This window comes from Eumetopias jubatus, unplaced genomic scaffold (assembly GCF_037043125.1).
Source record: "Eumetopias jubatus isolate StellerSeaLion01/CBP00866 unplaced genomic scaffold, mEumJub1_p1.0 scaffold_107, whole genome shotgun sequence".
Taxonomy (NCBI): domain Eukaryota; kingdom Metazoa; phylum Chordata; class Mammalia; order Carnivora; family Otariidae; genus Eumetopias; species Eumetopias jubatus.
In genome coordinates this window covers 302240-374103 of record NW_028274913.1, presented here as the reverse complement: position 1 = coordinate 374103, position 71864 = coordinate 302240, and the positions used below count along the sequence as shown (strand labels likewise).

Here is a 71864-nt window from a genome sequence, read left to right as displayed (position 1 = left end):
TGGTATCATGGTGATGCTTCATCTTCCCTGTAATAGTTTCTGAAAGGGAAGGATTTTTGTTCCTTGGAAGTTTGGCAAAATTGATTCTTAAATATTCTGGATCTGGATCCTTTTAGAACATGGAGAGTCTTACACCAGCAGTTACCGCTTTAGAAGGGTTGCAGTACCGTTCTTCTCACATTTTGTTGGCCAGGAGGAGTCTTTTCGGCCATACTTAGTTTCAAATGGAGCAGGGAGGTTGAGTCTTCCATGTCCCAGAAGCTCAGGACAAATATTAGTAACATTTACCAAACTCTGGAGGTTAATTGATGTCAGTACTGCACAGTTAGCCAAAACTCAAACCGCGTTCCTCTCTAGGTCTTGTTTGAAGTTTTACAAGTGTGCAAGGTCTGCAGGTATGTTGGTCATCAGGGGACTGACTAGAATGTGAAACTACCAATATGTTGGTTTATATTTGTTGTGAACAAACCATCCTACTTACTCTCTCCAGAAGCCCGCCTTGGAAATTCTGTCTCTCTAGCTCTCCTTAGTCTAGCCTCCCTTTCTTATTCTTTCCAGGGATCTAAGTCTTAACTATCCTTCAGGGCTGGCACAGTTCCCACCTCCCTGCTTAGATTCTCTGTGTTAACTCTGACTCATGATGAACTCTCCCTTCACTTCTTACAGTACCATTCTGCTCCAGCTGTGGAGAGAGAGCAGGGTTCAGTTTTGTTTATGGGTAGTCAGTTGATGAGAAGAGCCTTCAGATGCAAGCACATGTTTCCCTCCTTTGCCTGGGCTCTGCCCTGGGAGACTAGATATAGCGGACAGACTGTATGACTGTATGACGATGGCCTCACCATGATCCCCATGATTCATGCCTTTGTATAATCTTTTCCTATTGAAGTAGGACTTGCTTCTAACCAATAGAATATGGAAAAGTAATGGAATGTCACTTCCTTGATTATTTTACATTATATAAAATTCCATTTTGCTAGAAACTCATTTAGAGATTCTGTTTGGTGGCAGCTATGCTGGGGAAGCCCACATGGCAAGAACTTCAGGTGGCCTCTAGAAGTTGAGGGTGGCCTTTAGGGATAGCCAGTAAGAAGCAGGGGAGCTCAGTCCTACAGCAAAGGAAACAACCTCTACCAATAACCCAAGTGAGCTTGGAAGGGAATTCTTCCCCCCACTTGAGCCTTCTAATGAGAACATAGCCTGGTCAACACCATGATTGCAGCCTTGTGAGACCCTGGGCGGGGAACCTAGGTGAACCTGCTCAGACTCTTAACTCACAGAAACTGCGAGGTAATAAATGTAAATTTTAAGTTGCTCAGTTTGTTATACTGCTGTAGAAAACTAATGTATCAGTTCTTTATTGACCTCCCCTTTACCCTTACTAGAAGTAGATTTGGATTGATGAAGGGTACTTGAATCTAGTTGAGATAAGCAATTTTTAAAAATTATTTTTTGAAACTTTTTTCTATTTTTGAAAGTGATACAAATGTTTTGTGTAGAAAAATTGAAGCAAGCAGGAAGTATAAAGGACAAAACAAACATTCGTAATCTTACTACACGACAATAGCCATTGTGTCTTTCTACCTTTATGTGTGGTATGATATGAATATCCTAAGTTGGGATTCATTCCATAGTGTTTTATGAACAGCTTTCTTTCTTTGTACTAGATAGTGAGAATTTCTTGTGTCATATCATAGTCTTATAAAACATGATTTTAAATGGCTGCATACTATTCCAGTGGATGTCCCAGTTGATTGAATATAGTTGGACATTTATGCTGCTTTAAAATATTTGTCATCATAAATAATGCTTTGATCAATAATCAATAACCTATACCAAAATCATTGTTTGTATCACTGATAATTTATGAAGGAGAAGTTTCTAAAGGCAGAATTATTAGGTCAGAACTTGTAGATGTTTTTAAACCTTTTGATACTTAACCATCCAGCTTCCAATGTTTCTTTTTTTTTTAAGATTTTATTTATTTATTCTATTTTAGAGAGAGAGCGCCAGCGGGGCGGAGAGAAGGGGGAGAGGGAGAGAATCTCAAGCAGACTCACGGAGCCCAATGCAGGACTCAGTCTGACAACCCTGAGATCACGACCTGAGCCAAAACCAAGAGTCGGACACTTAACTGACTGAGCCACCCAGGTGCCCCCCAGCTTCCAATGTTTCTAAGAAATGATATAAAGCTCAAACATCTGTTTGTGTAACTCACCAGGTTGGGATAGGACAGAACTATTGATTTTTGAGCATTTTAGGTTCCTGTTTTCTTAACCCTATTTGCAAAGTGCTTTTAAATTATTCATTAAAGTGCAGTATGGATTCTGTTTATAGACACATTCGTGTATGAGATTGCTCCCTTAGTGCCTGGGCAAAAAGCCTACGAATTTCTCTTATCACATCCCTACCTTTGTAGATCCGTTTCTACTCCTATCCATCCTTTCTTTGTTCTCAACCAGAGACCCTGAGACACATTAGGTCTTGTAGCCTTGTGATTACTCAAATTAAATGGCTTTTCTGAGCTACCTCTTGCTCTTTTCTTCTTGCCATTTATGAACTAGTTGGCTTCATAAGTATGAGAGATCAGCAGAAAATTATTAATTTAAAAATATTGAAAATATTTTTCCTGATTCATAAATGAGTATTTATTTAGAAAATTTGCAAAATAAAGATTAGTATCAAAAGCAAAATAAAAGTATTTCATTCTGTCACTCACAGATGACCACTGTATAAACATAACGTGTTCATATTAGCTTATTCTTAGAATATATTGATTAAATTTCAGTGACTAATGTTTTGCCTGAGATTCATGCATTCATGTCTCCGAGTGAAATTGGCCCGTAATTTTCCTTTTCCGTAGCTGTTTTCTCTCCAATTTGAGATGACTACTTGGTTTATTAATTTGCAGCTTTTTCCCCCTACTAATATGTGTATTTAAGGTGATACATTTCCTTATAAAATAATGATTCAGTTGTATCATACGGAATTTGATTTGAGGTATTTTCCTTATTGTTTAGTATATACTATACACCAAATTGTGCCCCTCTCAAATACATATGTTGAGCCCTGGCCTCCAATATGATGGTATTGGAGATGGAGCTTTTGGGAGATAATTAAGTTTAGTTGAGGTCATGAGTGTGATGGGATTAGTACTTTATTAGAAGAGACCAGAGAACTTGCTCGTTTTCTCTTTCTTGCCATGTGAGGGTACAGCAGGAAGACAACTATCCACAAGCCAGGAAGAGGCCCCTGACCAGAGCTCTCCCATGCTGGCATTCTGTCTGATCTCAGACTTCCCAGCCCCCAGAACTGTGAGAAATAAATGTCCATTGTTTAAGCCCCTCAGTCTATAGTGTTTTGGTACAGCAGCCCAAGGAGACGAAGGCAGTTATATTTTCTAATTTCCAGTATGATTTTTTAAATTTATAGGTCGTTTAGAAGAATATTTAAAATTTTCCAAACATACGCGTATTTTCTTATTCTTTTCCAGCACAATTTCATTGCCCCCAAATCTTGCTCTTTATGATTTTAATTCTTTGAAATTTGCTGATGTGCCTCATGGCCCAGAATATGGACTATAAGTTTTCTCACACATTCCTGTGTGCTTGAAAAGAATTAGGTTCAATGTTCTCTACATTCCATTCAGCTAACTTATAACATACTATTCACATTTTCTGTTTCCTTAGTATTTTTTTTGTCTGGTGGTTATATCCATTACTAAGATAATTACCCAGTTTCATTATGATTATGGATTTGTCTTATTTCTCTTTGAAGTTCTGTCAATTTTTATCTATATACTTTGAGTCCCTGCTATTAGGGGCATGCAAATATAAAATTGTTAGGTCTTCCTGAAGAACTGAGACTTTAATTATTAACAGTGGTTTTCTTTATCTCTAGTAATGAATCTTTGCCTATGGTATCATATGCCAATACGAAAATGGCCATAACAGATTGCTTTAGGCTCATATTTGCATAATATCTTTGTTTTTTTATCATTTTACTTTCAAAACTGTTTTCTTAAGCTTTAAGTATGTATCTTGCAAAATAATCAAACAGTTAGATTGTTTTTCATCCAGTCTGATAATTTTTGTCTTTTAACTAGAACATTCAACTCATTTATGTTGAATATAATTAGTAATCTATTTAAGTCTATACTCTTATTATTTATTTCTCTTGTCCCACATGTTCTGTGTTTATTTTTCTATCTTATTTTAAAACAGTATTATGATTTTTAAAAACCATTCAACTTATACTCTCTTCACTTTTTTGGAGGTTATATTTTATTTTTGTTTCTTTTCGTGGTTACTATGTAAATTAAATAATGTGTTATTAACTTATCCAGATAATGCAGTTATACCTGCCTTCTGGACCGTGCAGAGATTATAGTGTCATAGAGCACTTGAACTCCATTCACCCTCTCCAGATTTATATGTGCTTATTATCATGTGTCTTAATTCTGTAAGCTCTTTTTAAACTCTATGAAATACTAATATTAACAGTGTTGTTATTTAATGTACCATCAGTGTTCATTTACATTTATTCACAACTTTGTCCATTTTTTGCTTTTCATTGTTCTCTGACATTTCTGACCTTCATTCTGGGGTTGCTTCCCTTCTGCCTGAAGAGTGAGCCTTCTTTAGAAATTTCTTTATTGCAGGTCAGCTGGTAGTAGATACGCTCCCTGTTTTTTTCTTTCTAAAACTATTTTGATTTCACTTTTATTTAAAAAATTTTTTTAATTTATTTTTTTGTGGGGGGGGATATAATTTGCATGCTATAAAATTCACCCTTTTAAAGTTTCTGATTCGGGTGCCTGGGTGGCTCAGTTGGTTAAACAACTGCCTTCAGCTTGGGTCATGATCCCGGGTTCCTGGGATCAAGTCCCACATCTGGCTCCCCCTGCTCTGCGGGGAGCCTGCTTCTCCCTCTCCCTCTGCTGCTCCTCCTGCTTGTGTGCTCTCCCTCTCTCTCTCTGTCAAATAAATAAATAAAATCTTAAAAAAATATAAAGTTTCTGATTCATTGGATTTTGGTATATTTACAAGGTTGTGCAACCACTAGTGCTACATAATTCCAGAACATTTTCATCACCTTAAAAAGAAACCTCATACCTATTAACAGTAACTCCCCATTCTTCCCTGTCCCAGTCCCTGGCAACCATTAATCTACTTTCTGTCTCTAAGGATTTGCCTATTAGGAACATGTCATATAAATGGAATCATAAATATGTGGCCTTTCATGTCTGGTTTCTTTTACTTAGTATACTATTTTCAAGGTTCATCCATGTTCTATTGTGTATCAGTACTTCATTTTTATGGCTGAATGGTATCACATTGTATGGATATATCCCATTTTAGTTCTCCATTCATCAGTACCGTACAGGTAGACATTTGGGTTGTTTCTACTTTTTTGGCTGTTAGGAATAATGTGCTATGAAAAGTCACGTGTAAGTTTTTGTATACATACATATTTTCAGTTCCTTTGTGTATATACTTAGGAGTGGAATTGCTGGGTCATATAGTAATTGTATGTTTAACTTTTTGAGTAATTGCCAAGCTGTTTTCCAAAGATGTTGCACCTTTTTATATTCTCACCAGCAATGTATGAGGGTCCCAATTTCTTCACACCTTCACTAACACTTGTCATTTTCCAGTTTTTTGATTATAGCCATCCTAGTGGGCGTGAAGTGGTATCTCATTGTGGTATTGATTAGCATTTCCTTAATAACTGATGCTGTTGGTAACCTTTTTGTGTGCTTACTGGCTGTTTGCATGTCTTCTTTGGAGAAATGTCTGTTCAAATCTTTTGACCATTTTTTTATTGGATTGTTTGTCTTATTGTTGAATTGTAAGTTTTGAAATTGGGAAGTGTGAGTCCTCCAACTTTGTTCTTCTGTTGTTTTAGCTGTTCCTGGTTCCTTGCATTTCCATATGATTTTTAGGATTAGCTTGTCAATTTCTGCATGAAAGGCAGCTAGAATTTTTATAGGGATTGCATTGAATGTGTAGAAAAATTTGAGAGTATTGCCATCTTAACAATATAAGTCTTCCAGTCCATAAGTGCCACGGCCCGCGTGCAAGGTCGAACAGGGGTGAGGGTAAGAGAATGAAACATAAAAGTATGGGAACAGGAGGGTTGCCCACGGGGATGCCGCGAGCAGCAACTTTATTCTTACTTACACACTTTATATAAGTTCAGGTTACATAACAGTAGGACATAAACAAGTTCCACAGTTTTCTCCCTGCCCTCTCCTGGCTCCGTCCCAAGTTTTTGGTCCAAGGCCAGGTTCCTCAAGGACATAGTTTCTTCCCATGCCTTCAAAGGGCCTGGTGCGCTATTTTTCAGGGCTTATCAATAACACTGTGGTTTTCTTGGCCTATATACAACTCAAGCTAGCCAGTACAACATGTTTTTGTATGGGGGCAGTCAGGTGGCCATAGTTCAAAGGGATCAGGGAGCCTTTGCTCTACCCGATTAACCCCTTTGTTGCTCATGGCTCCCGACACATAAGTATGGAATTTATTAGCTATAATAGTTTTTTAGTGGATTCCTGAGGAGTTTCTATATATGAGATTATATAATATGCATATATAGATAATTTTACTTCTTCCTTTCTAATCTGGATGCCTTCTATTTCTGTTTCTTTTATAATTGCCTTGGTTATAGTACAGTGTTTCATTGTCCTGCGGAGGGTGAACATCTTAATCTTGTTCCTGATCTTAGGGGGAGAGCTTTCAGTATTTCACCATTCAGTATGTTGTCAGCTGTGGGCTTTTGAGATGTCCCTTGTTAGTTTGGGAGGTTTCCTTCTATTTTTATTCTGTTAAGTGTTTTTGTCATAAAAGAGTGGTATTGTTGTCAGATGCTTTTTCTGCATCTAAGATGATCATACTTTTTTTGTCCTTCATTTTCTTAATTTTGTGCATTATACCAATTGATATTTGTATGTTGAACCAACCTTGCATTTCCTGGATAAATTCCAGTTGGTCATGGTAGATAATCCTTTTTATATATTGCTGGATTCAGTTTGTTAGTATTTTGTTGAGGATTTTTACATTTAAAATTTTTAAAGAAGTTTTTATTTAAATTCTGGTTACCTTACATACAGTATAATATCAGTTTCAGGTGTACTGTGTGGCAATTCAATACTTCCATACCTCACCTGGTAGTCACCACCACAAGTGCACTCCTAATCTCCATCACCCACCCACCTCCCCTCTGGTCACTATCAGTTTGTTCTCTATAGTTAAGAGTCTTGTTTCTTGGTTTGCCTCTCTCTCTCTTTTTTTGTCCCTTTGCTTGTTTTGTTTCTTAAATTCCACATGAGTGAAGTCATATGGTATTTGTTTTTCTCTGACTTATTTTGCTTAGTATTATACTCTTTAGCTCCATCTGTGTCATTGCAAATGGCAAGATTTCATTCTTTTTTATGGCTGAGTAATATTGCATTGTATATATATCACATCTTCTTTATGCATCATCAGTCAGTGGCCACGTGAGCAGTTTCCATAATTTGTCTATTGTAGATAATGCTGCTGTAAACATTGGTGTGCATCTACCCCTTTGAATTAGTATTTTTTTTTTATTCTTTGGGTAAATACCTAGTAGTGCTATTGCTGGATCATAAGGTAGTTCTATTTTTAACTTTTTGAGGAACTTCCATCATACTGTGTTTTCCACAGTGGCTGCACATTTTCATTCTCATCAACAGTGTAACAGGGTTCCCCTTTCGCCACATCTTGCCAACACCTGTTTCTTGTGTTGTTGATTTTATGCATTCTGACAGGTGTGAGGTGATATCTCATTGTAGTTTTGATTTGCATTTCCCTTATGATGAGTGATGTTGATCATTTTTTGATGTGTCTGTTGGCCGTCTGTATGTCTTCTTTACCCAAAGCAGTTTACACATTTAATGCAATCCCTATAAAAATACCAACAGCATTTTTACAGAGCTAGAACAAACAATCCTAAAATTTGTATAGAACCCACAGAAGAACAGACACTTCTCCAAAGAAGACATGCGAATGGCTAACAGACACATGAAAAAATGTTCAACATCATTAGCTGTCAGGGAAATTCAAATCAAAACCACATTGAGATAGAACCTTATACCAGTTAAAATGGCAAAAATTAACAAGGCAGGAAACAACAAATGTTGGAGAGGTTGTGGAGAAAGGGGAACCCTCTTACACTGTTGGTGGGAATGCAAGTTTGTACAGCCACTTTGGAAAACAGTATGGAGGTTCCTCAAAAAGTTAAAAATAGAGCTACCCTATGACCCAGCAATTGTATTACTGGGTATTTACCCCAAAGATACAGAGGTAGTGAAAAGAAGGGACACCTGCACCCCAATGTTCATAGCAGCAACGTCCACAATAGCCAAACTGTGGAAAGAGCCGAGATGCCCTTCAACAGATGAATGGATAAGGAAGATGTGGTCCATATATACAATGGAATATTACTCAGCCATCAGAAAGGATGAATACCCAACTTGTACATCCACATGGATGGGACTGGAGGAGATTATGCCAAGTGAAATAAGCAGAGAAAGTCAATTATCATATGGTTTCACTTATTTGTGGAACGTAAGGAACAGCATGGAGGACATTGGGAGAAGGAAGGGAAAAATGAAGGGGGGGAATCGGAGGGGGAGACGAACCATGAGAGACTATGGACTCTGAGGAACAAACTGAGGGTTTCAGAGGGGAGGGGGGTGGGGGGATAGGGTAGCCCGGTGATGGGTATTAATGAGGGCACGTATTGCAGTGAGCACTGGGTGTTATATGCAAATAATGAGTCATGGATCACTACATCAAGAAAAAAAAAATAAAGGCCTATGGTGAGTCATCACCACAGATGATTTTAATTCTTTATGGGAAAGCTTGTTAAGGAATTTTACTAGGTGAATTTTTGAAAATTTATTCTTATTATGAGTCTGATAAATACCAAATTAGTTTTTATCAACAAATAAAAAAATAAAATAAAATGTAAAACAAAACAAAACAAAAACCCCAACCACAGAAGACCTTGAATAGCCAAAGCAATCTTGAAAAAGCAAAGCAAAGCTGGAGGCATCACAATTTCATACTTCAACTTATATTACAAAGCTGTACTAATCAAAACAGTATGGGACTGACACAAAAATAGACATGTACATAGATCAGTGGAACAGAATAGAAAACCCAGAAACGAACCCACGATTATATGGTCAATTAATCTTTGACAAAGCAGGAAAGAATATCCAATGGGAAAAAGTTTCTTAAACAAGTGGTGTTGGGAAAACTGGACAACAACAGGCAAAAGAATGAAACTGGACCACTTTCTTGCACTAAACACAAAAATAAATTCAAGATGGGTTAAAGATCTAAACGTGAGACCTGAAACCATAAAAATCCTGGAAAAAAAGCACAAGCAGTAATGTCTCTTACATCAGCTGTAGCAACTTCTTTCTAGGTATGTCTCTTAAGGCAAGGGAAACAAAAGCAAAAATAAACTACTGGGACTACAACAAAATAAAAAGTTTCTGCACAGTGAAGGAATCAATAAAACTGAAAAGCAACCTGTGGAATGGGAGAAGATATTTGCAAATGATATATCTGATAAAGGGTTAGTATCCAAAATATGTGAAGAACTTATAAAACTCAACACCCCAAAATTAAATAATCTAAAAAATGGGCAGAAGACATGAATAGACATTTTTCCAAAGAAGGCATTTGTATTCTTAAGGCATATTGGTCTATGTTTTTTGTTTGTTTTTTTTTTTCTCTTGTGATTTCTGTGGTTTTGATATCAGGGTAATAATGACCTTATAGAATGCATTGAGAAATGTTCTTTTCTATTTTTTGGAAGAGTCTGTGAGGGATTGGTGTTAATTCTTCTTAAATGTTTGGTAGAATTCACTATTGGAACCATCTGGTCCTGCACTTTTCTTTATGGGAAGTTCCCAATTACTAACTCAACGTCTTTACTTGTTTAGGTCTATTCAGATTTTCTGTTTCTTGTTGAGTCAGTTTTGATAGTTTGTGTCTTTTCAGGAATTTGTCCACTTTACCTGGGTTATCTAATTTGATAGCAAATAATTATTCATAATATTTCTCTGTAATCCATTTTTATTTCTGTAAGGTTGGTAGTTTCATTTCTGATTTTTACTAATTTAAGTCTTCTCTTTCTTTTCCTTAATTCAGATAAAGATTTGTCAGTTTCATTGATCTTTTTGAAGAATCATCTTTTGGTTTCATTATTTTTTCTCCATTGCTTTGTATTTTCTATTTCATTTCTTTTTGTTCTAATCTTTGTTTTTTCCTTTCTTCTGTTTGCTTTGGGTTTAGTTTGCTCTAATTCCTTAAGGTGGAAGGTTAAGTTATTGATTTGAGATCTTCCTTTTTAACATAGGTGTTCATGGCTATACATTCCTAATCATTGCTTTTACTGCCTCTCATAAGTTTTGAATATGTTGTTTTAATTTTCAGTCAACTCAATGTATTTCCCATTTCCCTTGTGATTTCTTCTTTGATTCCTTGCTTATTTAGAAGTATGTTCTTTAATTTCCACAAATTCGTGAATTTCTTAAGTTTCTACTATTGGCTTCTAATTTCTTTTCCTTGCTGTCAGACAACATACTTATATAGATTTCAATTCTTTTAAATTTTGATGTGATTAAACATCTGATCTGTCCTAAATGATGTTCCATGTGTAGTTTAAAATAATGTATCTTCTGGTTTTTTAATGGAGTGCCTTATAGCTATCTGTTAGATCTAATTGTTTTATAGTGCTGTTAAAATCTTCTCTTTCCTTGCTAATCTTCTGTCTTGTTGTTCCATCCTGTATTGAACATGGGATATTGAAATCTCCAACCATTATTGTGAATTGTATAATTCTCCTTCAGTTTCTATTAATTTTTTGTTGCATACATTCTGGGGCTCAGTTTTTAGATACATATATGTATATATAATTGTTATACTTCTTGATAAATCAACCCTTTTGTCATTATAAAATGTCCTTTGTCTCTAGTCACAATTTTTGTCTTAAAGACCATTTTGTCTGATGTTAGTATAGTCACCCCATCTCTCTTTTGGTTATTGTTTAGATGGTATACATGTTTTCATCCTTTCACTTTTAACTTGTTTGTGTCTTTGAATTTAAGAGTGTCTCTTGTATACTGCCTATGTATAACTGGATCATGTTTTTGTTTTTGTTTTAAGCAGCATAATAGCCAAAGTATGGGAAACATCTCAAGTGACCATTGACTGATGAATAAATAAAGAAGATGTGATATATATATATATACAATGGAATATTACTCAGCCATAAAAAAGAATGACATTGGGGCACCTGGGTGGCTCAGTCGTTTAAGCTTCTGCCTTTGGCTCAGGTCATGGTCTCAGGGTCCTGGGATAGAGCCCCGCATTGGGCTCCCTGCTCAGTGGGGAGCCTGCTTCTCCCTCTGCCACTCCCCCTGCTTGTGCTCTCTCTCTGTCAAATAAATAAATAAAATCTAAAAAAAAAAGAAATTAAAAAAAAAAGAATGACATCTGGCATTTGCAACAATATGGATGGAGCTAGAGAGTATTATGCTAATGAAATAACTCAGTCAGGAAAGACAAATACTCTATGATTTCACTCATATGTGGAATTTAATAAACAAAACAAATGAGCAAACCAAGAAATGGACTCTTAACTATAGAGAATAAACTGATGGTGACCGGAGGGGAGAGGGGTGGGGGTATGGGAGAAATAGGTGATGGGGATTAAGGAGGGTACTTGTGATGAATTCCGGGTATTGTAAGGAAGTGTTGAATCACTACATTGTACACCTGAAACTAATATTATACTATATGTTGACTAACTGGAATTCAAATAAAAACTTAAAAAAACCCATCAACACAATTTCTGCCTTTAAGTTGGAATGTTTAATCCATTTACATTTAATGCAATTCTGATAGGATTTATTCCTGCCATTTTGCTATTTTTTTCTATATGTCATGTCTCTTTGTTTTCTGTCCTTCATTACTACTTTTTGTATTAAATAGATATTTTTTAGTGTGCAATTTTAATTTGTTATTTATTTTGCTATTTTTTGTTAGTTATTTTCTTTGGGGTTACATGGGGCTTCTTAGTATTAGCAACTTGTAACAGTTTAGTTTGGATTCATACTGATTTAATATCAGTGGTACATCAAAACTTTGCTTCTGTATATCTCCATTCCTCCCCCACTTTGTGCTATATTTGTGTTGTCATACAAAGTATATCTTTATACATTCTGTGCACATCAACACAGATTTATAATTATTGCCCTGTGTAGTTTTCTTTTGTTTAAGATAGGAGAAAACTTACAAATATTATATTTATGCTGTCTTTTCTACTTACTTCTGTATTTACCTTTACTGGTGTTCTTTATTTCTTCACCTGGATTTGAGGTACTGTCTAGGATCCTGTCATGTTAGCCTGGAGTCCATTTAGTATTTCCTGTAGGGCAGATTTTCTAGAAGCTTATTCTGTCAGTTTTTGTTGTCTGAAGATGTCTTAATTTCTCCTTTGCTCTTGAAGGGTAATTTTGCTGGATGTAGAATTCTTGTTTGACAGTCTTTGTCTTTTATAATTTTGAATATGTCATCCCACAACCTTCTAGTTACCACAGTTTCTGATGAGAAATCAGCTATTACTTTTATTGAGGATTTCTTTCAGATGATGAGCTGCTTTTCTTGCTGCTGTCAAGATTCTCTCTTTGTCTCTGTGTTTGAATAGCTTGATTATGATGTGTCTAGGTATGGTCATCTTGGAGTTTATTCTTAGAGTTCATTGAGTTTCTTGATGTGTAATTTTTTTTCCCCCCAAAATCTGGGAAGTTTTTTTTAGCTGTTATCTCTTCAAATATATCTCCTTCTCTCTCTTTTCTCCTTCTGAAATTTATACCCCTTTCTCTCTTTTTTCTCCTTCTGAAACTTTTGTTATACAAATTTAGTATGCTTGATGGTGTCCCACAGGTCTCTGAGGCTCTGTTCTTTTCTCCTTTTTGTAAGGAAGACTTTATTCACTTTATACAATGGGCTGTATTATAGGGGAGAGATATTGGGCTCAATACTTGCTCTGTTCATTTTTCTTCTTACTTTTTACTTTCTGTTCCTTAGACTGGAAAATTTCAGTTGACCTATCTTCAAGTTCTCCAGTTTGTTCTTGACTGCTCAAATATGCTGTTTAATATTTCCAGTGAATTTGTCATTTCAGTTACTATAGTTTTTAGTTTGGAATTTTTATTTAGCTCCTTTTTATATCCTGTCTCTTTATTAGTAGTCTCTACTTGATGAGACACCATTGTCATACTTAATCTTTCAGATGTGGTTTCCTTTAATTCTTTGAACATATTTAAAATAGGTTATATATAGTCTTTCTCTTGTAAGTCCAATGTCAGTGCTTCCTTAGGGGCAGTTTCAATTGATTGCTTTTTCCCTGTTTATGGGCCATATTGCCTGTCTCTTTCTCTGTCTCTCTGTCTCTGTCTGTCTCTCTCTGTCTTGTGTGTCTCATAATGACTTGTCAAAAACTAAACATTTTAAATAATACATGTGGCAACTCTGAAAATTTGATTCTCCTTTCTCCCCTGGGATTTTTGGTGCCTCTGCTTGTTGTAGTAGTTTTTGTTGTTTTGTTTAGTGACTTTCCTGAACTAACTCTGCAAAGTCTGTATTCTGTGACATGTATTTCCACTCATTTGTGATCAGCTAAGGATTGGACAGAGATTTCCTTAAATGCCAGGAATCAGTAAGTCTCCTGGACTTTCCCAAGGAGCTCTGTGTGTATATTGGGGTATGCTTCAACATTTAATCAGGCACTTTACAGCTCTGCCTGAGTCTTTTACTTCCCACTTGTACAGAGCCTCAAAGTCAGCCCAGTGTGTGTGCTTATAGTTGTCTCAGGTCTTTCCTGGGCATTCATATAACCTTGAGTATGTGCACAGCTCTACGTATACATGTGACCTTCTAGATTTCCAGGAATATGTTGGAGTTCTTCAAATTCCCTATAGACATCTCATTTTCCACCTTTTTCTATTATGCTCTGGGTTTATGTATTATTTGCCGCACCTGTTGTCTACTGTCTCAGGTAGTTATAAAATGAAACAATTGATTCTAATTGTTTTAACATACACCTCTGAGGAAAATGCTTTTCACACTGGTCTTACTCTGATTCAGGTCAAATAAAGACGTCCTTGCAAGTGGAACTTAATAGCCATGTCAAGTAATGACAGTTCTCCAGGAATAAGGCTTTTGAAAGAGTTCTAATCCTGTTCCGGCCCTTTCTGTGACTGCCAGACTGCTGGTTTTCACTATCATTGCAAGCTGTTGGGTTTTAAGACAGCTATAGAACTGAGGTGGCATTGGGGGAAAATGAGAATAGGGAAAGTTAAAACACTATAAATGTGCTGTTCTTATGGAGATTCAACCGTTTTCCTTTAACAAATGCTCCCCAGATTGCTGTAAGCCTTTGGTTAAATTCCCAGATTTCTGACAAAGTTGAATCTGACAATTTTTGCTATTTTTTTTCATTGCTTTTATGGAAGAGGGGATTTTTGGAGGTCCTTACTTTGCTGTTGTCACTGACATCACCCTCTCACCTTTATTCTTGAAAGACTAATTCCTGTATATTGAATTTCCTGTTGGCGTTATTTTCTTTCAGCCTGTTGGAGTGTCTAGCTTTTGTTTTTTCTGTTCAGATGTCAGTAGTCATTATAACTGCTGTGCCTCTGGAGGTAATCTGTGCATTTCCTATTGCTTCTTTAGGATTTTCTTACAGACCTTAGGTTTCTGTAGTTTCACTGAGTTCCATATATTCCTGCCTATGGTATGTTGGCTTCTTGTATCTGTGGTATGAGGTCTTTCATAAGTCTAGAAAATTCACTGTCATTCTCTTCAGATAATTATTTCCGCTCATCTTCTCTATTCTTTCCTGCTAGGACTCTAATGAAATGTTTATTAGATTTTTCATGATGTATTCTCATGCCCTCTCTTTTGTGTTTCCCAGATTTTGATCTCTCCATGCTTTAGTTTGAGTATTTTCTTCTGACCTAGTTTCCAGTTCATCAGTTCTCCCTTCAGTAGCACCTACTCTGCTAAAAAACCCATTCGGGAATTTTTTACTTTTTAGTTCTAGATTTTCCTTAACAAATTTAAAACTGTGTTACTTTTTATAGCTTCTTAGCTCTCATTTATGTTTTTGGCCATAGTAAGTGTCATTTTTTTTGCTTATTTGTTGTTTTTTCCAATTTTTTAATTGTAGTAAAATATGCATAACAAAATTTAACATCTTAACCATTTTTGAATGTACAGTTTAGTGGCAATGGTATTACATATATTCATAATGTTCATCCATCACCACCATCTATCTCTTTTCTTCTTGTAAAACTCAAATTCTATTCCTATTAAAGACTAACTCCCCATTCTCTCCTCCCCCTTGGCACCCACCATTCTACTTTCTGTCCCTATGATTTTGACTGAGTACTTCATATAAGTGAAATCATATAATATTTGTCTTTTTGTGACTGGCTTATTTCATTTAGTATAATGTCATCAAGGTTCATACATGTCATAACATGTGTTAGAATTTCTTCCCTTTTTAATTCTGAATAATATTCCATTTATGTGTATACCACAATTTTCTTATTCATTCATCTGTCAGTGGACACTTGGGTTGCTTCCATGCTTTAGCCATTTTGAAATAATGCTGTTATAAATATGGGTGTACAAATATCTCTTTGAGACCCTGTTTTTAAATCTTTTGAGTTATAACCAGAAGCAGAATTGCTGGATGATATGGTAATCCTATGTTTAATTTTTTGAGGAACCACCATGGTGTTGTCTACGGTAGTGGCACCATTTTACTTACCCATCAACAGTGCACAAAGGAACCAACTTTCTCTACACCCTTGGTCAGCACTTGCTAATTTCTGTTTCTTTGATACCAGCCATCCTAATGGGTATGAAGTGATATTCATTATCGTTTGGATTAGCATTTCCTTTATGATTAGTAATGTTGAGCATCTCTGTATGTACTTATTGTCCATTGATATATTTTCTTGAGAGAAACATCTATTAACGTCTTTTGCCCATTTTTAAAGGGGTTGTTTGTTTTTGTGTTATTGCAGGTGTAGTTTTTTTAATAGTCTATATTAGGTAATTCTAACTTCTCATGTCTTTGTGGATCTGTTTTTTCTTTTTTTATTTTTTCTGTGACTTCTTTTATTCCTTACTTGTGGTGTCTTACTTCTTTGCGTGTGCTAGACATTGTATTTGCAGAGTTATTTTGAGGGATAATTTGAGACCTAGGATGATTGTATCATTTTTGGGGAGCTTTTAACTTGTTACCTCTAGGGTTCTTCAGTCTTAAAGGAGCCATCTTAATTCTAAGGCCAACCTTAGATCAGTCTGTGGTTCTTGGGAGGGCTGGTTTGCTTTTCAGGACATCTTACCATTAGGGTTTAGATCTTTGTGGTTCTAACACAAGTTGAGGGCTGGTTTCTGAGAGTCCAATTCATGCTTTTACTCTGTGCCTCTAGCCCCCAATTTCTGGATTATTAAGGGTAATTTCAGCATCTCCCAAATGTTGGGACTTTGCACAGAAAATTTATTTCTCTTTAAAGTAGCAGCCCATTGTGGATGTTCCTCATCAGTGATCAGCTTTCCTCTGCATGATGATTTGGCTCTGGCTCCATATAGTTCTGGTTCTGCCATCCGCTAGGTTGGTAGCATCCTCTAGGGCCTGAACTTCCTTTGTCCAGCTGGCAGATGGGGAGTACAGCGTGGAGGAGACACACAGTTCTTACCCATGTTAGCCTGGACATGATATGTATCATAACTGTGTATATTCCACTGGTGAGATCTGGTCACATGGCCCCACCTAAATGCAAGTGTGAAATTGGCAAGTGTAGTCAATGGCTGGCAGCTGTTTGGTGGACAGTCATTTTTGTCTCAGTCTTCTCCTTGGCCACGAAAATACCCATGCACATCCTACTTTTGTAACCATGATACACTCTCCCAGGGAGACAGTCAAGTCCAGATGTGACTCATGAGGTTTGGTGACTGAACTAACACACATATTACCTGCTGCTAACCCTGTACAGTAGTGGAGCTGAGCTGGAACAAGTGCAATTAAAACAACCTTCCATTTTGACAGGGAGGGAATAGAAGATAAATTAGTCCTTAGTCCAGAGCAAGAGTGACACCCCGTGAGCAAGTATTATGAAAGTGTCTGTCATGGGACACCTGGGTGGCTTTAGTCAGTTAAGCATCTGCTTTTGGCTCAGGTTGTGATCTCAGGGTCCTAGGAGTGAGCCCTGCGTCGGGCTCCCTGCTCAGCGGGAGTCTGCTTCTCCCTCTCCCTCTGCTCCTCCCTGCAGCTTGTGCTCTCTCTCTCTCTCTTTCTCTCTCTCTCTCGCTATCTCAAATAAATAAAATCTTAAAAAGAAAGAAAGGAAGAAAGGAAGAAAGGAAAGAAAGAAAGAAAGGAAGAAAGAAAGTGCTTGTCAGTGACTGGTAATCAAAGGCCACCAGGAACTCACCTTGAGCCTATGATGGGGCAGGTTGGGACCACACACCACGGGGAACCATGGGGCTTTGAGGTTAGACAGTGCTAGAAAGAACCTGTTACGGACTTTGGGTTTTGATTGAGTGATTTGAGGGAAGGGCCAAGAAAGGTCAGTAAGTGGGAGCATTTTATGAGTATCTCAGTGACTCTTATCTAGGGAGGTTGGGCTAGAATGAGGATAATTGTGATTGGTAAGAAAGCAGCTGTCACTCACACTAGCCAAGAGAGGGCCATGCCTGGTGTTTTTCGGCTTGGACAACGTTCATGCTTCGTCTGTGTTCTAATGTGATGATGGCAAGGTCTTGTCATGATCCATCTTGGTCCCACTATGTTCTGTGTCAGATTCACTCACTTCCGCTCTGGGAGTGTGGCAGGAAGAACTTCTGGCTGTTGTGTCCTTGTATTTGTCCTCCACGGACACATCTGCTGGGGCCTTGGGGAGAATGTCTAACTTGGGGGTTGGGGGCTGCACAGTAATCATAGCTTGCTTTCTGCTTGTGGAAGTTTGGAGACCTGAGGTTTGACAGTCATTGACTTTATTTTAGGCTCAATTTTCTTTGGCAGTACAATTCCCCCCAAATTCTCTTCTGTGCTTCTGAGAGTTCCATGTGTTAATAACTAGATCCAGAGTTCTGTTCAAGTCTTGATCCTCCAGCCTATTTCATATGTTTGTTTTCTTGTACCTGTGTCTCTTTCTACTTAGGGTTGTCTTGAAGGCATGGCTGTGGGTGGGAAAGAAGCCCTGTAATCTGATCTGTGTATACAGCTGAGTCCTCTCTTAATTGAGGAGTCTTTGTGGGCCTTTGATTTTCAGGACATTTTCCACGTTTTATCTTACACTTGGGGTGCAGAAAGGGTGGCTTTTCCCACTAAGTGACCCCATGTTTTTGGACTGTCTCTAGATGCTTTCCTGTCTCTCTCAAGTTGGCCAGTTTTTGCCTATGGTCATCTCTTTCTCCAATGTGACATTATGACATTATGTTACCCGTAAAGTGGGTAACAGTCACTCCAACTGCTGGCACCCTCTTTTTTCTTCTCCCTGAGCTGCGATCTGCTTTCAGGTGATCATAGGAAATGCTCTGCAATCCATGAAACAGGGCTTCTTTGTTACCAGCTGCCTGACAATGGTTTTTATTATGGTATCACCCCTCTTAAGAGAACCCATTTTGGTCTTAATTCATTTCTGTTGAAATATGTATTTAATGATAGAGAATTTAAAAGAGGAAGATTTCTGATCTAAACTCTTAGTTTGGGAATTATTTGACCCCTTTTCTATTTCTCTGTTTCTTGACCGCTTGGAAATAAAGCTGTACACTTTTGGCAGCTTTCTAGGCCGACATCCTCACAAGGGCATAGTGTGGTGGTCCATCTTTCCCATGTTTAACTGTATTCACGTTGGAAAATCAAGACTTTTCTGATTTCTTACAAGATGGAAAAATAGGACATTTCAATTTTGGGGGGAATAAGGTGGTATATAAATAAGGTAAATAAAATTGATGAAGGAATGATTTTGAATCCAAGTTGCAATGATGTGGAAGACTCACAAGGGCACCGCTCTTTGCCATGTGGTAGCTGGCACCCTGGGGCCCTCCTCTTGCTCTGAGTCTGTTTTTGCTTTGAAAGAAGGGGGATGTGAGGACCTGGCCTATATTTATTTTTCTTGGGGCCACTGTGGAAGTGAAATGAGATGATTGACATGCAGGCACATTTAATAGTAAAACTCTCTGGGTGGATAAGGCATTATTATTTCATTCTGAAGTACTTTGATGGGATTAATAATTTATGTAGCACACTAAGTTCATCCTTTGAGGCCAAGTGCTCCTAATATAACGTACCTAAGCCAACCTTGAAAATTTACAGCATTGCAGAGAGAAGAGGGTCAGTGAGCATGTTGCTGTGTGATTTTTACTGAGTTGGGTTTTTCCAGAGAGTTCTGAGCTCTTCATAATTATCCTTAAGTGATTAAGAAACAGTCCAAAGGTGCCATACTTCATAGAGAGTGCAGTTTATAGTTATCTGTAGTATGACACAGGTAATAATCATCCATAATACAATTAACTCTGAACAGCATGGGAGTTAGGGGCGCTGACTGACCTCCCTAGCAGTTGAAAATCTCTGTATAACTTTTGACTCCCCCAAAACTTAACTCCTAATAGCTCACTGGTGGCTGGAAGCCTGACCAATAACATTGCAGTCGATTTTTTTAAAAAGATTTTATTTATTTATTTGTCAGAGAGAGAGCACACAAGCAGGGAGAGGGGCAGAGGCAGAAGGAGAAGCAGGCTCCCTGCTGAACAAGGAGCCCAATATGGGACTCGATCCCAGGACACTGGGATCATGACCTGAGCCAAAGGCAGATACTTAACTGACTGAGCCACCCAGGCACTCCCAACATAGCAGTTGATTAACACATATTTTGTGTGTTATATGTATTATATACTGCATTCTTACAGTAAGGTAATGTAGAGGAAAAAAATTATAAGATTAAGAAAATCATAAGGAAAAAGATCATAAAGAAGAGAAAATACATTTACAGTACTATATTGTATTTATAGAGAAAAATTATGTGTAAGTGGACCTGCGCAATTCAAATCCATGTTCAAGGAAAGGGTCAATAGTATTTAGTGTCCCAGACAGTTGTTTGAGTTTTCATGGAATTTTAAACATAGGATATTAAAAAAATAGGAGATTTTATAACAGAACTATGTTTCTTACCAATGTCTTTCATAACTCCTTTTGATTAAACTGTTGCTGCATTTTCTAGACTTTATTACCTCATTAATTACACAGATAATACTGAAGCAGATTGTTTTGCTAATTAAAAAATTGTTAATCTTGAGGTAGCCACACTTCTCTAGGTCCACTTAGGAATCTGAAAGTTTCGGTAATGGTCTTTTCAAATGTGGGTGTTAATCCATGTGGGTTAGCATGGAGGCTGATATTGAGAGAAGGTGTGTAAAGCTGCTTTTCATCTCAGGGCCTAGGAATGAGCGTCCATGTGAGCATCTGTGACCTTGTTTTGGCCACCTCCCTTCCCTACCTCCTGAAGCTCCCAAACCTGGGCTCCAGCCCCCATATGGCACTCCCCCTTTCCCCTGACACAGGTGGATCCCCAGGGGCCTCTTGCTCTTAGACACGTCCCACATGGCACCCATCATTTATTTCTCCTCCTCTGGACATGTATTTGTGGGCCAGCTTCTCCTAGGCCAACAGTGATGCCCTAGAGTTGGTAGAGTGTCCCTACTGCCTGGTGCTCTGTGCAGGGTCCCAAGAGATTCTCCCATGTTGACAACAGAGCATGGTTGAGGCGAGGCTCTATGCTTTACTGGATTTTGTGAGGCTAGCCTGGCTCTCAGGCCTCCCTTCCTTTAGGCTCAGAAGTAAGTGTGTGGGAGGAGTGGGATGTGGGGTCCGGTCAGTGGGCAGGCACTGTGGTGCCTCAGAATTCCCCCCACCTCCTCTCTGATGCTGGGGCTGAGGTGCTCGGTGGGGCCTGTCTGCCCAGTGTCAGATCGGATTCAGGTGGGCATACCCCCTCAGACAGGCCCCTGCTCTGCACTGTTCCTGCAGCACCCTCTAGACAGAACATCAGTTGGAATGTCCAGCTGTGAGGGAGTCACAGTCCCTGCTGAACAGAGGATTGAATTTTGCCCTGAAAGGGCAGGACTCTCTGATGAGTAGGCCTGGGGCTCTTGGTGATGAAGCCCCAGAATGGTCAGGCTCAGGGCCAGGTGTGGTAGATGCATTGCTTTGCCCCTGAAGGCCTGCCTGGGACTCCAGCTCAGGAATGTGTTATCCATGTAGCTCTGGAGCACTATGGGATGCCCCTGAGAGCTCTGTTCTGTGGGCCTTCGAGATGCTTGGAAGCCCTTTGAGGGGGTTGGTGAGGTCAAAACTGTTTTCATAAGGGTACTGAGCCATTATTTCCTTTCTCATTGTGTTGACATTTGAGCTGATGACACAAAGCAATAGAGGGTACAACTGCTGGCGCCTAAGCGCCATCGCGGCGGGGCTGCAAACTCTGCCAATAGTCCTAGTGTCCTTTACTGCCGCCACTAGCTCTAAAAAGCCAGCGTCATTTAACACTGTCCTGAGATCATGACCTGAGCTGAAACCAAGAGTTGGACACTTAACTGATGCTTAACTACCCCACCTAGGCGCCCCTGAAATGCAGCTGATATTTGTATGTTGACTGTGTGGCCTGCTGCTTTGCTGAATTCATTTGTTAGGTCAATCTTCTTGTGGAATCTTCAGTGTTTTTTACATACAAGATCATATCTGCAAACAAGTAATTTTACTTATTCCTTCCCAATAACGTGGCTTTTATTTCTTTTTCTTTCATAATTGCTGTAGCTAGAACTTCCAGTACTATGTTCTAAGCTGAATAGACATAGTCAAAGTGGGCATCCTGACCAAAAAAAAGGTTTCAGTCTTTCACCATCTGGTATGGTGCTCACTGTGGGCTTCTCATGTATGGCTTGTATTATGTTGATGTAGCTTCCCCCCCCCCGCTTTTGTTTTTAAGGTTTTATTTAAATTATTTGACAGAGCGAGCATAAGCAGGGGGAGGGGCAGTGGGAGAGGGAGCAGCAGGCTCCCCGCTGAGCAGGGAGCCCAATGTAGGACTCGATCCCAGGACCCTGGGATCATGACCTGAGCTGAAGGCAGGCGCTTAACCTACTGAGCCACCCAGGCATCCCTGCCTTCCACCTGTTCATCTGGTCTTTTTTAGCCTGGTTATAGCTTTCTTATGAATATTTTGACACAACCGCTACATGCTTAATTTGGGGTCTTATACACCTTTGCCATTCCTTTATTCTTAGACTACCAGAGACATTTCATTTTAAGGTGTATCAAATTGCATTTAATTAGTACTCTTATTTATGAACTACAGGAAGTGCTGGCCCTTTAATAGGAATATTTATCTCTTTCACGTATTGACACAAAATATTTGGCCTCACTCCTGCAGAAATATCTTTATGCTGTTGCTGTATGGTGTGTTTTACCTGTCAGTACACACACACACACACACACACACACACACACACACACACACACACACACACACACACACACACACACACCCTCTCTCGGCTCCAGCTGGCGCATAGTGTAGTTCATGTGGTCCCCCCACGTAAACACTGAAACAACTCTGAATGGTTGGGAAGGCTAAATTACCTGTTGCCATTCACCCTGATAATCTGAGCCTATGATTAATATTTGATTGTGGGGGATGTTGAGGAGCTGGGGCTGACATCACTCTGAACAGAAGGCGAAAAGGCGAGTCTCCCTGAAGACTGTCCTTACTGTGCCCCCGTCTCCCTAAGTGTGGCACGGAGCAAGGGTGTGTTCTCGGAGCCCTCCGGGGGGCCCCAGGTCCTGGCACACTCCCGGGCATCCCGCTGCCTCGTGTGCAGCTTCTGACTCTCCTTGTGGCTCTGGCATTTTTTGCTTCACTTGATCTGGAACCTCGATGCTCCGTTTATTTCTCCTATTTCATTTCCAATCTCTAATCTTCCCACACCCATTCAACAACTTAATAATGTGATGTAGAATTTGCATATGCCAATTTAAACTACTTTCATACCTTACCAGATTTTTTGTTTCTTAGGGCTGAAGGCTGTACGTTCTTTGTGTCTGTGTGTGTAGTTGATGCGGTTCAGGTGGACTCTCGGTGGATTTAGGTGTGTACCCACCTTTGTTCCACTTACGTGCCATCGGTACCTTCCAAGCTCAGGAGGTTTGCTGACGACCCGCCTTCCCCTAGTGGTGCGCAACATGCTGCCCGCCCGGGTCCGTTCCATTTTAGCTCAGGGCTCATCTTTTCTATAAAACCTTCTCCCGACTGTTGAGACAGTGATATTCTGCTCCAGTAACATAATTCAGTAACCTGCTTTTATGCATTAGTGCCGATACCGACAGTGACCTTCCCTGTAGATGGTATTTTAGAGGTACTATGACAGGCTCAGAAAGATCAAGTGTGTCATTTGTCCAAGATCATAGAACTGGTAAATTTGGAAATTAAAAAATCAGTACAAGTCGTACCTAGCCTTAACCCTGTAAAATTCAGTTGGCCATGCCTCTTCCTGATGGAGCATAGAAAGAGGGTTCGGAGAATTGGGGAGGTTGAGTGGGCCAGAGTTGATTATTGAGATAAGGGAAATGAAAGGGAAAAGGAACCTGGAGTCCTTCGGCAGTTCTGGCTCAGGTGACAGGTGGTCCCAAGGAGTGTTTCCTCCTCCTTGAGAAAGAGTAGATTTCTCTGTTTTGTTTTGTCTGGCACCGGAAGACGAGGAATGGGGAATGTTACCCTCCCTTGTATATATTCATGTAGAGGGGATCTGTGATGAGTCTGAGGTAGGATCGTCTGCAGGCAACAGAATACACTGGTCTCAAGCCCAGGACAGAGGTCCAGATTCCTAGAAGAGACTTGAATGTTCCCCTCCACGTGCCCAGCGTTGGGAGAGTGCAGCCAGTGAGGATCTTGGTGCCATCCCTTGCCATCCACGGTGTGTCAGGAAGAGGTGGATGGGGCGCCTGGATGGCTTCCTCAGTGGGCATCCGACTCTTTGTCTCAGCTCGGGTCTTGATTTTGGGGTCATGGGTTTAGACCCCACATTGGGCTCCGCACCCCAAAAAAGAGGTTAAAGATGTCCCAAAATGAAAAATTTGCGGGGAGATTCAGATAAAACGGTATCTGTGCCATTTCCCACAGATGACAATTTACAGGAAAAAGCTTTGATTACTTTTGATAGAACTTCTCATTAAAATGACTTTTCTTTTGCTCAGATTAAGATCTACACATACGCCTCAGTCAGGCAGGAGTGTGTGAGCCCTTTTGGGCGGCTGCGTTCCCTGGGGAGCGCTGCAGGCGCAGGGCCTGGCTCAGCCGGGAGCCCGAGTGCCGCCCAGCGCCACTGCACCGTCGTATCACAGGACAGTCTGAATGCAGCAGGCAGCGGGTGGGCTGAGTGGGGTCCTGGCCCCACCGTGGCACTGAGGGAAATAGGCCTCCTGTTTCTCCAGGGCTCGGGTTCCCTCCTCCGACATTTCCCGGCGGTGAGGTGAGGCCAGGTGGGACTGTTTGGTCAGGAAGGAGCCCCCAGGAGGCGCCTGCTCCCCGGTCAGCCTTGTGCTCGGCTGCGGCGCCCCTTCTTGACACTCCTGACGCTGCGCAGAGTCCAGGGGCTCCGTTTCGGTGTGTGTGACAGCGAGGGCCACCGTGGCCTTCTTGTTCACGTGACTGTCTAAAATGGCAGACAGCTTTTCCACTTCATTTGAAATGGATCTCTTGATCACAAAATCACAGTTGGTCAGTTAGCAATAAAATGAGCTTAAGAGAACTGGTATCCATTACCTTTTGATCTATCTCTGTAATTCTCAAAATGGTAGGCTTAATGTTTTCTTGTTCATAGGTCATGTTACTGTAAAGTACTTTACTAGACGTGCGGAGGTCTAAATTTTAAAATTCTATAAATTAGCACATTACTAAGTATAGTGATGATAATTATACTTACTCTGTCAACTTAGTGTTTGAGGTTTGAGCTTCTAGAGATTTTTAACATTAAAAAGCAAACTATATGAACATTTGACCAAAATATACAATGTGTGTAAACTCAAGCTTCTGCTTCCTGTGTGGTATTTCAGTCTTAGTTGAAGATACATTTTCTATGATAGTTTTCACCTGTAAAGTGAACTTGTGTTTTATTTTTCCTTGAAGATTATCCGCATTCTCTGTTCACTGGCCTTGAGGGTGTGTGCCGTCAGCCAAAAATAGTCCACTGACGTTTATTTGTGACTCAGTATTTCGTGAAATAACAAATTCTTACAGCTATGTGACAATAGCAGTGGTTTTATTAAGCCCTAACCGTTCATGATTTGAAGAGAGCACCGCAGATGAACCCAGAAGGTGCTCCTTGGGTTTCCACTCCGCCCCAAGCCCAGCAGCACCCTGTGAACTCTTGAAAACTTCCTGCCTGCCTGTGGAAGTCTGTGTACTTGTCAATTAAAACTCTTCTTTCTGACCCTCAGAGTTCTTAGGATTTTTAAGATGTGAGCTTTATGGACAAATAGCTCATTATGATTATTTTAATTTTCTTTAACTTACCTACAAATTGGACTCTCTCCACTGACTCTGAGTCCTCCACGTTGCTTCTCAAGGGTGCGTTTCTTAGTAGGTAGATCTGTATGAATTGCCGTGTTGGTCATAATGAGTGACTGTCAACAGCTTCCCTGCATTGTGTAGGTATATCACATACCACATCTGCTCTTTTCTTGACAAAATCCAATCAGGCACAGATTTTTTTCTAGAATTGGAAGCATATCTGAATGGTCTTGAGTCTGAATGTGAACGAGAGCAAAGCTGGTTGTGTGTGAAGTTGGGAGCAGAGTGAGCACGTCCGTAAGCCCCGCAGGGAGCTGAGTGCCGCTGGGGTCACAGAGGAGCCCTTCATCCGTTGCCCTGACTGTGAAACCCACATTCTGCACCATGGTCTGGCCCCTGCCACGTCTGATCCCACCTCCTGCCACTCTCCCCCGCTGTGCTTCTGCTCAGGCCACACCACCGCCCCAGTCCTCAGGGAGGTCCCTGCTCGGGAGCCTGGTATTGTGAGGGGCCTAGTCTTCCCAGGATGTGTTCGGTCCGGCATTCATCGTCCCAGGAGAGCATCCTGTTTGTTCTTGTAAAATGAGCGGATCAAGGTCATGATGCATTTTGAATATCTGTTCCGAGTGGGATGCTGCCTAAACCCCTTACACACGCACCCTCTCCTTTGTGTCTGAGCGGGGGTACTTAACGCACATCCACCTTCTCCTCCCACATCTGCCTCCGCACGCCCCACTGGAGGACCAGGATGAGGAGCCTGTTTACTGTCGCCTACAAACATGATAAGGGGCCTCAAAAGGTTTGTTGGCTTAAGTGTCAACAAATTCATTTATTTTAAAGTCTGAAATACAGTATTACCTATTTAGTTCCCATGAGGTTAAAGATAATACGCCTGTATGGAAAACGTGAGTTTGAACATATCGTGTAGGTTTGGACCCTGCTAACGATTGTAATGAACCGGTTTTGTTTGGCAGTTTGCGTGTGAACTTGGACATGGGCAAAGCCGCATATGGATGGAAGATCATGAAGGACGAGAGCATCCCCGGCACGGTTGTGCGGACCAGCACCATCCCAGAGGAGCTGGGGCGCCTGGTGTACTTGCTCACGGACAAAACAGGTACTGCTCCTGGTTCATGTTTGCCTTTGCGTGCTCGCCGGCGTCCAGGGCAGGGTGACGATGGTGTGCATGTGCCTGTGTGCGCTCACCGGCATCCAGTGCAGGGTGACCCTGGCGCGTCTGTGTGTGCATGCATGTGTGCGTGCGTGCATGTGTAGCGGCGTATTGAAGTCATTCAAATTTAGGATTTTCCAGACTCCGCTGAACACTGGCACACAACTAACCTTCACCTTTGAATAAACACAGTATCATTAGAATTAGCAAAATGTTAAATCCTTAGAGATTTAAATGACATGTTTATATATTTTTGATTCTCTGCTGCCATAGCGTTCTTTGTTTTATTAGTGCGGCTTCTGGAGAGGAAATACTGCTTGCCTGTTTATTACAGGATGATACTTGTGAGCTGTTGGAAGAATGTAACACGATGTGTGTGGGTTTGGTCTTTTGACAGTAATGTTCTCCTGAAGAGCCTTCCAAGTGACTATCCCACCCTCAGGTCCCTGCCCCAAATTTTATTTGCCCTTATTCCATCAAAGAATCCTTGTCAATCCTTAACATAATAAATAAAACATAAACTGAATCCAGTGAAAATCCTAGCAACAGGTGAAATCCCTTCCTGATTTCTTCATTCATAGTTTAAATTCCTGGTAACTCTTGGGGCACCTGGTGGCTCAGTCCCTTGCCCATTGACTCTTGATCTCAGCTCCGGTCATGGTCTTAGGGTCGTGAGATCAAGCCCCGTGTTGGGCTCTGTGCTCAGTGGGGGAATCTGCTTGAGATTCTCCCTCCCTCCGCCTCTCTCCTCAGTCACATATGCTCTCTCTTTAAAATAAATAAGTCTTAAAAAATATCTCATAGTAATTCTTAGTGAACTAGAACTAAGGATACTTGTATAATATGATAAAATGTGTCTCAAGTAAAATTCAACATTATTTTTAATAAAATACTAGAAAAAGCTTAGTCTGGAAAGAGAGAAATCTAACCGCCCTATTAACATGTTTCATTCTGGCCGTTGCAGTAAGACAAGAACTAGAAATAAGCTCTCTGCCTGAAAGATGGAGCAAATATTTGTAGATGAAATAATGAACCAAGGGAATCAACTGCTAAGAGTACGAACCAATGAAGTGTCAGGTCACAGGTCAGAATAATAAAGTAGCTCCCTGCGTGTCAAGTGGACGGAAGAGGGAAGGCCCCACTCGTGGTAGCGCAAGCACGTGTGAAACACGTGGGCATACCGACGTGAGGGGAGTGAAGGGCGTGTGTGAGGATGATCAGACCTTACAGAGAAACGTGAAGGAAGACGTAAACCAGTGAAGGGACAGACTGCAGTCTCCAGCGCAAGGTCCCCAGCGCGAAGATACGGGATTGCGTAGAGCCTGCCTTCACGATGAAGTGATAGGTTTACTGCAGTTCCAGTCAAAATCCAGTTGCCTGTGGCACGTGGTTTTGTTTTGTTTTTTAATTTAGAGTGGGTTTTTTTGTTTTTATTTAAGTAATCTCTATCCCCAGCGTGGGGCTCGAACCCACAACCCTGAGATCAGGCGTCACACACTCCACTGACTGAGCCAGCCGGGCACCCCAGCGGCATTTGGTTGTGGTCAGGGTTGGTCATTATGGCACGTCGGGGGCTGTCCCGTCAGGTGATGCTCGTAAGTCCGAAGAACTCCAAAGTAACGAGGAGCTCAGACTCAAGAAGGTAGGCTGCGAAAATGCCATCAGATTTCTCCCTTCCCATCCTCACTGAGCCGACAGGAAAAGATCCAGAGAATAAAGTGTGGGAGACACGCAGGCGTGCCTCCGCAGAGGTTGAGTTATTTCTGGGAGACAGGTGGGACTATTTTGATGGAGAAGCTGGAGTGAAGCAAACCCAAACTCAAAAAGATTCCTGAAGTGACCCCACAGAAGAGCGTCCTGGGGAATCTGTGAGTTTACAGCACACAGGTCTGTGGGGGGCGGCACGGGAGGCTGTCAGGCTGCCCACCGGCGGCAGGAAAAGCCCAGCTATGCTCAGCCCTGCACTCAGCAGCCTGGACCTTGTGCATAAATACAATCGGAAACCAGGAACAGCAGCATGCACTCGGAGTCCCGCACAAACAGGCACGCTGTGCCCCAAGTGCACAGATCTGTGCGTGTTCACAGAGAAGCCCAACGGAGCCCTGAGGCAAGGGTGCCGCATGACAGAAGGACTTAGTCACACCTGCAAATTCAGTGTCAGAATTAAACTACATTTCCACATACCAGCAACAGTGGGGGCACTTAATTCCAAAAAGGCCAATTAGAATAGCAGCAAAATGTATAAAGTAATTAGAAATAAATCCAAGCAGAACTTGTGTAAAGCCTGCATGGATATAAGTTTGAAGACCTGAGCAGGAGCTAAGCGAGAGGGTGGGCATCTCAGTGCCACACCCCGTGTGGAAAAGTCCGACCTGTCTGAGGCGCACACTGCCCCAGGACCTTGTCTGCACCATTGGTGGGAGCGTTACCTGGTGGCCACCGCTCTGTCCGAACGGACGAGCCCCGACAGCCTGCGCACCGCGGTGCCCCTCTGGCTCCTGCTCCCCAAGGAGACACGTGCGCACGCGCAGCAGGAGACAAGCCCAGGGATGTCCATGGCATCATCTTGGACAACAAAACCAGACTGAACATAACAAAAGCGGTTATCAGTACAATGCATAAATTGTGGAGTGTTTGCAGTTGAATGCTAACTAGCAATGACGGTGTCACGGTTTAATGTTGAACCCAGAAAGGTCTGGGGCCTTCCCCTCTCGGAATTCTGTGCTCCCCTCCTGCCCTGTGTGTGAGGTGCGCGGCGTGCTTATCCGGGGAGCAGGTGCGGGCTGGGCTGTCCTGTCTGCAGCCCACCTGCTCTCGTGGCCACTGAAATCTGCATGTAACACAGCTAAGTGTGGTGCCTGTGATTTCACGTCGGTTCGCAAACGAGAAGCATATGTCAGCACACAGTATGCTTGAGAGTGACTGGTTCTCTCTCCTCTTCCCGTGTCTCTGGATGTGTGATATCAGCAAGGGAAGAAGGATTTTGTGACATCATTTCTTCTTAAAATGCTAACTTTTTAGTATGCATTTTAAATGGTGATGGGGTCATCATTCTCCTTTGTTTCATCATAGCTCCTCCATTTGTCTTTGAATTCTGAGTTCCATCCAGGATAAGGAAGAGTGGTTTTGCCCAGAGTCATAAAGTAAAACCCCATTTTCCTCATGTCTCACTCTGCTGCTTTCACAAAGCAAAAATAAATAATCTGGGCTTCTGAGATTTAAAAAGAATTACAGAACATTATATAAAATATGTGAGTGAGAGAATTTTACACATTTCATTTTCCAAAAGGCCTTTTTGTTCCAGAAGTCACTGAAGGGACCCTCTGTCACCACTTCCTAGTGTTGGAGCCACATGGAGTTTTAAACATTTTTAGTGTTTTTAAAAATTTTTGGTCTTGAGCTTTTTCAGACCCTTTCTCCGTAATCGGAAGGTGAACGCCACCCACGGCACATCAGGCGAGCCACACGCTGTGCCAGCCCTGTGCCTGTCCTCGCCCTGGGGCCATGGGGCCGCGGGCACTTGCCCTTCACGGGTCCTCCTCCCTGAGGGCACTCAGGAGGGAGTGTTGCCTTGGCTGCTTCTAAAGGCCACACGGACCAAATCGCAGGAGAAGGACATCGAGGACGAGTTGTGTAATTGTCACCACACTGCCAGCACATAGTAGGACTAGTCTAGAAACCAGCTTCTCACACAGATGGAGGCCGCCGGCACACGGGGGTTGGGCCCTCACCTCTGGGCAGCGGGCGGCCTCCGGGGACCCCCAAGCCTCCGAGCAGAGCCATGCGTTGTCTGCCGGGAGGGCTGCATGGCTCGAACTTGCGCTCACCTGCCCTGCCGGGGGGTCCGGCGCAGCTGTGTATCTGTTGTTACTGGGAAGCGTCGTCCGGCAGGGACTGAAGTAACTGTGCTCTGTGTTGTAGTAGTCTCGTCGTGTGACTGATTCAGGTCCTCTGCAGTTGGCCGGGGCCCAGTGGTCACTATGGTGGGCTCCACCATCGCAGAGGGTCTGACGGGGGTGGTGGTTTGGCAGAGGGTAGAGAACTTGGGGTGTAAGACCGTATGCAGACATCATCTGCTTAATCGAATGAGCTGCTGTGTGAGGAGCCTTTCGCTGCTGACCTGCCCATAAGGCGGTCCTCGGTGTGATCGTGATCGGGCTTGTGCCTCATCAATACGCTTTCTGACAAGAAGCGTCCATCACGCGGCCTCTCGTTTGCCCCAGCAGAACAGAGAACGAAGTGTCCCGCAATTGCATTACAGTTTCCTTCTTGTGGTCAAGAAAGCGGTGTGGTGTAATTAGGTTTGATTGGGGTGCACGTTTCCGGTAAGATCTGAAATGAATGATGTTGCCATAGTGACGCGTGTGGCCAGCAGTGCGTGAAACATGAAGCAGTTCATTCGACAAGAGCAGACATCTGTTAGCTGCCAGGGTGCAGAGCATGTTGACACTGCCCAGAAATGGTGGACGTGCCGTGATAACTGAGCAGACGGCGCTGGCATGCTAGGGCAGGTCGTCTGCACCGAGTCCGCTGGGGAGCCCCCATCTCTGCGCCGGCTGCTCCTGAGAGCGGTGCTGCGGAGGGCTCGGAAATCCTAAAACTTCGCTCCGGCTGCAGCCTGTTAGAGCGAGCCGCGAATTCCTTTGTTGGGAATCTTTATGCTCCTGTATGACAGAGCATTCCCAAACCACGCCCTGAGACAGGTCATTTAGGATGCGCACCGTGTCGATAGCACCCGTTACCTGGCTTGGCCGTGCGGTTTGCACCCGGCTCGTGTCAGCTCCCAAGGCCGCATCCTCTGCAGCGGGAAGCGCCGTGTCCACAGTGGCAGGGGCAGCGGACCATGGCGTGCGTGCCTCGCCGGGGAGACCTGGAGCTGGGGGTTATGTCCCGTAAGCCAGGGGCCCTGTAAGCTGGGGCCAGGCACAGGCTCTCTGGCCTGCAGACGACAGCTGGGGCCTCTGGCGCCAACACACCTGCAGGGTCTGGCACTGTGCATGACCGGAGCGCGCACTTGTGTGTGTGCTGGGCTGTTCACCCCAGGTGAGGCACTTGATGCAGGCAGTGGTTGAACAGAGGCCTATTGTACTGGGAACCGCGGTCTTCTGAGAAAGCCTCATTTACAGCAAATACAGATTAACAAAGAATATGGCCACAGTCTGCAGGGTATTAGAAGTTGTGTTTCCATCCCTCATTGCTTCGTGGTAAAGTCTGAGTAGCTTTGTGTTGATCTCACGTGATCATTGCTCACGGCCTGGAGCCTGCGCTGGAAGTCCATGGGGTTGGGTGGGTGGCCTGTCCCCAGTGTGCCGCGGGCAGACTTCCCTTTGTTTCTGTGTGGTTGCCACGCCCTGGCTGTCCCACGCACGAGCTGCGGTGTGGCCGCGCCACCCGCCAAACACTGGGTCAGAACACTTTGCAGCTGCGTCTCCAGCAACGTGTCCTCTGCCTGCCTGTGAATCGTCTCCGTCGCTGCCCTGAGACGTGTTCCTGCAGGACTTTGTCCTTAGAAATTGAGTTCCCCTCTACCTGCTTTGCTGCTCGTCCTCCAGAGCCCTCTGCCTTATTAAGGAGCTACAGCATTTTCCTTCTTCAGGAATCACAAAACACGCCTTTTGTCCAAAGACATTTTCCGTCCCTGGCGCTCTCCTAACGGCCAGGTCGCGGGGAAGCCTTCTGGTGGCGTCTGCCCATCCCTATCATGAAGCTTCAGACTTGGGACATACTAACAGTTGAATTAAGATGACAAAAATTGTATGACCTATCAATTGATTGAAATCATGAAAATTGTTTAAGATTTGAAAAGCGGTTTTGCATTACTGACTCTTTTAGTAACTGGCTTAACCTTAGACGCCCCTGCTGTACAAGAGGGTGTAGAAAGTCTCAAACTCGCCCTGACTTTCCTGCTCAGCGTTTTACAGGGTCTGCTGTGAAATAGAAACATCATTGAAAGTTAAAAAGATCCTTCCAGGATTCACCTTAGTATGTTGGAAGATACGCGCCCCTACATAAAGGAGCGTCTGCATCCATAACCCAGTCTCTCACCCAGCGAGATGCAGATGCATTCATCCAAATGGCAAAATAACTGAGCCAAAAATTTCATCGTTTATTTGATGAAATGATAGTCATTTGTTTGAATATGTCTGTTATAACCTCCATAAAACGTGATTTATCAGCAACTAGGACGAGGGTACCAGATGCAGCATTTGACTCGGACGGCAGGCCACTGGGGCAGGTCGCGCCAGCGTTGGGCACAACCACCGTGTGCTGTCAGTGCGGTCCGAGCTCCCTCACAAGGCCACCTGGTGCACAGCAGCAGCCCCCTTGCTTCCCTGCCCTCGCTCAGCCCTCGGTGACCCCTGGTCGACCGTATGCCTCAGCCGGTCTGCCTGTGCTGGACTTCTCCCAGGAGTGGAAGCTCACACCGTGTGGCCTTCTGTGTCTGGCTTCATTTGCTCAGCAGACTCTTTCCAGGTTCACCCGCACTGTCGCGTGTCTCAGTACCTGACTGCTTTCTATTGCAGGCGATACTCCGTCATGTGGATAGACCACATTTCATTTCCATCTCAGTTGAGGGACATTAGTGTAGGTTTTCCTGTTTCTGTTTGGAAGAATGCTGCTATGAGCAAGGTTCTAGCCAGGGCGGGTAGGCAAGAAGAGAAAGGCATCCATGCTATAAAGGGGAGTGAAGCTAGTTGTGTGTGACATGGTCTTCAAACAGAAAATCATAAGGAGGGGTGCCTGGGTGACTCAGTCGTTAAATGTCTGCCTTTGGCTCAGGTCATGGTCCCGGGGTCCTGGGATCAAGCCCCTGCTCCCCAGGAAGCCTGCTTCTCCCTCTCCCACTCCCCCTGCTTGTGTTACCTCTCTCACTGTGTCTCTCTCTGTCAAATAAATAAAATCTTTAAAAAAAGAAAATCATAAGGAATCCCCTAAAATCTGTTAGAAGCAATAAATGAATTTAGTAAGGTTTGAGATACAAGATGAATATACAAAAATGAATTGTATTTCTATACGCTAGCAACGAACTATCCAAAAATAGAATTAAGAACACAATTCTGTTTATGATGGCATCAAAAAAATGAAATCAGTATTTTATAGTGTTAAGATGGCAATAGGATTCCCCAAATTGATTTACAGATTCTACACGATTCCTCTCAACATCCCAGCTGCCTTCTTTGGAGAAATTGACAAGCTGATCCTAGAATTCCTGTGGAAATGCAGGGAGGGTGGGCGCCCAGAGTGGTGTAAACAATCTTGGGACAAGAGCAAATGGAAGGACTCCACAGTTCCTCATCCCAGAGCCTGCCACCAGGCTGCAGGGATCAAGACAGGATGGTGCTGGTGTGAGGACAGACCTTGAGATCGAGGGGGTGGCATCCACAGTCCGGACATCAGTCCCTAGCTGGACACTCAGACGACTTCCAATAAGGCTGCCAGGACGGTGTGCCGGGAGGAACTAAAGCCTGACGCTGCCGGTCGACTGGATTCCAGCACGGGTGCCGCCATCCTCACTGGGGAGGACCAGCCCCTTCAACTGACAGGCAGGGAGAGCAGGACGTCCACATACAGAAGAATGAAGGGGGACCCCTACCTCACACCACACACAAAAACTAGCTCCAGATGGATCACAGACCTACATTGAAGACCTAAAATGATCATTTTTTTTAAACTGCTGAGTTTTCAGAAACTACTCTAAACTTGTCTTTTGTTTCATTCTCTTTGGCTCCATGAAGCACCAGAATAAAGAACTTCTAGGTATCTATCTTAATAGAAAGCTTTATAGGGCACCTGGGTGGCTCAGTTGGTTAAGCGACTGCCTTCAGCTCAGGTCATGATCCTGGAGTCCCGGGATCGAGTCCCACATCGGGCTCCCTGCTCAGCGGGGAGTCTGCTTCTCCCTCTGACCTTCCTTCCTCTCGTGCTCTCTCTCTACCATTCGCTCTCAATAAATAAATAAATAAATAAATAATCTTTATAAAAAAATAAAATAAAAATCTTTATAAACATAACCCAAAAAATAAAAAATAAATGTAAACAAAGCCCAAAAGAAGAAAGAAATAGTTTAAATCTGGATATGTTATCTTTTAATTATTTTAAACTAAATTTTTAAATGCAACAGTGTATTTACTATTTTAGCATGTGCTTGTATGTGTCTATGGGAACTCTGTGGCCTCCCATAATTTCAAGGGGTCTTTGTGCATTACTCTAGAGAGTTCTCCAAACGGCAGCAGGAAGCAAACGTAACTGCGTAGTTGGAGTTTTCATCTCAGAACTTAAAATGCTATCACCAGGCTGACTGAGGACAGTGAGCTAAAGCAGTGTATTAAGGTAGCAGTCACTCGGGGCACCTGGGTGGCTCAGTTGGTTAAGCGACTGCCTTCGGCTCAGGTCATGATCCTGGAGTCCTGGGATCGAGTCCCGCATCGGGCTCCCTGCTCAGCGAGGAGCCTGCTTCTCCCTCTAACCCTCCCCCCCTCATGTACTCTCTCTCTCTCATTCTTGCTCTCTCAAATAAATAAATCTTTAAAAATAAATAAATAAAAAATAAAATAAAATAGCAGTCACTCTACAGCTCCAGATTTGCTGTCTAGAAACAGTCTGTGATCGGAGCAGTAATCATGATGTGCCTTTGGTTTTGGAAAATACTTGCTGTCCACATGGAGTATTGCATTTGGGAATGCCAGAATGCTCGTCTTCAGTAGTCTCGGGAGCAAGATGCTCTGAGTAAACCATCTACCATGTGACTCAGAGAGATGCCACCCTCAAGCTGTGGTGGGTTAATGGGCATAGGACCTGATCGTTGGCACAGGAAGAGGCGGGCGGATGTGCCTCTGACAGAGGGGCTCTGCCTCTGCACAGAGTGTCTGCAGAGCCCAGAGGCCCATCAGCACCCAAGTCCAGACCGTAGGGAACACACTGGAGCAAGTTCATTTACAAGGAAGAACGAGAGAGCAGAGAAGACTGTGGCCTTGGGCTCAGGAGGCTTCACCTGGACCCACACTCAAGCAAACAGTGTAGAAACACAACGGGAACCAGGCCTGGCCTTGGTATTTGATGCTGAGGAGCTCCTGCTGTTTGTTGCTGTGATAACATGGGGGTTACATTTATTGTAGCAGCCCCTTCTGTTGTTAATAGCTGACACGCTCAGGCAGGAAGTGGCAGGTCCCAGGAGCGTGGCCCTGAGGTGGTCCTTGCTGATGTGAGGCCTCCATTCGCCACTTTACATGATGCCATTCTGTCCGCTTTGGGGTACGTTGGACATTTCCCTTAAGAAACGCAGACGGGTTGGGACAGAAAACACATTGCCGGAAGTCAGTTCCTGGCACTTCTTGTTCTCACATTTGTAGTTGAAATTTCTTGCATGTTCTGCTTTATCCCCGCAGTCGGTACACCTGTGTACACGCATGTGCACATGCACACGTACGCACACACAGCACTGTGAGAGCGATGCTCCAGCACGCGCCCCGAGGGTGTCCCGGGTGCGTTTGCACACAGTCGGGCGTCTGGCCATAAGACATTCTAAGTCAGCGTTGTTCTCCTGAGGTCAGCTCCCATACTAGAGCAGCATCCGTGTGCCGGCGCCTGGTTGTCCTCGGGACCTCCCGGCGGGACCAGCTCCTCGTCAGCCCCTCCAGGGAAGCCGCATGAGCATGGAAGTCTGTAGACCTTCCTCTCCACAAACCCGCCCAGGTTCCCCTTGCTTCTCTCCGGCCCACCGAGGCAGAGGTGCAGAGGGGCTCACACCTGAGGGCAGGATGAGGTACGTGTCTGAAGAACCGTCAGCCACACCTCCCACACACAACCCCGTCGTGTCTCAGGTGCGCTTCCCGCCGCAGCGCGGCTTCCTGCTCGCACTCCGAGGCTGCCTCGTGGCGTTGACCGCCAGCCGTTAATAACTCCGTGCGTGGCTCCAAAAACCAGTTCAGGGGGACACGTGGTTTTTCTCTAAACATATTGTCATCTGCTTTTAAAAATATTCGCGTATTCCTAAATCCGTGTTAAGTACCACAAGTAACAATAGTCTGCAAAGTCAGGAAATTAAAAAAAGAAAAAAAAACAGTTTTTCCAACAGATCCAGTTTTCAGGACAGGAGGGTATTACGTAACAAAGCGTCTTCTGCTTTTTTGTTCAGTGCTTTCCAGCCTTGGGCTCTAGCTAGAAAACTTTTTCATCTGGTTGAGAAACAGTAATGTAATTGTTTCCGTTTCTGTCCTTTGGTGTCAGCATCCTGTATCTTTCTGCCAAACCTCCCCTTCCTCTTTATTTATTCATTTATAATTAAAATCAGTTAGCATATAACATATTAGTTTCAGAAGTACAGGTCAGTGATCTGTCAGTCTCATATTACACCCAGTGCACGTTACATCACGTGCCCTCCTTACTGCCCATCACCCAGTTACCCCATCCCCCACTTACCCGTCTCCCCTCCAGCAACCCTCAACTTGTTTCCTAGAGGTAAGAGGTTTGTCTTATGGTTTGTCTCCCTCTCTGGTTTCATCTTGTTTGATTTTTTTCCCTCTCTTCCCCTATGATTCTCTGCCTTGTTTCTTAAGTTCCTCGTTTCAGTGAGATCATATGATAACTGTCTTTCTCTGATTGACTTATTTCGCTCAGTATAATGCCCTCTAGTTCCAACCACATTGATGTAAATGTTCAGTATTCATCCTTTCTGATGGCTGAGTCATATTCCATTGTGTATATGGACCACGTCTTCTTTATCCATTCGTCTGTCGATGGACATTTGGGCTCTGTCTACAGTTTGGCTATTGTGGACATTGCTGCTATAAACATTGAGGGTCAGGTGCCCCTTCTTTTCACTACATCTGTATCTTTGGGGTAAATACCCCAAAGTATTTGGGGTATTTAGTAATTGGGTAAATACCCAATTGCTGGGTTGTAAGGTAGCTCTATTTTCAACATCTTGAACCTCCATACTGTTTTCCAGAGTGACTGCCCCAGCTTTGCATTCTCACCAACAGTGTAGGAGGGTTCCCCTTTCTCCACATCCTTGCCAACATTTGGGACGTTAAAATATGTGATATTACACTTAGCTTAATGAAGGACGAGATGTAGCTAAATCAGGTGCTTAGGCATATTTTGCCTTGATAAAACTAAAGTGTCATTCAATCATTATACTTAGTACTATATTTAATTCCATGAACCTTAGAATTACTTCCTAATCTTGCCGTTGGGAAGCAGAGGTTCATGACCTGACAGAGTCAGCACGTGCATGAAGAGCAGAGGCATCCCCAGTGTCAGGTGCCCGAGCTTACAGACGCCAGAGGCCATGCGTGCTGCCGTGCTCCACGTATCAATGTCTCCTCCGGCGTGAGGAGGAGGTCTCCTGCAGTACTGCTTTAGGAGAATCTTTGGTGCTGGAGAGGCCAGTGTGACCCCGGGTCCTGGAGAAGACGCAGGAGAACGCAGTCCGACCTGTGCCCTCTGCGCACGTCCTGTTCATTCCTGTGTCTTCGGTGAAGTGTCGTAGCAGGTTTCTTCCAGTGGCTGGTTGTCTGCTGCGTGCGGTACTGATGCAGCCAAGGGGTCTGGGTTTCTTTGTCATACTTTTTACTTCGATGCACTTTTGTATTCCTTACGTCGTGCGGACTGTGAACTCGTGGTAAGCGTGTGTTCGCCCCCGCCTTTGTTCACATGCTGTCTGGGTTTGTGAGTTGGGCATGCCCACACCCTCTCCCAGACAGGCTGGCTGTGACTTGGGACGGCTCGCTCACGCTGGGTCATGGGGACGTGCTTGTTGGACAGCAGTATCATGTCACCGCCTTGGCAATGGAGGCAATCGTGTGTTTCAATTCCGTTTTCCATGATGAGTGGAGAGTGTGGGAGGAGGACACGCTGATACCAAGCGTGAAATAAACATAGTTCTCATACACACGGTACAGTTGAGGTGATCATGGAAGTGCGTTTGAAAGGGAGCGAGGTCAAGCAGCCATCACTGAGCTTTGTCTCTTCGGTGTCTTGGCCCTGATCCAGTTGACAGCATACTCAATGGTGAAGGGAAAGAATCAACGTGAGGGGGACCGATTGCTGGAAGCGTGGTGTCTTAACACCGAGGCACAGGAGTGTGGGGTTTACGTTCCTCTTAATTCTCTGAAGCTGATCCTTCCTTTTCCCACACTCCAGATATTGCGTGGAACCACCATTGCCTTGTGTAGAGACCAGCTCTCTCCCCGGGCACTCTGGTCCAGGTGATAAGGGGCTGTGACTTGGGTATCAGGATTTAAAATCCCCCAGGTGGTGAGTGGGCAGCAGTGCTCAGGGTCTGCTGGGATGCACACAGTCAGACACAGAGCCACTGCCCAGCCTGAACGCAGCATCCCCACCCTGTTGATCTGAGGCCGTGGAGCAGGAGACCTAATCTCATGGGCACCTTGGAGGTCCTACCCACTCTGCTGCCTTGATGTAAAATACATGCAATCTTCAAAGAAAAACTATTCATTTAAAACCAAAATGTTTTATTATAACAGTGTGTAGTCTCAAGACTTCTTAAGAACGTGAGCATTTGCAAGGTATATATGGATAGGGGCACCTGGGTGGCTCAGTTGGTTAAGCGACTGCCTTCGGCTCGGGTCATGATCCTGGAGTCCCGGGATCGAGTCCCGCATCGGGCTCCCTGCTCGGCGAGGGGACTGCTTCTCCCTCTGACCCTCCCCGCTCTCCTGTACTCTCTCTCTCTCTCATTCTCACTCTCTCAAAATAAATAAGTAAATCTTTTTTAAAAAAAAGGTATATATGGATAGTAGAATTTACATAAGGAGACCAGTATAAATGTAAATTTATCACTAGGTAAGTAAATGTGTAACTGTCAAATCTTAACATAATTTAGGGCAAGTGCCTCTGAACAGTTCTGTGATTCTGAGCTGATGCCAGTCGACGGCCTTGCTGAGCACCCAATGTGGGCGGAAGGCATCCTGGTCAGTATAACGTGTGGGTCACTGGCATGGCCCTATATGTAAATTCAAACTGTACTCTCCGAAATCTCATCTTTAAGAATCTACCCCACATAAATAATGGTTTTGTAGCTGCATTTTTTGGTGATAACAAAAAATTTTAAACCATCTGAGTATCCGTGTTTGGGAGGAAGATCCAGCAGAACCTTGTGTACCATACTGGGTTTATGGTATACCCCCTAAAAATAACGTGGAATACCCCTGTGTGTAGTCATGTGAAAAAATAGTTTATAAATGCATACTTGTCTCTACCAGTGGAAAAGTTGGAAGAGGTTATATACCTAAACTAGGTGATCCCAGGGTGTGAGAGGGTACAACAAGTATTTACAACTTTTAATATAAATGAAGGCCTCCAATTCCAGAACGATGGAGTGGATGTTCTTCTCCCTGTCTGTCCTGCTGAGCACACCACGCACCTGACGTGCTACGTGCAGCGCACACAAGAAGACCGTGAGCGGGGAGGGAGGAAGGCAGGCTCGCCCCATCAGGAGGACCAGCAGTCAGTTCCCTGGTGTTCCGCTTCGTGCCCAGACTGGGGCCTGGAGAAGCCAGCGATGCAGAAATGCCAGTGGGCACAGACAGGCTGAGAAGAGCTGCTCTCTGTGACCGAAGGAGCAGCCTGGCAAGACGGGAACACTCATGCTTCCATTCCAGCCGTTGGAGAAAGCACAGCACAGGTGGCCCCATGATGATGTGATGGACGGAGGAGTTACCACGGCGGTGGCCATCCCATGGCCACATGTAAGTGTGTCCAGTCAGCGCATGGTGCAGCAGCAGCTTGCACAGTGTTCCCTGTCCATTTGTGCTCAGCAAAGGCCCCACCCTCTGTCTCCGAAGACCAAGTGGGGACCCTAGACTTCCAACCTCTCCTGGCTGTCCAGATGACCCAGCTCCCAGGCCAGCATGGAGTCTAAGAAGGCCAAGGGTCGGACTTTCATGTCTGCTGGGCGGGCAGCCTGGACGGCCATTGTCACAAACAGAATCAGCGCGGTGAAGAACTGATGGGTCGTGCCAGACTAGGGGTGGGCGAGGGCGTGGATGTGGCCACGGATGCAGGTGAGGACCATGTTGGTGCAGATGGGACGCCTCTGCATCTTGATGGCCATGCTGGCCGTGCAGATCCACACATGACGGTGACGTGAAGCTGATATGCTGCGCGGTGCCGGGCACTGGTCTGATACTGCGCCACTCGACATAGGGATGGCCAGTGGGGTGCCAGGCAGGGGATGCGGGCAGCCCCCTGTGCCGCTGTGGAATCCAGAATTGCTGCAGGAGAAGTCAGAAGAGAGGCCAGCAGCCCTTACTCAGGAGGCTGGCGGACACGAGAAAGGCCTATGGTAGGCATGCCACCCAGGGGGAGGAATCACACATTTCCTTGTGAGGTAGCAGTTTTTTCTTTAAACTAGAGTAGTTTCTTATGAAATGCATATGTTTCTTATTTTTTCCTATCATTTCATTGAGATTCCTGGTAGTTGCTATTTTCTAAACTGGAGAGCTCTAATTCTGTAATCGTCTAGCATTTCAGGGGCCTGGCAGGTCCCAGCGGCCGTGAAGTGCGCTGCCCAGCTGACATTTCATGTAGACGGTGGACATTGCTGGTTGTGTTTGAGGGAGGGAGGAGAATGAAGGGTCCTTATTCTAGGAAGGTGGCACCAGTCAGGAGGTCAGAAGCCATTCCCGAGTCTCGCAAGTCGGGATGAGCGGTGAGGGCCCCAGAGTACATGTAGCCGCGGCAGAGCCCCCGCACCACACCTGTGCGGCTGGTGTGAGGAGGTCTGAGGGTTGGCAGAAAGGACGGAGCATGATGAGGGCGGCGTGTGGGGCAGCTCCGTCACCCGCCTCCGCCTGCGTGCCTGTGGACCCCCTCGCCAGCCTCAGCCGGTGTTTCACGGTGAGGGGGTGGGCGGCAGGGGGGCGGCAGTGCCCGCAGTCAGGCGCTCAGGGGGCGCTCCGGCAGGGGCGGGTGCTGCTGGTCAGGGGGCGTGCGGGCCAGGTGGCGGAAGGGGAGGCCAAGGCTGTGCGTCCACAGGGTAGAACAACCATCCTAGAGGAAGAGTGGGTGGAGCTGGGCACCATGAGATCTGGGAATGGTGACACCTTAGACCCTAGAATGTCTGCAAAGCCAGAGAATCCTAACAGTGTGGCCCCAGCACGACACACACACAGACCAGGGGAACAGAAAAAACCGCACCCGTAAATGGGCAACTAAGGCAGGACGAGGAGGGCAAGAGCGGACAGTGTCCTCGCACGTGGTGCCACAAGAGCTGGACAGCAGCGTGCGGAAGAAGGAAACCGGCCCTTTGTCCCGCACCACACAAGATGAACCCAGGACTGAAGACCAGAAACCAGAGGTTCCAGAGGAGAACACGGGCAGTAATCTCTTTGACATCGGCCTTATCAACATTTATTTGGAACTGTCTCTCCAGGGAAGGGCAACAAAAGCTAAAATAAACAGACAGGATTCCATCAAATGGGATTTCATCAGACTACAAAGCCTCTTCAGAGCCAAGGAAACCCATCAACAAAATGAAAAAGGAACCTATTGAATGGGAGCAGATATTTTCAAGTCATCCATCCTGTAAGGGGTTAATATCCAAAAACATATGAAGAACTTAGACAACTTAGTATCAAACAATTAAAACGCCCCAGTTTAAAAATAGGCAGAGTATCTGAAAGGACATTTTTTCAAAGAATACCTGTAGACACATGAAAAGATGCACAACATCACTAATCGTGGGAGAAATACAAATCAAAACTACGATGATACATCTCCTTCACACAGGTCACAGTGGCTAAAATCAACAGGTGTCGGCAAGGATGCAGAGAAAGGGGAACCGCCGTGCACGGCTGGTGGGAACGCAAGCGGGCGCAGCCCCTCTGGAAAACGGTGTGGAGGTTCCTCAAGACATTAAAAGGAATCACCATGTGATCCAGCAATCGCACTTCTGGGTGTTTATCCAAACAAAATGAACACTAATTCACAAAGATACACACCACCCCTATGTTTGCAGCATTATTTACAACATCTGAGATCTGGAAACATCCCAAGCATCCATCCGTAGATGAATGGATACGGGAGAGGTGGTAGAGACCTATGTTACTCAGCCATAAAAATGAAATCTTGCCATTTTTGACAAAAAGGATGGACCTAGAGGGTATGGTGCTCAGTGAAATGAGTCCGAGAAAGCCAAAGTTGCAGAATCTAAATAACCAAACACAAGAGAAACAGACTCAAAGACATGGAGACAAATGGGTGGTTGCCAGAGGGGAGGGGGCGGAGGAGGGTGGAGAGCCGCAAACCTCCGGTTATCAAATGAGTCCCGGGGATGTACAGTACCGCATGGGGAGTGTGGCTGGTGATACTGTACTAGGGCTGTGCGGTGACCGATGGCGACCGCACTCAGACGGGGAGCATTTTGTATAAAAATAGCGAACCGCTGCCGTGTACACCTGAAACAGATAGTGTATGTCAGCCTTCAGTTTTCACAAAAAAGAAACACGGAAGTGATCCACCCAGTTCCAGCAACAGCACTGTGAGACGGTGGGTCTTCGCACTGGGTGAACTGGGCGCATCCCCGTTCCATCCCCGCGGATCCCGCGGTGTGAGCCAGTGAGCAGGGCAGAGCACCCTTCGCTTAGGGTCTTTTGCCACTTGCGTTCAGTGGTTTACAAACCTAAAGAAATAGTAGTTTATTCTTGGTAGGAACTGTGCAGGCGTAGTATTCTTATTTTTGCCATACGTGTAAAATTCTTAGTAATAAAAAGGTTGAAAAGTATTATTTATTGTCATCGTATTTATAAACTGCCTCATACCACAGCCCACCGTAGATTCGAAGCCTCACATTCAGTGTATGTCAGAGGAAAAAGTGTCTACAGGAAATTCTTTAATTATGTCAATCTGATGAGTAACATATTTTTTTTTAAATAATAAATTTTCAGGGAACTGCTCATTTGGGCACACGTAACAGAGGTGAGCTTGGTGCTTATTCTAATAGGAATTAATGTACAATTTCATTAGCTTTTGATGATAGGTAACTATTGTCTTCATCTCAAATCTGTGATGTAAATAATTTCTAGAACTTCCTTATTTCATTTGGAAGCTGAATTGTTTTTAATTACATTCTTTAAACTATTTTAATTAATTCTGCTTTACTTAATGAGGATGACATAACCAGGAAACCCTTTTAAACTGTACTTCTCACATAATTTTGATTTCAGGAAACTTAGGTGCCATTTAATTGAGGTACTAAACGGGCTAAATAGAATTTTGAAAAAGCAAAATTTCTAAAACTGATCAGCATCCCTGAGAAGAGCTGCTCTTTGAAATTTATGAGACCCTAATGTATGTATTCTATCCATTCTTGTAAGAAGGTTATTCAAAACAGTCTCTGAAACAGTGTTATGAAATACGGATTTTCCTTCATGTTAACGTAGCCTTCCTGTCCTGTAGTGGGAGTTCTGAGCTATTTTGTTTTGAACACCAATGTGTATGGAGTCATGGATAGATGTGAAAACACTTTTTATTATATCTTCCACATCACATGTGCCAAAGAAAACAGAAGTTAGTTAATATTTTATGGGTGCCTTGTAACCGTGTGGAAAGCCCAGCTTCTAACTGACTGGGGATAGGATTGTTCATATCCACATTGATAATTACATCAGTCAGTGGGTGACCCTTCTGTGAGCTGTGAGGTAAGTGCAGAAAAGCCCGGGGGCCTACATGACCGCACTTTTCGTTACCGTACCTGACGCCCCTGCTCACAGGTGTTCACACTTCCCCAGGTTGCTTTACTTCTAGAAAACCCAGTAAGCAAAAATCATATGTGCGTATTGTGTGTGCATTTTTATATTAAGTGATACACATACACAATGTTTAGGGTTTTCAGAGTCATGAAGATGTGTACCATTGTGAATTTATGTGTCACTTTTAATGAAAATTCACCGTTTTTGAAATAATGTTAACGTCTCGCTGCCTTTCATGATGTTACTTCACTGCATTTGGCAGACCCAAGACATCTCATAAAATTGACCTGTGCGTGCTCCTCTCTTAACTGACTTCCTTACACACCAGGGGTGAAGCACTTCCTCATGCTCAAGCACACATGAGTGCCTGGCCTACATGGACTGGCTGTCCCCAGGAGTGAGCCCTGGCCATCTGGAGGGACGTGAGCACCTCCAGGCAGCTCACCGGGCAGAAGCCCAGCTAAAGAGAACGTGCCTCCCTGCTCACTGACCTTTCTGTTGCTCCACATGATGCAAGTGGTGCTAAGGGTTAAATGCATCTGTTTCTGTTCAATGAAAAATACTTAATTTTTCAAAATTGGGTGTTTTTTTTAAAAAACTGGTAGGCACGCTAATTTGGGACTAGTTGATGTCTTTCTCAGGCAGTGTTCTAGAGTATAATTACAAAGGTAGTGACTCTGTTTTCCAGTTTCACGCCTGTCTCTTTCAGAACAGGCAGAAGTTATATTTGTACCAAACAATGCATCTGAACTGAAAGACAGAGGCCACACTTTCTTCAGGTAGTTAGAGCCCTTCACGTTATCGCGCTCTTCCGGAGGGATCTGGGAGGGACACTTGTCCTCAGTGGGGAAGGACATTCCTAGCTGCTGGAATTACAGAGCAGAGCATTCTCACTGCCGAGGGGCGCCCCGCTATGAGAGCTCGGCCCGTGGAGGTCCACGTACGGGATGGGGAGTCCTGGTCCCGTTGATGAGCTTTCCTCTGTGACCTGGTCTTTGTTGCAGGAACCCTCACCCAGAACGAGATGGTGTTTAAGAGGCTGCACCTGGGGACTGTGTCTTATGGAGCAGACACGATGGAGGAGATCCAGAGCCACCTCAGGAATCCATACTCACAGGTAAGCTCATTGGCATCCGCACGGGAGCTGCCTGCAAAAGTGCCTGGCTCTGTCGAACCAGCCTGAACCCACTGTATCCGCTGATCTGGAAATCGGCAAACATCTTTGAATGTCCTAAAACACTCAGTTCTAATTTATAAATCAAGAGGCAGTTTTTGAACCAATTTTATTTTATTTTTTTTATTTTTTATAAAGATTTTATTTATTTATTTATTTATTTATTTATTTATTTGATAGAGATAGAGGGAGAGCACAAGCAGGGGGAGGGAGAAGCAGGCTCCCCGCCGAGGAAGGAGCCCGATGTAGGGCTCGCTCCCAGGACCCTGGGATCATGACCTGAGCCAAAGGCAGCCACTTAACCGACTGAGCCACTGAACAATTTTGAATAAGCATTTCTATATTGTAAAATAATAGAAAGGATATAATGACCTTAAACCATTTATTCATATTAAATAATTTTCTTAGTGAAATATTCCAAAAGATTACTCAGGATAGGTAGTATTTTTAAGACTATTAAGTAGAATACTGCATCACAGGTGTTTCTTACCAGTTCCTCTGGGTTTCTTCATAATTAGTAAGACTTTCTCATATTTTCTTGCCTTTTCCATAAACAGAAGTAGACACACGGGATCGTGAGCCCCGTGTCCCTGTCATTCGGCCTCAGCAGCTGTCCATGCACCGCAGACCTGGTTCCCTCCGTAGCCCTCTCCTCCTTCACCATATCACTGTGAAGTGAAACTCAAATGTCATGTTATTTCATCTGCAAATACATCGTCTGTGTCTGGATCAGATAAGGACTCCTTGGGTGGAGGCAGGGGGCGTATATCCTAAGTCTTGGCCTTTCCCTGGAGCTTCAGGAGCTCTCTGAAGTTGCAGGGACAGGAAATACACAGCCTAGTAGCCACAGTGTTTGCCAGAGACTTGGTAGGCCGTGCGCTCTGCAAGTGCGTCTGTGGCCCGGGAAGGTCCTGACACGCCAGATCCTGACATGGGGCCCACAGGGCCACGTGTTCCCACAGATGACAGGGTGTGGGGCAGGCAGACACAGGCCACTCTGCAAAGGTCAGTTTAGGCCGCAGAGGTCCCCTAGCCTGTTCTCAGGTAGCGTTCGTGTTGCACTCATTTGAATTCACTGATTCTGGGTAACCAAACCTTGCAAGCCCAGGGTGTCTAAGATGCTGCACACACAAGGCTGTGGTTTGAACCCAGTGCCAGCCATCACTTCCCTAGGCTGCTTTTCTGCCTCTCTGCTGGCCTCTTGTGAGGTTCGGGCACCCCCGTTGTAACAGGCCAGCATATATCAGGTGCAAACGTGCCATCACCCGCCCCCCAGGGAAGCGGGGCCTCGCATGTACACAGACCACTGCCGCCTCGAGGCTCCCACGGGCCGTCTGGCAGCGGCGCCCCCAGAGGCTGTAGGCCCTGTGTATTGATGGTCATACTTCTGACTTGACTTCCACAGACGGGGCTGAGCCACACACGCCCTGAACAGTTTCTGCTCTGACCGAATTCAGGTGTACTGTCTGCCTTACATTCAGTTTGTGAAAACCTCTTTCTTCTGTAATGTTTACCAGAACGGCGTATACTTTACTTTTCAAGACGCTGTCAAAAGAAAAGTATCTAATGCATATGTGTTTATTGGATGTAATGATCACTTACACAAGCACACATATACTTAAAACCAAGCCCTTTCTTCAGTTGGATGTCACTCAGTGCAATACAGAGCATTTTGTAACCTAGAACATTTATTAACAGAAGGAAAATCTAAAAAGGAGAAGGAATAGGTCTTCCCTTCTCCTGGTAATCTAGGTCTAGGTCGAAACAGTACCAGGTAAAATCTGTTTTTAAAAAATAAATTTACATTATGCATGAATATGATTTTAATAGCTCCAAATAAGCTGTTTTCTAGAAAATTTAGAAACAGAAAGGATGAGTCAGTGTATAAAAATAGCAGATATTTAATACTTATTTCCACGGAGGAGGTCTTTTAAAAATCTTTTTTCGAAGCTGTCTGTTGGTTGGCTGGTTAGATAGTACTCTTTTGTAAAATTGATTTTATTACTGAGATTCTGTCTTTTTATTAAGATGATAATAGTCTACCAGGTCCACTGCAATGTAACATGAATCTTTCATAATCTGATTATATTTCCCCTCCGGAAGCATTTGGTGATGGAGGGCATAATCTTTAATGGCATTTGTGTGAAATGAAATTCTACAGCCATCGATAAACAGAGTCCTAAGGGGAGTCAGCCGTGTTGCGTGCCGCTCTCCCTTTGCCGTGCAAGCAGCAGGCGGGTGGGAGGCGAGCGCAGGGGAGAGGCAGTGCCAGCTGCTGAGCTGCACGAGCAAACCCTTCATTAGACAGCACTGTGACTTCACGGGCAGAGAAGTCACGGCTCGGTGGCTCTGCATGCCCCGTCCAAAAGCGAGAGCCTGGCTTTCTCAGGAGGGCCGTCACAAGTGGCCATGAAGGTAACCGAGGAGCCTCTGTGGTCCTGCTCCACCTCCCCCTGGAGCGGGGGGGAATGGCCACTCCACTGACGGAGGCGAGCGCCCTCGAATGCAGCCTGGTGCAGGGGGAGCCAAATGGAGGGAGCGGGGAGTCACGTCTGGAGCGCAAGAGTCTGAAATAGGAGGTGAGGATCAGTTTTCGTCAGATGCCGGGGTTACTGTCATGCACAAAACTAGCTCTTAATACAGAGGCTGTGACAGGCTGGATTCCTTTATTGTATTAAAGGAAGATTCGTAAGTATTTTTTCCTGCTTTTAGCTTTAGTCCACTTCAGGTACAGCACTTTTTAACGAAACATGAAAGCAGTTAGGAGCATATGGCTCTGGTTTGCTCTTTAACTCACCCCATCTTTACAAGGAGAACAAACATGACTTATTACGGACTTAGCAAGCCAATGCTATGGATCAAGTGAATGTAGAAAAGGAAAACCCTCCGACTCTAAGTACTGCAACAGTTTGGTAGCCGTGCCGACCAGGAGACGCGAGTGCTTACGGCGCTAGCACGGACACGTCACGTGAGCGAGCCCGTTCCCTAAGAGCTGCTTGTCTCATCCCTCACTGATGCACTCATAAAAATCACACGTGCTGGTAACTCCAGTATCAACTACGTTGTCTCTTTAATTTTGTGACGTTCGTATTTTATCAGATGCAGTCTCAAGCTAGCGGGAATGCTACCAGTTCAACACCACCAAGAAAGGCCCAGTCCTCAGCTCCCAAAGTGAGAAAAAGTGTTAGCAGTCGAGTCCACGAAGCTGTGAAGGCCATTGCGCTGTGCCACAACGTGACCCCCGTGTATGAGCCTCGAGCCGGCGTGATCGCGGAGGCCGAGTACGCAGAGGCGGACCAGGACTTCAGCGACGGGAACCGCACCTACCAGGCCGCCAGCCCTGACAAGGTCAGTTGGGGCCTCTTAGAGGATCTCAGATACAAACCTGCCTCAGAGGCACAAGAATTCGTTCTTCCAGGGGCATGAATGCAAGGGGAGCTTTATTATCGTGTCTAATGGTGCCTTAGCTCCAGGCCTGAAGGCCACATGGCTCTCTGGGATTCGTGCATTTGGTCCTGGTGTGTCCACTTACCCCAGAAAGCCTAAGAGTTGAGTTACTGGAAAACACATGAGAAAAATCAGAGTTTTACTGATTTGTAAACTGATTTGTGACCGAGTCAGATCTTAATAAAGCTGCTGGCGCCTAGACTGTTCCTCCCTCATCATCCCATCTTCTTACTTCCACATGAATTGTCAGGCTTACGTGTTAAATTTCCAGGTTTGTTCGTTTGTTTGGGCAGAATTTAGCTATAGCATATCTATTTCAAAAGAGAATTGGGCTATAAATCATTTCAAAAATCTTCAGAAGACAGAAACAGTAAAATCTTCAATGTGGCAAATTAGTCATTTCTGACCTTACATCATTTTTTTACTTTTTTTTTTTAAAGATTTTATTTATTTGTTTTTGTCAGAGAGAGACAGAGCACAAGCAGGGGGAGCAGCAGAGAGGAGAAGCAGACTCCCTGCTGAGCGGAGAGCTCGATCCCAGGACCCTGGGATCATGATCTGAGCCAAAGTCAGACACTTAACCGACTGAGCCACCCAGACGCCCCCATTTTTTTTATTTTTAGATTGATAAAAGTCATTGTTAAATTAATTTGCCCAATTCCTGTTCAGCCAGTATATTTTAAATAACGTTTTCTTATGCCCTCCCTTTTAGTCAAGGTTCTTGAGATGATTCTGTAATCAAACCAACCATGGAAGCAATATAAGCAAACAACCTTCTTTTTTTTTTTTTTAAATACTGTAGGAAATTGGATCGTGTAATAACTCCCAAAAAGTACCATCAATCACAGTTTAAAAAAGAAAAATCTGATCTAATGTTTTTTTTTTTTTAAAGATTTTATTTATTTATTTGAGAGAATGAGAGAGAGAGAGAGCATATGAGAGGAGGGAGGGTCAGAGGGAGAAGCAGACTCCCTGCTGAGCAGGGAGCCCTATGCGGGACTCGATCCCGGGACTCCAGGATCATGACCTGAGCCGAAGGCAGTCACTTAACCAACTGAGCCACCCAGGCGCCCCTGATCTAATGTTTTAAAGAGAGGAGCCCAGTGATTCTCGTAAACGAGTATTTCAGAAGAGCGAGGTCCTTCTGTAATGACATCACAGCAAGGAACTTGCGCGCCGCTTTCCCCTGAGATATCTGTGTTGGGGAGGCTGAAGGGCTGGGGCCTTAGGCTGCCGCTGGGAACCACAGCATGAAACCAAGAGCGCCAAGGTGCTGGGGTGTAACGTGTACTGCAGAGTCTGCAGCGCTGACAAGAGCGTCCCTGTTGTGCTGAATAAAATTAATTAAGAGGTCAGAAGATAAAGCTGTGAGTTTCCCGTGTTAGGAAAGGCGTTCTGTGAGTCATAGCTAGAGCCGGCTTGGGACCTGGGCCAGAGAGGACTGTGTAGTTGTGTGTTGTGGGTGCCGGCTTGCAGGGGCTCGTGTCCTGCTTCCCTGCAGCTGGGAGCAGCCAGTCCTGCCTGTTTATTCCTCGAAAGCTGCTTGCGACCATCCTGATGGGTTTCGTTCCCAGAGGCGCCCTCAGTCCATGTCTGCCGTCTCCTGGGAGCCACAGGGGACACACCGGCACCCTTCATCCTGTCTGCGTGGCACGGGGACTGACAATTTTGTTTTCTTCAGTCTTTTTTGTGTATCTGCCTTTTTCTGTACCTGTGCATGGTTCCAGAAGTGCTGATTGCTGGGCCTGGTGTGGAGCCAGTGCTTCTCCATTCTAGGGACGCACTAAGTGGCCCCCATAGCTGAGAACCACTGAGTCTCGTGAGTCTTCCTGGGCGCTCCCTATGGTGTGCGGGAAGCACCTCGGCGGAGCAGGTGGGGAGTGCCGGTGTGCGTGGTCCCTCCACAGTGCCCCCCACAGGCCGCACGGTGGAGACAGACACTTGGGACCCCTTTACCTTGTTCTGACTTCATAATGACGAAGAACAGTAGCAAGAAACCCGAAGTGCACCAGCAAACGCTTGGTGTTTTACTAAGCTTTATGCACCGCTGTATGATTTGAAAACCAAATTTATTTTTGAAGAGGTAGTTACATAGGCACTGCCTTATTTATTTAGTCAGGAAATTATCCCACGGTAACCAAAACAAGCTACTTTAGAAATTATGACATGTCATTACTCAGGGGCAAAACAGCCAAAAAGATGAAAGTTCAGTTTTTCTTTAAACGTGGAAAGCTGAGACCGGTTTCACTAGCTCCAGCCTCCCCTCAGTGCTCGCTCACATGGAGACACCTCCCTGTCTCCCCCCCCCCCCCCAGCCCCCGCAGCTGCCTGCCACACCCCTGCGGCCCTGGGCCCCCTCCACTGCGGAGGGTCAGCTCAGGGGTGATTTAGCTGGAGCAGACCTGCTGATGCACCCCCAGTGTCCCAGGCACACTGCGGGTCACACAGCTTGCGTGGGGCTCAGAGTGCCTCCCAGACATGAAGCGTTCAGGGAGCTGTGCTCAAATCATTCCCATGCACCCCAACTTCTCCCCATGCCTCTGCCTGCACCCCACCCAGGATGCTCTTGTTGGTTCACAACCAGCTGACAGTGGGCTCGTCAGGGCTGGGGTAAAGGGAACTTCCACTCTTAAACACTGTTGTATTACTATTAGACATTTTTACAGTAACTTTATTATTCCTATAATTAGTTTTTAAATTAAACTGAAAAGAATGAAAGAGGCTGAAGACAAAGAAGGATCTCAAAGCCTGTTTGATCCTGAACCATCACCTTCATAGCAGCTTGTGTGGGTCGACCTGGCACGTTTTGGGTGTGGTGTGGTGCCACAGGTGTTTGAGGGGAGGGGTAGTGCTCTTTCTCGACCTCCTCAGACTCTTGTCTTCTTTTGTGCCCTGTGAGGGTCTCACCTGGACCGCCCCCCACACGGGTGTCCGGGTCTCAGGCACCGCCCTCCGCCACCCCACACCCCCCCCACCCCCCCCACCCCCCACCCTCCCCCCGGCGCGTGTGTGCAGGTCTCAGCGGGACCCTTGAGGCCCAGGCTGCAGGGAGGTGCTGGGATTGCCCTGCCTAGGGTAGAAAGGAGGGAGCTGTCCGTGGTATTTATCTAGAAACCAGTTTCCTGGGAGTATCAGGCCTTGATGTTCAAGCAGGAGCCCGAGCCCTGGAGTCCATAGCCAGGCCGAGTCTCAAGTCTCGCAGTAAAAGGTCTTTCCCCGTTCTGCTGCCTGATGACCTTGTGATGGCGAACCCCCATCACTGTGGAGTGCCAGCGTCACCCAGCTCTTCTCAGGATCACCGGCACGGCCTGTGAACACGGGGACTGGCCGCGGTGTGGCAGGTGGTTGAGGAACTGCGCAGCGCAGCCGGCTCATCACGGGGAGGCGGGCTTGGGGCACGTGGGGAGGCCCAGTTCCGCCATCTCTCCCGCTCTCCTCCTCGGTGTGCTTGGTCTGGAGTCTGCTGGTCAGGGGATGGGACTTCATTAGCACCACTGGTACACCCTGTAGATTGTGTTGACCACTAAATATGGAGACATCTGTTGTGGCCAAACTGCATGCGGCTTTGGGAATCGTGTATATAGCACATATGTTTATTTGGTAATAGGAAATCTAGGAGAAACTGCTAAGAGGAAGAGCTAAGATTCAGATGATGTATAAATTGCCATCTTAGCATTCCATTATATGCTTTGAAACAGATGTGGGCCCCTGGTCACGGCCCTTTAAAGGAAAGGGGCCATGTTCCTTTTCATACAAAGAAAGGATTGAACACATTTTTTTCTGTATTATATAACAGTCTAGAAATTCTCAAAAATTGCATGTGATTATATATTGAAAAAGGACTATTTCCCAGTCTTAAGCATAGGAAACTGAGACCACAGATGTTTCTCAAGAAAAATCTTATTAGAAGTTGTAAAAATACTATATTCCATGTTTACCTTGTTACCTGCCAAAAGTAAATATAAATTTTATTGAAAATACATGGAATTTTTCATCTTTAGGTTTTTATATAATTCATAACACTTTTTAAATCTTAGGTATGCACAATAGAGAGGGGTCTCATCAATTCCAAGATTACCGGAATCAAATAGAAACTGCCAATCTTATAATTGAATTTGTTCCTTGTTTAAAAATTCTTTCTACTTTGGAGATTGGACAATGATTAAAAGTAGCAGCCCTTTTAAATAACCTTAAAAAAAATCCCTAACACATAGTCTAAATCTGAAAATGAAGAAAATAGAGTTCATCATAATTTTTAAAGAGCTCTATTGATGCAACGTTTGCAAATCCCTAAGGCCCAAGGAAAATAATCTAAATGGTTCATTATTTAGCTTATTGAACTTTGCTGCAGTTAGGTTGACGGATGATGGCAATGCTTCCCAATCACCAAAGCACCGTTTTAAAAGCATTTTTTATTGAATAAAGTGCTTAGAATATTGCACCCTGGAGCTTTATTCAGGGAAATGGCTCAGTTGATGTTTTCTGTTTGACCTCAGCTTTGACCTATCACAACATGGATGGTTAATAAGCAACATTATCATTTCAGAGATGTCACTGGTTTTGTCCATTCTGCATCAACACTCTGCTCTTACAATCCCTACGTGTTTATGGCTCTTGTGTTCTCTTCGTCTTTAGAAAGAATGTAATTTAAGTAGAATGTTCTTGTTTCTGAGTCCCTGGTATCACAGTTGCAAGTCTTCACAACATAAGTGGCCTTCATTTTCATTTTCCTGAAAACAGAAAGGATCTCTTACCTTACCTACAGATGTGCACAAAGGAATGTTTTATACAAATAATGAAATTCTGGGGGAGTTAATGTTAAATCCTTAAAGGCTCTGTGAGGTACAGTCATGAAATACTTGCTGGGACGTGTCATCGGGGAACATCGGTGATACTTTAAGGTGTAGCAAGCGGTGGTAATAGTCGAGTGTCAGTAACTCATCTTGTATTCACCACGTGGAGCCCACTGATGCCCTGTCCCTGTTTCTTATGATAAGTGATCAATATTTCATTTTCTCTGAGAGAGTAGAAAGTTTCACTTGCCTGTCGCTTTATCTCTAGAGCCTGAGCATAGCAAACTGCAGCTTAGTAAACATTAGATGTTCCCTGGAAATTCCTAGACAGAATTAAGACCCATCCTCCTTCAGTTGTGGTGTGTCCCGTGCGAGACCCCGAATGTTGTGAGCCGTCAGAGCGGATATGCGCTCCGTGGGCAGAGCCTTGGTGCTCACAGTCCCTAGCTCCAGGGATCAGGGCACACGGTGACACAAACCCTAAAGGCCTCTGGACTCTTTGGGCCCAAAAAGACTGATTGGCCATGATTTTTAATGACCGCTTCCTTCTGAAAACTAGCTGTTTACTGGTAATATTCTTCTCCGCACTGTGGCAAGAACATTCTGTGTTTACATGTTATTTTCAGGTATAGATATCAGCTCCTCACTTGGACATTTATTTGCAAGAATCAGCTAAAATTTATGCCAAACCGCAAGTGGATTATTTAAGTATGGAAGTCTATACCGTCCTTAATGGCCTTGCTTTGGGGTTTCCCAAAGCAAGCTGTCGTGCGTGGGGTGTGTCCCGTTGTATACTCGCTGTATTGTGCACACTCAGTGGCGTGGGGCTAACTGTGGTGTTGCATTAGTGCATGTGGGGGCGGGCCCCCGGCTGACGGATGCCCCCTCCCAGGAGCAGCGGACAGTGTGTGCACAGCCGACCGTGACTGCTGATCGGAAAGTTTTCCAGGTGATCAGACTGCATTTCATGTTCATAATCTGCCAAGTTATAACAATGATGGTAATACCACACTCAAGAATGAAGACAAGTCTGTGATCAGGTTATGATCTATCAAATGCCTGGTGAGACAGGCATCCCTGGCTTATACCTGGCAGGTATGTGTATGTCATTGCTAATATGATCAAAGAAAGTTCTCCCAAGCTTTTCAGTAATGGCACAGAAGCTTCTGAATAATGGAATTGTAGAGAAAGACTAACGTTAAGATCTTGCCTCATATTTTCTCTCCTACGGAAGGACCCTTGGGAACACCTTCCTATACTGGTTACTTAGCGTGGAAAAGTGTGATGTGTACATAAGTTGCCTGTGACAAAGATTGTGTGTTACTAAGTGGCCTGTGGATGAGATTTAGCCCAGGCTCCCTCTTACATATATTTTTCATATTCACATTTTAACTAATTTTACCTCTGTGTTATTGTCAGTAGTTACATTGTTAGAAATTTCTAAAAGCTCAGTAGTCATGGAAATAGTCATTTTGAAATGTATTAAGCCTTTAAGTTTAGAGTTATCTTTACATTTCAGAGAATGATCTCTCAGCATTACATGCTGTTAGAACGTCAGGCAGCAGCTTCCGGAGGAACATGGCAGCACACAAGGAGGATTTGATAAACCACTTTCCCCACGGTTTATTCCAGTACTGACAAAACTGCCAAAACAGATCAAATCAAGCAGTAGCACTGGAAACTTCCTTACTAAAGAACCCATACCTGAGCACCAGGACAATTTTGTGTTCTGTGGGCCACGGATACAGGGCGAGGGGTGCTAGATGGCCCACCATCACAGAGAGCATCCCCCGGGAGCAAGAAAAGACGTGCACCCCACCTCTGCCCTCTGCCTGAGTTAGAGGGCCTCACTGATGGAGAAGGCAGGTGGCTGTGTGTTCCCTGCTCCTGAGATAATTCTGAGCCAAAGACCTGACCGTTTCTACCCAGCCCTCAGCAGCTTTGTATGTATGTCCTGTTAGTACAGAGAAGACAACCAAAGAGAAGCCCTGGTCAGGAGAGGCCAGAGATCCAAAGCGACGTCCGTGCAAACACTGAACAACTCCCGCTCGCGCTCCAGCTCCCAGGGCACGGCCAGCAGCATGGTGGGGGGCACGGCAGACGGACCTGCGTTCCCCTTGGAGGACGTACCCGGGAGCACCTTGCAGACCAGACGAGAATGCTCCCCAATAAGAAGAACAGTAAGTGAAGTCGCATCAACTAAAACATTCAGAAGGATAAAACAAAACCAGAGGAAAGTAGGAGAAAGAAAAGGTAAGGAGAACAAAAAGTCATGATTGAGAAGCCAATAAATTCAGAAATTGTTGGCAAAAATCAAAACAAAACTAATACAAACCAGTGAGTGCAAACTAAGTGCAAAATTAACCCAACACAAAACTTTTCTGGAACAAGGAAGGCTATTCCAAAGGTTTCTAAATCATTTCATGAAGCCAACTTAATTCTAAATTCTAAAATCTGATCAAGATAACATAAATATACACACAGTAAGAAAGAGATTTACAGATGAATCTTATGACCATAGAGACAGAAATCCTGTAGTACCCACAAACCTACAGTATGTTGAAAGACCATGACCCAGGAGCATTTTTCCTAGGAATATGAGAATGATACAGGACATACATTAGCATGGCTCTGTCGGAGTCAGAAATCACTTGATAATCTCACTTCCATTAGTGAGTGCCTTAAAAAAGGCATTTAAGTTAAAATTCAGTACCCATTCCTGGATCAAAACAAACAAACTAGGCCCCTCTCCACATCTAGTAATAGTCAATGCAAAATAGAGAGGTCCTTTCCTAGCATGATTCATGATACCAGTCTTAAATCAATACTCACCATCACACCAGATAAACTCTACAACCGTCCCAAGTGAAGAATAAAACAAGGATGTCTGCTAACTGCAGTACCATTTCATACTGTCCCGGATGTTCTATCCAGACAGTGTGTCAGAAAAAAATCATTATCGTTATTACAAGGAAATAAAATTACCGCTTAGACATGACATGACTGTATATCTAGGCAACCGAAGAATCATCATTCAGGAGACCCCAATAAAAATACACAAACTCATAGTTTCTTATATATCAACAACCACCTGCTGCATTGAAGATGATGGCCCATTCACAAAGCTACAACAATAAAAATATTTAATCATGAACTTAAGTAGAAATACGTCCTATGGGGAAAAAAAACCAGCTAATTTTAAAGCTGTGCTTCAAAGCACTGTTATTAATGCTTTACCTACATCAGTCTTCTAACAGATTCTGAAAGAGGTGTCCTCATTGATTGTTCAGGTAATTGTCAGCCCTGGCTCCCGTTCAGAAACACCTGAGGAGTTTTAAACCCTCCAATGTCTAGATTTCTTCCAAACCTACTGAAACTAAATCTGCAGAATGAAACATTCTTCAGCAGTTCCTTATATTATTCCTGATTGATGTGTTTTAAAAACAGTTAATTTCAGTAAATGTGAGGGTTGCGGTGTACGTTGCTTAATTAGTTAAGTAGGTACACATGTTCATATTAGACTGTTCTGCAAATCTACGTTTTACCAGCATGGAAGAACCTCCTGTGAAAAGCACTGTGCCGGGAGTCTGTAGTCTTGAGTCCTAGAAACCCCTCACCCCTGTTAGGCCTCCGTTACCCATCAAAGGAGAGCAGGGCTGTCTATTTATGCCTGTACCGGTGATACCCCACCTCTCCCTCCCCCCAGCTCCCTCACAGTTACTGGAATACCCAAAGCAGTCTCGGGCCTTATATCTAATTGAATGTGATTGCAATTGCATACCTTCCCACATCCAGGCCCAAGTGGCTTCAGGTGAATTCAACCAAACATTTAAGGGGAAATAATACCAATTCTATAGAAACTCTTCCCAAATACAGTAGGGAAGAAACACTTGTCTGTGCTAAACTGACACCAGTATCAGACAAAGGCATCACGGGAGAGCTACAAACCAAATCACTATGAGCATAGGTGCAGAAATCCCACAGAGTGGGGGCAGGTAAAGCCCAACAGGAGGTGAAAAAGATAACACATCCTGATTAAGTGACGCTTACCCCAGGAATGGAAGGTTGGTTTGACAGTTGTAAATCGATCGATGTAATTTCCTGCAGACTATAGGGGGAAATCCCTATGATCATTGCAGGAGCTTCATGGGGAAAAACACTTGGCAAAAATCCAGCGTCTGTTTCTGATAAAATCTCTCAGTAAACTAGGAGTAAAAGAGTTTGTGCAGCCTAGTAAGGACATCTTTGAAAAATCCTGCTGTTAACATGATACTTCATAGGAAACAATGAGTAAGTTCCTTCTAATGTTTGGAGCAGGCAGAGGAGGTGTCCTCTCTTTCCACGCAGAACTAGCCAGGGCACTAACACAAGAAAAGAGAAATAAAAGGCATACAAGCTGGAGAAGAAGAAATAAAACTGTCTTTTTTGGTGGAGGATATGAGTATCTTCATAGAAAATCCCAAAGGCTCTACTAAAAAAAAAAAATAGTAATGTTTAAGAAGTGAATTTACCAAGATAGCACATCATAACGCCCATATACAAAAATTACTTGTATTTTTATATACTAGCAGTGAGCAATTACAAATTGAGATTTTTTTAATGTACCATTTAAAATGCACCAAAAGCACATGAAATACTTAAGGATGGATCTAACCAAACATGCATAGATCTGTGTACTGTCAGCACCGAGACAGTGGAGAGTTGAAGAGGGCCTGTGTGTGAGGGCGCATCGTGCTCACGGACCGGAAGACCTGTTGCCGAGGTGCCGACTGATTTCCTGCCAAGGAGGTGCAGTGCAGAGGGGGTGATGCTTGAAGAAGTGGTGCCCAGAACAACGGGACTGTCATACGCAAAGCCTCAACTAGTATCTCTCCCCATGTACAAAAATTAAGTCAAGGGGCACCTGGCTGGCGCAGTCAGTTGAGCGTCTGCCTTCGGCTCAGGTCATCATCCTGGGGTCCTGGGATCGAGCCCCGAGTCAGGCTCCCTGCTCAGAGGGGAGCCTGCTTCTCCCTCTCCTCCCGCTCGTGCTCACTCTCTCTGTCACTCTCTCTCAAATAAAATCTTTAAAAGAATTAACTCAAATTGGTCACAGACATATGAAAAACCTAAAAGTATAAAATTTCTCGAAAAAAAGTCTATAGGCTTGAGTCAGACAGTGATTTCACGGGACACAAACAGCACAGTTTGTAAAAGAAGTTGATGAATTGGACTTGATGGTAAACATCACATTGTTCAGAGACACCATTAAGACAAGGACAAGCCACAGATCTGCAGAATATGTTTGTGAAATACATACCTGATCAATGAGTGGAAACCAAGATACATGAAGACTTCTCAGAACCCGCTAATGAGAGAACTCCCCCCACACAATTCAAGCGTTGGCAAGAGATCGAACGGCACCGCCAAAAAGAGATATTGACCATATAAAACCATAGGAATAGTGAGGCTTCGTGCATCTGTCAAGTGACTGGCGTTTTGTGGGCAAGAATTGGCTGAAAGGTAGACTGGCAACTTGAGGGGAAGAGAGACATTGCTTAGACCCCAGGCCAGTGACACTGGGCACCCGGGGGCATGCCGCTCACGAGCAGGTGCTCAGGACTGTCCCGTTTACGCTTAGGCGTGTGTCATAGGCGCCCGTCAGCCCTCCATTCCAGATAAGAGGTTGTTAGTTCTCTCTTATTGAAGGAATGTTTGTGCTGGCCCCGACCAGTGAGCTGGGGGAGAGTGAGCCCGGTAGAGCTCGGGGGCCTCAGGCATGGAGGTCCTCAAACCACCGCGGGTTTGGGTGTGGAAGGTGACACGCAAGCAGACCCGTCGACGTGTGTGTGTTGTAGTGAGTGCCACAGCGGAGGGAACAGGTGGATGAAGGGGAGAGTGGGAGGGGGCCAGGACAGGAGCCCCCCAGGCTGGACTAGGGATGCTGGACTCATATCTGACCCAGCCGCTCAGCTCAGGAGCAAGACAGCCCCCACGTGTTACTGTTCCTGCAAACCAACCACCCAGCATGGATCCTGGGGGGTGGCCGGTGGGGAGGAGTAGAAAAGAGCCACTTAAGAGCACTCCTGGTGCGTGGGTCTGGAGTCGGGGGCTCACCCAGCCTGCGGAGCGTGTGCACCCTGGGAGGCCGCCACGGATGCCCCACCCCAGGCAGTACAGTCAGCCACGGAGACCACCCTTCGCTCAGCAGCCTGCGGGGGGCGTGTCCACCCCTGCGGGGCTGTCCCATCGTCTGGTGCTGAGTGGGGACCTGAGAACATGTGAACACTCAGGCCCCTACGTCCTCACTGCCGTGGGAAGACCTGCCTGCCTTCAGTTCTGCCACATCTAACGCACAGTCTCCACTTGTGGCCCTGGTCACCCCGATTCAGACACGCAGATCCTTTCTAGGACCAGAGATGTTGCCTTTCTGGATGGCTTTCCTTAATTTTAAAAAGCAGTGAAAAATCCTGGCATCTCCATGCGGCTTTTCAGTTCTCTGCCCAACCTGGGAGTTCCCTCTCCTGACCCGGTCGGGTGGTCCTGGGGAGGCTCAGCTGGCGGGGGGGTGGGGGGGGCGCGTCGCTGGTGCTCGGTACACACGTATTCTGCTTGTGGTCAGACACGCGCTGCAGTTTGGGGTCCGCGAGACCTTCTGCCGGCCTGGGTTCCCCAGCAGGACTGCGCAGCCGTCAGACTCACTTCCTGGCGGTGACCAGAAGAGGACGAGTGGGAGCAGTGTAAGGGGTGCCCAGGCCGGGGGTCCCTCCCCGGGGCTCCTGTGGACAGCGCTCACTCATCAAAGCAACGATGCGTGACACCATGCATGGAGCGCTGCCCACCCAGGAAGCCCACCTGAGCCTTGGCGTCCAGGGTTTTCACTGGGGGTCATTCGTGTAGGTGCGGGTGACCCCCACATGGCTGACCTTCGTTTCCAGCCCCTGCAGGTCAAGGGGACACCACGAGACTGGCGCCCCTCCATAAAGCACAAGGATGGTGCCGACCACGTGTAGCTGGCCCCCCGTTCCCAGGGCTCGTTCCCGCGGCGTGGAGGTCACCCCCAGAAACACAGGCCCAGCAGGCCATAGAGTCAGGCAGTCACCCCTACGCAGGGGAGCGTTCTGACCTTGCATTCGCTCCCCGGCAGAGGTCAGGGGTCACAGCGTGCTCTCCTGACTCTGTGACCCCATCTGAGGCAGCTTTGGGCCTTCACTGTTTTCCGGCAAAACATTTCTAGACAGCAGTTTCTCACAGTATTTGACAAACATAAACATTCAAGTTGTTACTAGTTGTCTAATTTATCTAATGGAAAAAGGAGAACAGAGATCTTACTGAAACAGTTAATTAAAATAGATAAAAGTAAAAGTTTGCTCATTTCCTTTATTTCCCAGAAATAGGGGAGAGGCATCAATTACACATTGAGAGTGGGGCTTCACATTTATAAAGGTAAGGTGCTGGGTGTTCCTAGAACAGCGGGCTCCCGAAATGCAGCAGAGGAAATCCAGCATGTCAGACATGGTCTGACCATCCCGAATATTGTACAGATTCAGGGCTTTGGGCTTATTCTTGTTTCGAGTTTTGCCTTAGCTCTTTAAACTCAGTCTTCCAGCCTTTTGAGCACATTGTCTCTGGTCAGTGGTTTTGGGTACTAGGCAGGTACCTCCTATCTAAGGACACCTGGTAGTGTCCAGGCTGCTCCAGGCACACAGAAGGTCAAGGTGGACACAGCAGAAAAGGCCCAATGTCAGAATTTTCCCTTCAGTGAGACCGTGGGAACACCCCCTGACTGGGGGTGTCTGTGCAGATGCCCTCGTGGGCGGACCTGGCCCAGCGCGTGTGGACGGCACTCTCCTAGATGCCAGAGCTGATTGCATGGCGTTGCTCACAGCAAAATGAGAATTCTGCACCATTAGATCTTACTGGTTGGCAATCTAATATGTAACATTTTGCTGTCTTGAATTTATAGTTAGCTAATAGTATGATTTTATTAACTTAAATGAAACTTGTATCTTTAAAGGGAAAATTGGGGAGCAGAAATTGGCACACTGCACATAGCTGTTCCTACCTCACCAAGCAGACTTGTGCCCAGCAACAGGCGGGGGGCCAGGCGTGGGCAGTCGGGCCAGACACCGTTTCCGGTGTCCCGTGATAGTATTTGCCAGCAGGGCCCAGAATGATGTAGGGTCCAGAGAGGAAATCTCTGGGTGCCTGAGGACCCCGCCGGGTGGAGAGACGGGGTTTCCAGGACCTGCCTGTGAGCACCAGCCTGGGTCCCCAGTCCTGCGCCCCAAGCCGGGTCCCCTGCTCGGCCAGCCCAACGTCCGGACGGAACCCGGGCCCGGACAGATCCGCGCGCCCCGCCCGGAGCAGCAGGAGGCCCTGGCAGCCTGGCCATCCCGCCCAAGGTGGAACACCTCATTCACCGCCTTGGCCCCGGGGTCCCTTCGCCCCCTGCTGGAAGCTGGCTGAGCGCTCCTTGGTGCCACCAGGGCTGTGCCCTAGGATGGCTGGGCCGCCACACTGCGTCCCCGCCAGGGCGGCTGGAAGGGACATTCTGAGGGCCGGCGGGATGCCCGCGATCGCCCCCTCCTCTCCAGCTAGTACATGGCCGGCCACGTGGCAGAGGTTTCTTTCTAGTCAGCAGGGCACCTGCGGTAGGTGCTAGGGTGCTCCTCCTTCCACGGGTGAGGAAGCTGAGACTCAGGGAGGGAAGCACCCCTGAGGGTGGACTCACCTGCCCTCCTGCCTCGCTCAGTCCTGGAATTCCTATTCCTTACTCCCCCCCCCCCCCACTCAGTTCACCCAGGTTCTTTCCGCTCAGAATGTCACCTCCCCTCCGCTCCATCAGGGAGCAGTGTCCCCCAGAAGCCCAGTATCCTCGGCTCGATGCTCCTCTTGCTCACTCTTAGGGTCCTCCATCAGCCCCTCACCCCTTCCCGTCTCCAGGCAGATGATGACATTTCCCCTGGCTTTGGCCCCGCTGACCTCAGGGTGGCACATCACTAAAGCGCTCAGATTCTGTAGAGACACCTGCACACAGCCTCAGCTGATCTGCGCTGTGTCCTCAGCCCCACCCCACCTTCCCAGGCTCCGAGGTGAGAAGGGGAAATACAAATGCAGCCCTCCAGCGCTGGCTCACGGGGGAAGCTGGGACACCAACATGACTCAGACACAGTGGGACAGGGTCGCTGGTCATCTGCAGGGTGTGGTGGCAAGCAGAAGCTGAGGACACTGTGCTCCAAGACGGATGGCCGCCTTGCACACACCAGCCCAGGCTCGAGAAGACTGCTGAAGAGCTCGCTCAGCGTGGACACCTCAGAGGGAATTAAAGGGCATTCCGCACCCGTGTCTCCGACGAGGATTTAAGAAGAGTCCACTACAATGAGGGATCCTAGACGAGACGCTAAAATATCTGGACGACACCCAAGAGTGATCCCAGACCTGGAAAAAAAGGCCCCAAAGTCTCATTGCACGAGGAATAAACAATGGAGTTTTCATCAGAATTGTGCTGAGCTGAACAGCGGTGCCCAGTGGCTGCCGGAGGCGGCCACAGGAGTGCCGCTCCCGTCCACCCGAAGGCTCACGAGCCAGGGCTGGTTCTTCTGAGGCTGGGATGGAGACTGCCGCTTCCTCTGCCCCAGCACCTGGGGGTTTGCTGGTGGCCATGGGTGCTCCTCGAGGGCTGGTGCGTCCCCCAAAACTGCCCCCATCTCTGCAGGCCATCCTCCCTGTGTGCCCGTCTGGCCCTTCCTGAGCAGGTGAGAGATCCCAGAACACAACACACAAGATCGGGGAAGAGTGTCTGGAGAGAGTGCAAAACGACGGCAGGTCTGACTCACGCCGGGTGGAGCAGGAGGGGTCAGGGAGGGCTTCTCGGAGGAAGGGACATTCGGAAGAGAGCTGAAGCACAGAGGTAGTTAGGGAAGTTGGGTGGGCTTCCGCGGAAGAGGAGACCACTTGTGAAAAACCCCAGAGTGCTGGAAGCAGAGGGAAGGGTGAGGGGGGGAGAGCACAGGCCGTGGAGGGAGGTTCAGTCCGAGGACAGGGAGCCCCGGGCAGGCTCGGGGCCTGAGCTTGGAGCCCAGGACCCCCAAACGGAGATGCCACGTGGGGGGCTGGAGTTCAGAGGACAGAGAGATGTGGGAGCCGGACTCGTGGAGTCACCAGTATGTAGTTGGCGATGCAATTCGCTGGTGCGGTTAGGGCCACCTGAGGAGAACCCAGTAGAATGGCATCAGTCAGCTACTGCCACGTAAGGACCACCCACAGGATCTCTGTGCTATGAACCGACATGAATGTACTTAGCTTTCCCGTCTGGGCGGCGTGGGGTCAGGTGGCGCAGGCCGGCCCTGCTGGGCGGCGGGGGTCTCCGCAGCTTGCGCCCGCCTTGGGGGGTGGCTGTCCGTGACTGGTTCGCGCCGGCTCTGCTGCCATTGTCCCCCTCCCACCGAGGGCGGCCACGTCCTGCTCGTCTCACGGCCACGCCGAGGCCACAGCAGGCGAGGACACAGCAGGCTGGGAGGAAGGGCTCAGCACAGGACTGCATTTCTGCCTCAGCGGCTAAGTGAAGCATGTCAAGGGGCCGAACCCCAAGTGCAGAAGGGCCTGCACAGGGTCTGTCGAGGGTCACAGCCCTGGGCACGCGCAGGAGCCCAGGCTGCACCCAGCTCTGTGTCCTCACACAAGGGCTGCACCCAGGCCTTGCGTGGGGTGTGGGTGGGGTGGGGTGGGAGGGTGTCACTGTATAGATGGGTCATGGGGGGGGTCAGCATTGAACAGCTGGGGGAGGGGCCCTCGCGGCTGGGGCTCTTGCCTGAGGAGGAAGTTGGGTGAGGGGACCCCGGCCATGGTGACCTCACTTCCCTGACAACAGAGCCCATCAGAATTTGGAACCCAGGTAACCAGGAACCCACATTCCAGAGACAGCCCCCGGCCCAGCTCATTACTTTAGAGATAGTCAAACCAACATGTTCGCGTGCTGTGTTCCCAGATCCGGAGGTTGCCGACGGAAGAAAGCGCGCCCAGCAAATGCTGTCTCAAGATGTCCTTTCAGGGCTCCCCACCGCCTCTGGCCGTTTGGTCGGAAAGACCACAAGGTGACACCAGGAGCCCCAGAGCCGGCCACCCAGCCCCACAGGGTCTAATCCACCTGTGCACCCCCGGGTCCCCACCCGTGTGTGTGTGTGTGTGTGTGTGTGTGTGTGTGTGTGTGTGTGTGTGTGAAGAGGGGTCATGTAGGGTGGGCCAACCCCATTCAAGAGCAGGCTGATGAGGGGTCAGATACCCAGTGGGCAGGTCTTGTTCAAGGTCAAGTGTGGCTGGGTGGGATGGGCTGTGTCCGGATGCGAGCTTCTGCCCTGGGTTTATCCCAATTGCCCTGGAGCGGGGGTCACTGTACCGCGTGCAGGGCTGGGCACGCACAGATGTGTCTGATCTGGGAGCAGGAGGGGGACAGGGCAGGGGGACAGGGAGGCTGGCTGGGCAGGGCTGTGATGCCTCTGGGCCGGCTACCCGTCCCTGTCTTTGCAGACCACGGATGAAATCGGGAGGAGGCTGGCGGACAGCCGTGACGTTTCCGCGACCTGGGGCGTGACCCCACAGGGGTCCCCAGGAGCAGGTGCTGGGGATTGCGGGGGAAGGCCTCCGACACCACCCAGACCACTGTCCCTGGTGGTCATTGACTGGATTGTGCTCCAGGAATGGAGCCCACGGAGACCGAGCTCGAGGCTGAGAAGCCTGGGGCGGGGTGCCTGTGGGTGTGTGGCCACGGGTCGGGGCCGGCCCCACAGGGAGGAGCCCCGAGAGGCTGGTGTGGGGCCAGGAGCAAAGACTGTGTGCAGAGCACCCAGCGGGTGGACTGCAGTCGGGGAGACGTCCCGGGGAGGGCACCTTCCTGGCTGCGGCTTCTCTGGGAGGCTCTGGGCTGGGCTCTGTCTTGCAAATACCCACGGAGAGCAGGCACGGGGGTGAGCTTTCCTCCTCTCACAGATGTTCCACGACCTAAGGAGCTAGAGCCGGCTCCAACTCCATCAGCAGCTCTGCAGGGAGGGGTGGTGCCTGCAGAGACTTCAGCAGGAGCCCAGGAGCCGGCAGTTGACCCGGCACCTGCCCACGGAGAGCCTGACACCGACCAGGAAGGGCCTGCTCGAGAACCTGTGCCCGGAGAGCCTGCCCCTGTTCCTGCCACTGATCCTGCCGGAGCCAGGGCCCCTGTGCCTGCCCCGAACTGTGGCCCTGCTCCTTGCCCAGACCCCGCTCCTGCCCTGGATCCTGACCCGTCCCTACCCCTGCCAGTGCCCCTGTCCCTGCCCCTGACCCAGATACTGCCTTGGTTCCTCTATGTGCCATTGCTGCAGACCCTGTCCCTCCCCTTGCACCTGCCCCTTCCCCTGCTTGTGCTCCTGTTCTGGCCCCTGACCCAAGTCCTGCCCCTTCCCCTGCCCATGCCTGTGTCCCTGTTTTCGCCTCTGACCCAAATCTTGCTCCCACTCATGTCCCTGCCCCTGCCCGTGCCCCTGCAGCTGCCACTTCCCCAGCACCTGCCTGTGCACCTGTTCTTGCCCCTGCTCCGGATCCTGACCCAGCCCCTGGCCTGGATCCTGCCCCTTCCCCTGCCCCTGGCTCTATTCCTGTTCTTGCCCCTGTCCCGGCTTCTGCCCCTGCAACTGTCCATTGCCCTGCCCCTCCCTCTGCTCCGGTGCTTGCCTCTGACCCAGCTCCTTCCCCTTTCCCTACCCGTTTCCCTGCCCCTGCATGTGCACCCATTCCTGCCCATGACCCACCTCCTGCCCCTGCACCTGTCCGTTCCTCTACCTGTGTCCCTGTCCGTGCCCCTGCCAGAGCCAATGCCCTTTCCCCTGCCTGGGTCCCTGCTCCTGCCCCTGCCCCTGCCAGAGCCGATGCCCCTTCCCCTGCCTGGGTCCCTGTTCCTGCCGATGCCCCTTCCCCTGCTTTCCAGGGCCGCGGGCCCTTCCCTTGGCCCTGCCTGTGCTCCTGTACTTGCCCATGACCCAGCTCCTACTGTGCATCCGGCCCCTGTCCCTGCTCTTGCATCTGGCCCTGCCCCTCCTCCTGTTCCTGCAGGGCTCCCAGAACCACAGCCAGAGCCCACATCCTCGTGGGGAGAGCCCCTTGTACAATTCCCCTTATTTCCATCACCTGACCCTGATGCCCCGCCAGATTGTTTCATCCCCTCCCCCTGTGTTCTTTCTCTCTGGTACATATTAACTGTTATATTATCTTTCCTTATCCTCTACGCTGTTTATTATTTATTTTAAATAAAATTAATTGTTTTCTGTTGGACAAGTCTGGAGCATTAATTATATTCCCAATGCTGTGCCACCGCACCCCAGAACATTGCTGCACAATATCTGCTTCCGCAAAGGACACCCTGAACCAGAAGGCCTCCCTGCCCATTTCTCCCCGAGCCCAGCCCCTGGCGACCCCTAAGCTGCTTTCTCTCTCTGTTCCTTTCCTGGGTGTTTCCTGTACGTGGAATCACGCAATAGGGGCTTTTGCGTCTGCCCCCCTATTTTCAAAGGGAACTCGTTTCCTTCTGTATTTATTGGACACAGAATTTCCCTTATTCGATATTGAAATGCCTGGGGGTTACAGATCAGACGTAATCAGAGAGGCCACTTTAGGAATTATGGGCACAATCTTGGGGCCGAGACCCCTGTTCCTGCTGGGACACCTCAGCCTGACCCCAGACAGGACAGGGCTGGTTCCTCCTGTGGCCCACACAGAAACCAGGGAAATGCAGAAAGCTGGAAGACACACCCCAAAGGGCAATGCATTGCTCACAACCCAAGGCCAGAGAAAGGTTTCAGCGGACTCTGGTCCAAACCACGCTCCAAGTCACTGGGTTCCACAGGGAGAGACCACACGCATGCAAGTCCAAGTGGGGACAGGCACGGGGGGAGTCAGAGAAGCGGAGCTACCAGGGAAGGACTCTGGCAAAAAAAAAAACTCTATGGAGGCAGCGCTGGTCACCCTCAGACCGGCAGGTGTCTGGTCTGGGGACCAGCAGCCCTGGGGAGAACGTGAGGAAGCGGAGGTCCCCTGGAGGAAAGGGTGACGGCACCCCTGTCTGGGAGGACAGTGCGCAGCACCCATCCCAGCCTGCAGGTGCACCCATCACCTACTGCGGGCAGCTCAATCCCAGCTTGTTGAAGGGAAGACCCGTGTCCATAATCCCCTATTTGCAACAGAATCCATAAAGGGGAGTTTGTGGGTCAACACGTATACAGTGTTTAAGGTACAAGTCTCGAATTCCAACATCCATGGTCTGCTTGTCCACCTTGAGCCTTGTTTGGGAAGCAGGGGTGGGGACGCCCGGGGCTGTGACCTGTGGGAGGGGTGGGGAGGGGGAGCTCTGAATGGAGTGACCAAAGCACACGGGGTGACCTGCCCAGGAGGGACCCTCTCGGTCCCCAGCCCCTCTCCTGACCTCGCGCACGATGGCGAGGGTGTGATGATGAAGGTGCTGGCCCTTGGCTGGCGAGTTCCGTAGCTGGTGTCGGAGCTGCTCAGGCTGCACACCGGGCTCTGATCCCAGAGCTGGCGCGAGAGCTGAAGCTGCAGCTGCCCCAGTCTCGGGAGCTGCGGCTCGCATCGCTGTTGGACCTGCCTCGAGCTCTGGGGCAGGTGCTAGAGCTGAATCCCCCTCCAGAGATGATCTAGATCCGGTTCCGCACTTGGATAAGGCTCTTGAACCCACGAACGGCTTTCCTCCCCTGCCCATTTCATGGATGACAAAACTCGGGGCGGTGACGGGACCGGCTACCTGGGGGTAATGGCTACGGGGGGATTCAGCCCAAGGATCCTGCATGACCTTCACCTCGTGCCTCATACAGGTCGGTCCTGAGCTGCCCGAAAGGGGGAAGGGCCTGAACCGCTGCTCCCGGCACCTGATCCCACCTGATCAGAGACTCTCGCCAGGGACGTGAAGTCGTCGTTTGACCTCTGCTCCGGCCAGCCCCACGCGAGCAGGGACCGTGCTTCCTCACCGCTGGGTCCCCAACCCCAGAACAGTGCCTGGTAGTGGTATCAGTTCACATTGTAGTGAATCACAGGGATCCCCCAGCAGCCCCTTGATGTGGGGGATGTTGCTTACAGAAGAGAGATCTGGGCCACAGACTTGTGTTCACTCTTTCATCCACTCGTGCAGCATCCCCACCTGTGTCTGTTTGCTGGAATTCAGAGGGGACCCCCAGACACCCTCCCTGCCCTCGGAGCTCCCAGCCCAACCCGTAGGTCAGCATCTCACCTACAGTCCGCAAGGGGGCGATACAGAGCTAGAGCATCTCTAGCACCAGACCTTGCAGGAGGCATGGGGCTGGGCCCGCCCTGGTGGCAGCTAAGATCTAGAACCATCTGACGCACTAGAACCTGCCCCAGTGCTGACTCGAGCCAGCCGTGGAAGCAGCTCGAGAGCCTGAGCCAGTGCCCCCACAGACTAGAGCCCGTCCAGCTCCGACCCGATAATACTGGTATTATCAAAATCATTCTGTAGACAGAACCCGAGAGAAACATTATGCTTGTATATACCCCACCCACTACCATACCGTACAACACTAGTAAAAAACAAGAACCACTAATCAATCACCAATTACATAGGATATGATCTGCACTATCTTCACAACTGATAAAGGCTAAAATATGTTTAATTCTAGCTTTGTTAACATAGGTATCCTTCTTGAAATGATCCTAAATATCTTCCTAGCTCTGGGGAAAATCTGAAAGAAGCCCAGAGCTGATATATTTAATGTCATTCAAACCCAAACTACTTATTCCCAACAAAACAATCAATTGTGAGAAGTTGATGGACAAAGCAAAAGGGTAGAAACCCTATATATGTATATCCTTTCAGCTCCCTGATGAGGTACATTCATAAAAAGCAGTCTCAAAGCATGTAACTCCTATCAGGTATCAAATCTGCCTAATTTCTATAAAATTTATTTAGAGCAATCCAATAATTCCCAGTATTTCAACAAATATTGATAATCCCTTATTATCAACAGGTTTAACACTCACAGCAAAATAAAATAGTAAAATAAGAATAAATACCAACACACAAATAAATAAGTACAAAAGCTGACCGACCTAGGAGAAAAGGGTGGGGTGACCCACTTCAGCAGGCCACCACTGAGGGCCTCCCCCAGGAGATGACCCTTGAGTCCTAAATGGGAAAGACTGGGCAGATGGACAGCACCGGTACAGGCAGCGGACTGGGCTAAATTAATCCAAGACAGGCTCTGAGCCTACAGTAGGCAGGGGCCCTATCTTTGTGGGTCATGATATCAAGCTTCTTTCCCATCAATATTCTCACCATTTCTACCATTTGGATCACAATCCAGTTTTTACTTTTCTTAAGGTCTAGCCCATACAAAAAGATTTCCTCTTACGATGCAAACTATCCATCAGTGACTTACCACCATGGGTCTGTCTTCATGTGAGTGAGTGACAATGAATGGCACACCGATATTTATGTTAAATGCTTGTGTGCCTCATCCCCTTGATTCTACAACAATCCAATGAAAAACAGACTGTTATCACCCCCATCTTATACTATGCCAAGAAACAAGGGTTTGGCAAAGAAAAGTTATCTTCCTTTTAAAGCCTATACTCTTAAACACTCTGAGCTGATGGGGACCTAAATATGAGTCAAACACAGTCCCTGACCTCAAACAGCTTACGTTCTAGTGTCCAGGAAAAACAGAATGAACTCAAAAAAGTAATTATAGGGTGAAAATAACTGTCATAACTGAAGCAAAAATAAAATGTTACAAAAGTTCAGAGGAAGAAAGACCCCCAAATTCTAGGTGGGAAGAAAAAAGTTTTGGCGAGTGTTTTTGATAATAGTAGCCTCTTAGCTGATAGCTTAGCTTACTAAAAAGGGGAAAGGCATTTGGATCAGAAAACACTGTAAGCAAAACACAGAGATGAAGAGGTATGAAGTACACTCAGCAATAAAGCGGTTCGAGTATTCTGGAGCTTATGGCAGAACAAAACAGTGGTCCAGAGCCCAGGGTCTGTAACCAGTCTCTGGGTTCAAATCCCACCCCATCATGACTGATCTGTAATCTCATACAAGTGACTTAATCTCCCTGAACTACAGTTAATTCAGCCATAAAATAAGACCACCACCTAACTTATGGGTTTGTTAACACAATTAAATGAAATGTGTGTAAAATATAGTACTTATCACAAACATAGAGCCTACACTGAATTGAGTATCATTAATATTGGATGTTAGGAACAAGAAAAGAGGTGAAGATAATTAAAGTTTCGAGAATAATGTTAATAAAGAGACAAGTTTAGGACAAAAATCAGCTTTGGGAAGGGCACTAAATAAGTAGTTTGGTTTTCTATAAGCTGAGCTTTCAGCTCCGTTGAGTATTCGGGTATAGCATTTACAATGTGGTGTAGTTTGTTTTCGGTGCCTTTTGCTCCCTAGAGCTACACATTTAGAAGTGTCATGAAAGTGGCAGAGGTGGTAAGGAGAACAGAGCAGAGCAACTTTAGACCAAGGACAGAACTTGGAACATCTGCCTATCTTAGGGGGCTAGGAAATAAAAACGGAAAAGGAGACCAAAAAACAAAAAGAAAAGCTCTGCCAGAGAATCAGGAAAAAATTAAGAATGCAGTGTCATGAAACCTCTTCAAGAGGGAAGTGAATTTCAAGATTTGATAGCATGTTTTGAGTGTGTATACATTTATGTAGCAAGTTAAATAATCCAATTTTATTTTTTTAAAAGACAGGAAAAAATTATTTGTCACTTATTTTTTTAAATCTTTCAAAATTAAGCAAGCATTACTAAAGGAATGTCTACTACAATATTTCCTCAAATTTTTTCTGATTAATCACCTCAATAGGAAAGACAAACATATAACCAAAATAATTTAA

General features: G+C 46.2%; 1 protein-coding gene across 1 annotated transcript; it reads left to right on the top strand.

Moving 5' to 3' along the window:
* Positions 1 to 26664: 26664 nt before the first annotated feature.
* On the top strand, positions 26665 to 49205 carry LOC148161624 (putative phospholipid-transporting ATPase IIB). The gene is made up of 3 exons (XM_088020690.1): positions 26665 to 26795; positions 45568 to 45680; positions 48837 to 49205. Exons 1-3 carry the CDS (start codon positions 26672 to 26674, stop codon positions 49161 to 49163), a joined length of 564 nt encoding a protein of 187 aa, XP_087876816.1. The 5' UTR covers positions 26665 to 26671; the 3' UTR covers positions 49164 to 49205.
* The last annotated feature ends 22659 nt before the right edge of the window (positions 49206 to 71864 follow it).

Bases quoted from the DNA above. Each gene is read 5' to 3' on its own strand.
- LOC148161624 (XM_088020690.1), top strand. From the start codon at position 26,672: ATGGGCAAAGCCGCATATGGATGGAAGATCATGAAGGACGAGAGCATC. The intron at 26,796-45,567 runs GTACTGCTCCTG...TCTTTGTTGCAG, and splicing joins CTTGCTCACGGACAAAACAG to GAACCCTCACCCAGAACGAG. The intron at 45,681-48,836 runs GTAAGCTCATTG...GTATTTTATCAG, and splicing joins TCAGGAATCCATACTCACAG to ATGCAGTCTCAAGCTAGCGG.